At 39.0% G+C, this 72,089-nt stretch overlaps 1 protein-coding gene and 1 pseudogene across 1 annotated transcript; one reads left to right on the top strand and one right to left on the bottom strand.

Annotated features, from left to right (window-relative positions):
• Positions 1-9,608: 9,608 nt before the first annotated feature.
• LOC101542185 (mitochondrial fission regulator 2-like) lies at positions 9,609-12,189 on the bottom strand (annotated as a pseudogene).
• A 16,308-nt stretch (positions 12,190-28,497) lies between these two features.
• Positions 28,498-66,780, top strand: TMEM170B (transmembrane protein 170B). The gene is made up of 3 exons (XM_055127085.1): positions 28,498-29,089; positions 47,796-47,966; positions 59,522-66,780. The coding sequence occupies exons 1-3, from the start codon at positions 28,789-28,791 to the stop codon at positions 59,650-59,652; spliced, it is 603 nt and encodes a 200-aa protein (XP_054983060.1). The 5' UTR covers positions 28,498-28,788; the 3' UTR covers positions 59,653-66,780.
• Positions 66,781-72,089: the final 5,309 nt, after the last annotated feature.

The raw sequence follows: 72,089 nt of genomic DNA, 5'->3' as shown, positions 1-72,089 counted from the left end.
AACTTGAATGCTATTTGATAGGGTACAACTTTACTTCCCCTGCCTTTTTTGTTTTAGTTTTTGTATTTTAGTTTCCCATTAGCCTAGATGACTGTTTTGCAACCTCTTGATCTCAGCTGTGTTTTTCATAATTTTTTTAAGGATGTCCCTTGTTAGTTGTGTATTGGATTTTTTTTCCTGATCAATCCAGCCACTCTGTGTCTTCTGATTGGATAGCTTAGTCCACTGACACTAAGGAAGAGTATTGATATGAAGGAATTTGTTATTTTTCTATGAATATTTCATTTTTTATGTCATTAGATGTTTGTGCTTTTATAGGAGGCAGTTTAATATTCCTTACAGGTTTGGTTTATATGTAATAAATATCTTCAACTATTGTTTGTCTGAGAATGTTTTCATCACTCCCTCAAAGTGATTACCTTGCAGGGTAAACAGGATTTATTGATGCAGGTTATTTTCATTCGATTTTTTTTAAATACATCATTCTATTCCCTTCTTGATTGTAAGTATTTGCTTGAGAAATGTGATGTGAATTTTATGTTATTACCCTTATATTTGAGACTTGCTCATCTTTGATGCATTAAAGAGTCTCTCTGGTTCTTGTCATCTTTTGATTACAATGTACATTGATATTATTCCACGTATTTTGCTTGGCACTTCTTGTGCCTCCTGGATCAATGTACAAAACATTTTCTTCAGACTGGGGATGTTCTTACTTATTATTTCTTCTGCCAGTCTTTCTTCCCCTTTCTCTTTCCGTCTCCTGTAATTACTATGATTCATATGTGTTTCTCTTGCTAGTGTCTAATTTATACCTTAATATTTTTTTATCCTTTTAAAATTTATTTTTACTGCTTTTTTTATTAATAATGTCATGCGCCTTGTCTTTGAGATCACTGATTATATTTTCTGTGTCTACCATTCTACTTCTGAGTCTTGCTACTGTATTTTTTAGGCCTTCAACTTCATTTCTATGTTCTTAATTAAAAAAAAATATTTCCCTCTAAGATTGGTTGCCTACTGCTTTGAATCCCATCAAATGTGGTGCGATACTCTTGGAGTATGGGTAGGGTGTGTCCATGAAGTGTCATCCAGGAATAGGTTCACTCATGGGTGAGGCTCGACCTGAGTGTGTGGGGAGCGGCCTTGAGCATAGCAGCAATTGAGTTCTGAAAGTTTTCAGCTGCTGGGGTTGGGTCCCTTGGGGCAGAGAGGGGTCTCATCCACCCCCTTCTGGAGCATCCGGAGTGAAACAGCCTAGCATGGGGTCTGGCAGCATGGTTATGGTGAACATCTTGTTATGCTCCCTTCCGGGAGAGAAGGACATGCCAAAACTGAAAATTTTTCTCAACCTCTGTCCTCATATAAAAATGCAGCGGAACGCTCTCCACCCAGATGAGATCCGGAGCAGCCGTGCATGACACGGCCCCTCTTCTCCTTAAAGTTGACCTCCTTATTCGGGAGGTCAACTAACTCATTTTGTCACCCCGAAGCTTCTTATAGAAATGCATCTAGACTGTGAACTGAGCTAAAATAACAGAAATCCAAAACTCATATGATCCTCATTCTCAGCAATGGAAAACAAATTATCAAATGATGCCTTTTCAGCAGGTTCCAAATAATAATAGTGAGTTCTCTGTTGAAATATTGAATGTATTCAAAATGTAGAGAGAATAAAGTGAAGATCATTAGACACTGAGGTTGGGGGGGTGGGGGGGTATATTGGGGTTCTTGGTGGTGGAACAGGTGCACTAGTGATTTTCATCGTTATATGACTGAGACTTAAACCTGAAAGGTTTGTAAATTTTGTCACAGTGATTCAATAAAATAAAATTTTTTTTAAATGCAGCTGAATGTCTTTGTTTCTTTTCCATTGTTTCTGGTGCTTCATTCCTTTTAAAGTGTAACTCCAAGTTTCTGGCAGTCTGATCAGCAATGAGATTTGGGCTAACTCTTGAGCTTTGAGCAAACTCACTACTTCTTCCCGCCCCCCCTCCCGTGCCACCAAGTTCATACCTGTTTAAACGTCCATAAGATGGTGTACACCACGCCGCTTCCCCCCAGAGGGAAGAAAAACCAAGGAGGCCAAGGAGGAAGGATATTTCCCTCCTTAGCTGACATGGGGCAAAAGCTTAGTTCACAGTCTGGGGACATGGCTGCGAGCACTTGCTGGGTTCAGAAGTAATCTAGCTGGCTCTGGATCTTGGTCGTTCAGCAGCAAAGTGGCCGTGCAAACGCATGGCCACCCGGTTGGAATCTCAGCGGAGCGCGAAACTCACTACTTCTGACCTGGGCAAGGAAGTGGTTTCTGGGAGAAGCTCAGTATTACTTTTTTTTTTCTTTTTTTTTTTCTTTTTGGGTCACACCCAGCAATGCACAGGGGTCACTCCTGGCTCATGCACTCAGGAGTCACCCTTGGTGGTGCTCAGGGGACCATATGGGATGCTGGGATTTGAAGCCAGGTCGGCTGCGTGCAAGGCAAACGCCCTACCCGCTATGCTATCGCTCCAGCCCCTCAGTATTACTTTTTATCCATTTGTTTTCTGGGTCTTTTCAAAAGTAAAATAAACTTACCATATAGTTTGGCAATTCCACCTTAGTTATTTTTTCAAATAATATAAATACATGAATTGCAAAAGATTTTGCATTTCTACATTTATAGCAACATTCAATCCTGAAAACAATCTATATGCCCATTGGCAGATGATAGGAAAAAGAAGTTGTGAAATATATGCTTAATAAAAGTATATATTCCAACAATATTCTATTATTTCCATAATTAGTAGTATTATTTTTAGTAGTATTCTTAATGAAGGAGTACCCTTTATGTTACTATAAAACTAATATTTTCATTGTAAAATTAATAATTTTCATTAATCATGGCTCTAATATTAAAATATGAAGTAAGCAAAAATTGCCCCAAATTGTACAACCCAAATGTCACCAAAGCTGACATATGGGGTTATCTTTCTAAACTTCTATACATGTTATTATATTTGTATTTGCATATCTAACATTGATATTATTTTGCATGTTTTTTTCTCAAGACTTCTTGAAATTCTATTTTTACTTACATGTAATATGACAAGATTGGCTTTTTCAATATATTTTCATGACATCTGTAATTTCATTTCCTAAAAAGGCTATATTCAAATTGTACTTTTAGTAAATGTCTATTTCTTGAATCTGCCAAATTCACATTGTTCTTGTATGGCAATTTCCCATTTCTGAAATGTAAGTTTATTGTTGCATCACTCTTGTGGATGTAAATGTAACTTTATTGTTACATTTCATTTTACTCAAAATATCCCTTATCTGAAATCTAACTTTACTGTTAAGAGTGATTTCAGGGAAGTAAAAGAGGAACAAATTTAATATTTTCTACTATTAAGTTTACTTTGTATAATTTGTTCTTCTTCCACAACTGATGAAGATTAAAGTAGGTTAAAAACTGAGCATTTCGGAAGAATTTTGGCCAGCAGGCATCACAACACCAGAGAATGCTCTGGACCCCAAACCGAGTCGATAAAACTGGGGTGCCCCAGATGAAGCAGGTGCAGTCTCCCCGCCTTCTCTAGATGGAATCCCAGCGACCATAAGCTTCTACAAGCATGGCTCCGGTGTGTGGGGACCAGGACTATTTCTCCTTTCCTGATATACAAAAAAATGCTCAGGAACAGCTCCTCTGCCCCTGAACAGCCACGATCCCAGAGGCAGACAGACCAATCTCAGAATGCAGCGGCTGCTGGCAGAAATGCTCCTGGACTGTGAACTAAGCTACAGCCCCATGCCGCCCCGGGAGGGGAAGGGTTTTTGTCCCTTGGCCTTTTCACCTTTGCGGCAGCATGGCGACTGCAGAGCCAATTGGACAGAGAGGTAGGAACTTGCAGTGATGGGGTGTGCAGGAAATCATGCGATGGCCGGCAGGGGGAGAGCGTGGAACCGGCCCTGCTCCCCACCCAGAAGAGACCTTGAGTAGCCACCCACAAATGACTCCTTCCCTCCTGAACGGCCATGATCTCAGAGGCACACAAACCAATCTCGGAATGCAGTGGCTGCTGGCAGAGATACCTCTGGATTTAACTACTAAAATACCGATTTCCAAAACCATGCAGCCACTATCACAGTCATGCGACATCATATGGTCTTCACTATCAGCAATAGAAAACAAATTATCTAATGATGCCTTTTTGGCAGGTCTGATTGTTGGGGAAAAATTCCAAATAATAATAGTGGGTTTTCACAACACCTAATCAGAAAGAGAGAACAAAAGGGAATACCCTGCCATAGTGGCAGTGTGGGGTGGGGGGAGACAGGACTGGGGGGGGAGGGATGTTGGGTTTACTGGTGGTGGAGAATGGGCACTGGTGAAGGGATGGGTTATCAAACTTTGTAAGGGAGAAACATGAGCACAAAAATGTATAAATCTGTAGCTGTACCCTCACGTTGACTCACTAATTAAAAATAAACTATTAAATTTAAAAAATAAATAAATAAAAATTAGTGGGTTTAATAGTAGTGGTAATCAAAGTAAAGTGAGAGTAAAATGAAAATCATCTGCCACACAGGCATGGTGGAGGGTGGGCTGGGGGTATGCTGGGGTTCTTGGTGGTGGAACACGTGCACTGGTGAAAGGATGGGTGTTTGATCATTGTATGACTGAGACTTAAATCTGAAAGCTTTTTAACTGTTCTCATGGTGATTCGATTAAAAAAAAATTAAGCATTTTAAAATTATATTTAAGGATGAACCAAGAGCCGCGGTACGAGAAGCAGAGCCTCCCGCCTACCGACTGTGATCCTGAGGTCTCCTAACCCATTTTGGCACCAGAGCAGATTCTTGCAGCCATGCATTTTGACTGTGAACTGAACTACAACCTCGTGCAGCCCGGGGAGGGATTTTTTTCCCTCTCCACCCCATTTTTCTGAGCGAAAATGGCGGCAGCAGCAGCAGCCACGCGGTGAGAGCCACCCTCTAAGACCCCTACACCAGGAGGTAGGACTTTCTTTAGTGACGTAGCCTGTAGGTGATCCTGGGAGGGGAGGTATTCCCGGCGCGCCTTCCGCCCAGAGATGAACCAAGAGCCGCGGCATGAGAAGCAGAGCCTCCCGCCTACTGACTGTGATCCTGAGGTCTCCTAACCCATTTTGGCACCAGAGCAGATTCTTGCAGCCATCCATTTTGACTGTGAACTGAGCTAAAATATTAGAAACCCAAAACCGCGCGCTATCGCGGCCGCGCGGACTCAAAGTCTTCACTTTTACCAAGGAAGAGAAATTATTAGATGATGCTTATTCAGCAGGCCTGATTGTTGGGGAAAATTTCCAATCAACAATAGTGAGTTCTGTATGGAAATATGAAATGTACTCAATATATAGAGAGAATAATGGGAATATCATCAGCTACTTAGATGGGGGGTGGGGTGGGAGGGGGGTGTATTGGGGTTCTTGGTGGTGGAACGGGTGCACTGGTGAAGGGATGGTGGTTTAATCAGTATTTGACTGTGACTTAAACCTGAAAGCTTTGTATTTTTTTTCTTGTTTTCACGGTGGTTCAATAAAATATTTCTTTAAAAAAATTATATTTAATATTCTGTTACAGGGCTGGAGCGATAGCACAGTGGGTAAGGTATTTGTCTAGCACACGGCTGACCCGGGTTCGATTCCTCTGCCCCTCTCAGAGATCCTGGCAACCTATCAAGAGTATCCCACCTGCATGGCAGAGCCTGGCAAGCTACCCGTGGCATATTTGGTATGCCAAAAACAGTAACAAGTCTCAGAATGGAGATGTTACTGGTGCCCGTTCAAGCAAATAGATGAGCAACAAGATGACAGTGATGACAATGATACAGTGATCCTGTTACAAGATAAACCACAGAAACCATCTTTGGGCAGTCAAATTTACAGTAGAAATCTGTTCCATGACCACCATTGATTATCAAAGTTCTGATCTCAATTACATGGACTAATTACATTCTTATCTAGAAATTTCAAAGTTTAAGTTTAAGAGCAAAGTTTGCACATTCATGTGAAGTGTAATAATAGCCCGTTTTATTACCTGAAGACCAGGGAATAGCTCGGTTTATTGTCTGAATTCAGAAAGAACAAAAATAGGAGGAAATGCAAAAAAGGAGAAGTTCATATGGACAAAGACCTCTTCCTGGATTGTCCTTCACAAAGTTCACTTCCTTCTAGAGCTTCAGTTGCTTTCTGACATTAGATTTTGTCAAAATGCTTAATCATTGTAAAATCCAACTCCCAACTGTGCTATGTTAGTTTCTGTTAGAGGCCCAAATAAAATAAAAATACAGATAACTTATAAGAAGTATTCTTTCAGCAGCAAGTAATCCTACTTGAAGCACTTTATGGATAGAAGACGACCCTTCTTTTACCTGTTCCTTCAATCTAGGAGCTATAAAATTAAATATTTCTTAGTGATCCCTTCTCTAATCCAGCTGCCTTCTCCCCCAGCTCATGAGGCAGGCTTCCAACCATGGAGCAATGGTTGGAGAAATTGTTCAGGATGGGAGATATGTGCTGAAAGTTGATAAAGGACAAAACATGATAGCCTCTCAGTATCTGTATTGCAAACCATAATGCCCCAAAGTATAGAGAGAGCATGAGGGAAATTGTCTGCCATAGAGGTAGGGGTAGGGTGGGACGATACTGTGGTCATTGGTGGTAGAAAAAGTACACCAGTGGAGGAATGGGTGTTAAATTATTGTATGGCTGAAACTCAAACAAGAAAGCTTTGTAACTGTATCTTACGGTATTTTAATTTAATAAAAAGTCAAAAAAATTAAATATTTTTGTTGCGGGTGGGAAAGATGACTCCCAGCTGAGACAGAGTAGGGTTCCTTGTGGAAGGAGAGAAGCAGTAGCCTCAAGAAGAAAATCTATGATTTTCTCTCCACCCATCTCTGTCACCGGGGAAGTGCCCGGAAAAAAATTTAGGGCTGTTGAAAGTTGGCTAGGAGCACCTGCATGGCACAGACCATACATCAGACCAGCTCCACGAGGTGGTCGCAAAACCACACTCGGGTTCCATTTGTTCCTGCCTGGTGTGGAAATGATTCCTGACACACAGTTTCTCTGGCAACCGTAGAACCCAGGTTACAACAAGAAATTGCTCTTTGCAGGAAGAGAAAGTCAGTCCTAAATATCCTGGCTTTCCCTGTCCATTGCTTTGCCTCACAGAAAAGAATTTCAGGAGGAAATGAATAATAAAGTATAATTAGCTTATGTGGAAAATAAGGAGAGGAAAAAGAGAAGGAAGTATGCTCAACAGAGAACATAGGCTTATCCAGAGTGGGGGAAAAAAAGCAAAGTATGTGACTCTAGCAGATACTGGCCATCTCCCCAGGATGCAAAATGATCATCAGGGTTTACTTTAAAATTTTTTATTTCATGACCGTAGAATCTAGCAAAAATGGCTAATGTTTGGAGTCCTATAACCTCCCTAGTTTGAATCACAAACAAACAGGGCAAGTTAAGAGGCCCATTAGCAAGGAAATGAAGCCTCCCCATAAACAAAAGCCCAGGTCCATGTGGGTTTACTAGTGACTTCTCCCAAACCTTTAAAGAAGAACTGTATCTGTTCTTAATCCTTTTCCGGCTCTTCCACAAAGTTGAAGAAACAGGAATACTCCCAAATAGTTTCTATGAAACAAACATTATCCTGATGACAAAATCAGACAAAGACATTACAGATAAAGAAAACCACAGATCCATTTCCCCTAATGAACATAGAGGTAAGTATCAGAGCAAAATATTAGCAAACTGAATCCAACAATGCATCAGAAAAAAACAGACACCATGATCAAGTAAGATTCATTCTGGGGATGGTTTCATCTACCCAAGTCAATCCATGCAGTACACCTTATCAATGCAGGGGGGGTAGAGCAGGGGGATCACATGATTATATCAATTAATGCTTATGAAGAATTTGACAAGATTCACTGCTCATGGGGCTGGAGCAATAGCACAGGTAGGACATTTGCCTTGCACACAGCCGACCTGGGTTCAATTCCCAGCATCCCATGTGGTGCCCCAAACACCACCAGGAGTAATTCTTGAGTGCATGAGCCAAGAGTCACCCCTGTGCATCGCCTGGTGTGACCCAAAAAGCAAAAAAAAAAAAAAAAAAAAAAAGATTCACTGCTCTTTTTATGTTTAAAAAAAAAAACTTTCAATGAAAGGGAATTGAAGGAACCGTTTTTTCAACAGCATTGAAGTCACTTATCATAAATCCACAGTAAATATCAGACTTGAAAAACCATAACGACTCTACAAAAAAAAAACTCCTAGAAACAATGTACTTATACAGCAAGGTGGCAGACAACAAAATCAACATGCAGAAATTTATTGCTTTTCTAAGGAAATATTTTTTCCTTATTTTTTAAATAAGGAAATAGAAGAGAGAGAAATTTAAAAATCAATGCCACTCAAAATTATGTCTCAGAAAATCAAATACCTGGAATTCAGTTTAACAGAGATTCTTATCCTAAAAACATTCCTGTTTCTTCAGACACTTTACAATTTTCCTTCTGAACCAAGAAACTGACAAAGGTTTAATCACTGTGATAAAGTTTTTAATTTTTAATTTGATTAATTTTTAATCAAAAATAATATTTTTCTCACGCTGATCACCCAACTGACATGACACCAAGTTACTTCAAAGTACCAAATTTACTCCCAGATTATAAATATTAGCATCATGGGGTAAACTTTAAAGTGCTACAAATATTTATAAAAATTAGTATTTTTTAAAAAACAAAATAGTTTTCTATAGGGAGGATAATAATTCTAAGGAAAATAAGGATTAAAAGAGGGCTAGAGAAACAGACAGAAAGAGATAGATGAACCAAAATTAATCTTAAATTAAAAAAATATGAAAATTTATTTTTCAAATAGAAAATCAACCTTGGAAACTCCTTTTTTTCAAATTTAAAAGATACATTTATTTACAAAGGATCAGTTGATCAGTGTATTGATAAGAAAGGAATTAAAATTATATGCATATATATTTACACAGCTAGTGTAGGCAAAAGTCATCAAGAACACTCTTTAAATATTTGTTAACTTTTTTTGGGGGGGTGGTCACATCCTACATATGGTTCCCCAGGCCTGCCAGGAGTGATCCATGAGCACAGAGCCAGGAGCAAGCCCTGAGTATCACAGGGTGCGGCCCCCAAACCGAACAAAAAATAAATAAAAATTAAACGTTGTAAAGAAATCATTATAATTTTTATATTTTTTTAAAATCTTCAAGTTCCTGGAGGCCAAGTTAAGCAGATCATAACCAATTCCTATTCTTCAAAGACAGGACAGGTGGGACGTGACACATGCCATGGGGGGCCAGGGATCAAACCCAGGTCTCCTACATGCAAACCACATGCTCAGCTTCGTGAGCTCTCTCCCAGGTGCCAAAGAGGCTCTGAAGGGCATCAGATGTCCAGAAACCCCATGCTGAGATGACCCAGTAGACACAGTGCCTTCCACTCCATTAACAGCTTGAGGTGCTGTGCCCACAGACGCCAGTTTTCCCCAGCACGGGATGTTCACCACCCCCTGCCAGCTCCTTTCGTGTCTCCCGGTTCTTCCTCGAGTTCATTGAGCTTCAGGCTGCAAGATGTGATGTCCAAACCCAGAAGTCTCTGGGCTAGAAAACAGAGTAGATTCCCAAGACCTATTTTCTTTTTTCAAAGGCATTATCTTCTTGAAATGCAAATTTCCACTTAAGCACATGGGAGGTCACAGACACTGAATCCCAGTGTGGACTTGGTCTTCTCCTCTTAGGAATGGGCCAACCTCCAGGTGACCGTTCACTGGCTTGGAGCTTACCCTTATTCAGGTCCTTCAGCACACACAGTTCTACATTTGGAACATCTTTTTGCTCTTCTGATTTTCGGAGCCACAATGATTGGTCTTGCTGGCAGCTGGGTGCCATTTCTTCGTGTCAGTTGCTGAGTTATCTGAGCCACATACATTATTAGAACACGGAGAGTATGGAGACTGAAGAGAAGAAAACCGAAGGGGCAGTGGAGGCGGAGGAAGAGGAGATAGAAACACTGAACTTGGAAATGGATGTGGTGCAACACCTGAACAGCCTCTGATGGTGACATCTGTCCCAAGCTCCATCAGGCTCCTGGTTCAAGTCCGAGGACCTAGCACGTGGCTGTGTTGGTTCCCACAGGCTCACGGTGGCAGCAATCTGAGAGCTGAGAAAAGTCAGCTCTTCTTCAAGGGCGTCTCTCTTCCATTGCAGGGTCACCTGTAGCCCGACCTTTTGTCACTGGGCTGTTATATCTTAGAGCTAGTGGCACTGAAGGATGGAAAAGTTCCAGGTTTTTCTTCTCTTCACTTTTCCAGCTAGAATTTCAAAAACTGAGATAGCTGGTTTTCTTCATCATTTGCCACCCGCGAAATATCAACAAAAGATGGAACTACAGATCCATAGTTGCCCGAGCCTACAGAGTTCAAGACTGGGGTCAACTCAAAATTAAGCCTAGGACAAAAGTTCTAAGGGAAGAATTTTCCCAGTAATAGGAGCAATGCTCCTCGATGATCCATAGTCTTCCCCGCCCCCCACCCCGAATATGCAAAACCTGGTCTATGGGAACACCAACATATTCCAGCATCTTTCTTAACATATTCAATGTTGCCCGGAGCGAGTAGGGCGTTTGCCTTGGATACGGCTGACCCGGGTTCAATCCTCGGCATCCCATATTGTTCCCCAAGCACTGCCAGGAGTCAATCCTGAATGCAGAGTCAGGAGTAGTCCCCGAACATCGCTGGGTGTGACCCCAAGAGCAAAAAAAAAAGAGATATTCAATGTGAGAAACATCAATGAAGCAATTACAGAAGCAAGTTTAAGGAAACATTCCTGGTTTCTTAATGTCCACCACCAGCTTGAAGTGGAGCTGCGGGCGTTAACTGAATCCTGCCTCGGAATTCTCCGATGACGAATCCTGGCGTGTGCTGTTCCCGGAGCAGCCGAGTTCAGACATCGACCCGGGTCCAAGAGCGCGACTCTGCCCGAAGATCCTGAGCTGGCCCTGGAGTCCCTCGCTCAGCTCGGGAAACCCCTCAAGGGGCGCCTCCAACTTCAACCTTGAAATTCTTGATGATATCAAATCAAACAACGTTATGGGAGTGATTTTTTTTTAATATCTGACACATACCAATCTTTTCCCTAGATAATTTAACAGTTAGCAACTGGCTACACTCAGTGAAATAATGATGAAATTTTCAGACATATATTTCCAAGTGAGTTTCACTAATTGATTTCAAAGTAGATGAATTGTAAGTACAGTCATTTATTTTTTTTTCCCTCTTCGTATCTCACCCTTGAGTATTCATTAGCAGGAAATGTCTTGTTTTTCAAAGATGTTAAAAAGAATATAAGAGAATAAGCAATGATTTTACAAAGCTTTATAATTTGTACACATCGTGTTCAGAATTTCAGAAAGGAAAATGGAAGACAAAATAAGGCTAAAAGTGTCTTTGTTTTTTCTTCCTGTTAACTAACTTTTCTATAACTTCTAGACATAAAGAAAGATCATTAACAGTCACTTTCTTTAAAATGAAATTTGTGAATGCACGTGGATTAAGAATCTTTAGTGTCTAATCTTTACCCCTGTGTAAATGAAATTATTTATTTAATCATCTACTGCACTATGTCCTTCCTATTTTACAGCAAAACACTAAATTGTACTTTGAATTTAAAAAAGTATGAATATAATGAGACTGAAGTAAAAAAAAAATGGAAGGTATATTTGGAGAATCAATACATGCTCCATGATAAACTTAAAACTTAACAGTTTTCAGAACCCTCAGCCTAATCACGAAAGATAATGCCTGTTCAATTACTGCCCAGCTCCATGCTCAGTACAATCAATATTTGTCGATTTGATTTTTGAAACATTATCCTCCTCCTTTTGCTCATCAAGTACATTAGAGAAACTTTTACTGAAAAAGTGGACTTTCTCCACTTTTTCATGAGTTCTTGAGTACTGTGCAAGTCATGCATACAAAACTTCAGTATTTAAGAAGTTAACGTTTGTTGTAGAGTTTAAATAGATGTGATGTGTCTGAGTCTCTCCCCAATGTTCAGACTCTCATTTTACCTGTATACAACATCACTTGTCCAGTTCCTTTTGCTCTCAGTGCCCAGTCTAGATTGTGACATCCTGGCTTTGTCCCTGCACCATATGTGAAACTCCTGTTGTACTCTGGCCTGGTCTTGTCCCTATTCTCCGCCCAGTGTATGATGTGTGACTCCTGCCTCTGGAGCCCTGTGACTGTGTCCCCTTGCTAGGGATTTCTGCTCCAGCACATGTTGCTGGACCTCTCTAGAATCATAGCCCAGCAACTCGGTCCCCTTGACTTCCCTTTCTCTCTGGTCACTGCCATGAGGGCATGGGTGAGAATCTCTGCTGTCTTGCCACACATCTGAATATAGATGAAGGACCGAAAAGAGGTTCCCTAGGCTGGACGCGTCCTTTCATCTTTTAGTAGCTACTGCCCCCAGGCATTCCATTATCTATTTTGGCTGAGATACTTTTCCTTGAATGAGATTTAAATGAGAATCAATTAAATTAACTAATTTACCTAGGGCCCTTTCCTTCCCCTCTGTATCCACCATAACAAAACTAAGCCAGGGAGCTAAGAGCCCAGGCTGATACAACCACTTTTTTTTTTTTTTTTGCTTTTTGGGTCACACCCAGCAATGCACAGGGGTCACTCCTGGCTCATGCACTCAGGAATTACTCCTGGTGGTGCTTGGGGGACCATATGGGATGCTGGGATTCGAACCCGGGTCGGCCGCGTGCAAGGCAAACGCCCTACCCGCTGTGCTATCACTCCAACCCCTACAACCACTTCTTAAACATGAAACTGGATGACATAACCTGGCAAGAAAGAGGTTTTGATATTCATATATGCATATATAAATAGGTTAGTGACAGCATAGCTGGTAGGGCATTTGCCTTGCACGCAACCTACCCGGGTTTGATTCCTCCGCCCCTCTCGGAGAGCCTGGCAAGTTACCGAGAGTATCTCGCCCACATGGCAGAGCCTGGCAAGCTACACGTGATGTATTCGATATGCCAAAAACAGTAACAAGTCTCACAATGGAGACGTTACTGGTGCCGCTAGAGTAAATCAATGAGCAACGGAATGACAGTGACAGTGATATATGTAAATGTGAAATGGAGTCTACACTTTTATTGTACATATCTGCATATATGCAACATATTTGTGTACATTTATTAGATGATAAATATGCATATCGTAAATGAATATTATATCTGTATATAAAACATTCTTTGTACATATATATTACATATATATTATACAGATAATCACTGTATCACTGTCATCCTGTTGCTCATTGATTTGCTCAAGCGGGCACCAGTAACGTCTCCATTGTGAGACTTTTGTTGTTGTTGTTACTATTTTTGGCATATCGAAATCACCACGGGGACCTTGCCAGGCTCTGCCATGTGGGCAAGATACTCTCGATAGCTTGCCGGACTCTTCGAAACGGGTGAAGGAATCAACCCAGGTCAGCCGTGTGCAAGGCAAATGCCCTACCCGCTGTGCTATTGCTCCAGCCCCAATATATATTATAATATAGTATACATACATAAAGCTACAATATATTCAGTCATAGATTCTGTTTCCTTCCTTAACTTTTTCTAATTTATATTATGTTCTCCTGTATCACTGTATCACTGTATCATTGTCATCCCATTGATCATTGATTTGCTCTAGCAGATCTAGTAACTTCTCCATTCATCTTAGCCCTGAGATTTTAGAAGCCTCTCTTTACTTCTCCTTCCCAATGGTGCCGCATTAGAGGCTCTTCAGGGTCAGGGGCATGAGACCTATCTTTGTTACTGTATTTGGCATATGAATACGCCACAGGGAGCTTGCCAGGCTTTCCCCACTGCGGGTAATAAACTCTTGGTAGCTTGCCAGGTTCTCTAAGAGGGAGAATTAGATGTTGTGCAGCTGACATATTCCCCTGTAGGGAAGCAAAATCTTCTACTTCAAAATATGTCTGGAAAAAGTTTGATTTCATAGGAGAGGATCTGAAGTTTGAATGGAGTGAACTTTAGTGAAAGTTCACTATGAAAGTTCACATTTTTATGTAAGCCTTTTCCTTAAGGTTATCTCCCTGGAAGATCTGTTCTCCTTATCTCTTAAATGCATCCTTTGTTTTATTGTGCCTTCCTTGACAGCAGTCCCAAATGACCTTCCTTTCTCCTTCCCTGTGTCCTCTCCTTTAGCTAAGTTTGCTTTCCAGGACCTTTAAGGCCAGGCGGTGAGTCACCATCTTTGTGGGCCTCTCCCATGTACACAGGAAGTACAAATGCTATTAATAAATGTCTGACTTTTCTGTTATCAACCTGTCTGATGCTTAGATTATTTGTCTAAATTCTGAAGAACCTTGAATAGTAGAGAATGATTTCCTGTGTGCCCTAATATACCTTTATATAGACGCAGAATTTTCCAATAGCAGGAAATGTCATCTATATTTAACGTAAAATTAGTATAATGACATGAAATGATGAAATTTAAAAGCTTTGTTCAATCTTGTTGTTTTCCAAAGACCCTGAAGTTCCCATTATATCTGAGTTACCTCAGTTATTTACTATATGAGTTTGAATTAATATAGCGTTAAAAAATCACATTAGCAAATTTTATGTTTAGGGTTAATATTTTTGCTTTTGTTTTTATTTGAAGCAAAGCTCAGGTGACCAAGGACACTGACAGCACCAAGAGATCTGGACATATCACTGTCTATAGGAGTCTAGTACCGTATAGTCCCTGTCAGGTAAGGGGGCTACAGCTATTTTTCCTTGCACATAGTTGGAGCTCTTTTTAGTTTGTTTTTTTTGCTTTTACTTTAGGTTTGGGGCCATGCCCAGTGGTTCTAAGGACTCTTGTTCAGTCATCACTTCTGGCTATGCTTAGGTCCATAGTGCTACCAGGGCCTTGTACCTAGGTAGACCATGTTCAGAGCAGGTACCTTAACCCTTTTACTATCTCTCTGGCCCCAGAGTTTTATGTGCCAAATTATTTCCAGTTAAACTCAATCAATGACAGAATGGCTTTCTAATGTCATTGAATAGGACATTAAGATGGAGTCAATACATTTATTCTATATGTGACACAAGTGGGGAAATTAGAATGAATAAAAATATGTGGTCTAAATGAATTTTGTAAGACACAGACTTTGCTAGATATAGGATTTTTTCTGCATATCAGGGCTTTTTTTTTTTTTTTTTGCTTTTTAGGTCACACCCAGTGATGCTCAGGGGGTTACTCCTGGCTTTGCACTCAGGAATTACTCCTGGCAGTGCTTGGGGGACCATATGGGATGCCGGGGATCAAACCCGGGTCAGCCGCGTGCAAGGCAAACGCCCTACCCGCTGTGCTATCGGTCCCCTGGATATCAGGGCTTTGTGGATACACAAACCCACTTGAATTATCTTGATCTGATAAAAAATTTGTACTGTCTCTATTAGATTATTAGGCACAACTCACTAATAGACATCAAAAATAGAATTTATAGAAATATCAAATATAAAAATAATGCATCACTGTTACAACAGTATCGGGATATGAGTTAGGCAAGCAAAACTGGTGAATGAAGAGTCCCCAGACACAATATCTCAATACCAATAAAGTCTAATCAACATTTCAGATCAGCAGGGCTGCTTTGTGCATGGTTCTACGCACCTTTTCAGGAATGCGGGGTGACCTAATTTTAACATCTTCAGTATGAAGTCTTTAAGAGTACTTTGTATCATGATCCCAAAGTCATAAAGATGATTATGAAGGGATGGTTATGAAAGGTTTTTAGATACTAATCCTGGAAGTGGTGTGGGCATATTTCATGGCCATATACAGGAAGTTGCATGCATAAGAGACTTGAGAAACAACCGTGTCTCTATCACAGAAGTGATTCAATAAGCATGGACATTTTCTGTAACCATTATAATTTTTTGTTTACTTTTTGGCTCATACCCAGGATGTTTGGAGGTTATTCCTGGCCCTGCACTCAGGAATTCCTCCTGACGGTGCTTAGAGTGACTATATGGGATGCTGGGGATCGAGCCCAGGTTAACCAAGTGCAAGGCAGACATCCTACCAGCTGTAATATCACTCCATCCCCAACCATTGTCATTTTTAAGTATCAAAGGGGAAGGGTTTGTAGAAGTAGCAGTTGAATACTGTGGAGCCTGAAGTCAAACATTAAGCTAGTTGAACCTGCCAGATAGCTAGCTTCTCAGAGTCACAACTTTATTATTGACAGAGTAGAGCTAGGATAATAACAGAATGATGTTTTTGTTTTCATTTTGGGGACCACACCCAGTGGTGCTCAGGATTTACTCCTGGCTCTGCACTCAGGGATTGCTCCTGATTGGGCTTCGAGGACCAAATGGGATGCTGTTATATGAACCCACGTCGAATGTGTACAAAGCAAGTTCCCTACCTGCAGTACTATTACTCTGGCCCCTGGCTTGCTCATTTTTAAGAAGGTCATTTCAGGTGTCATCTGACTCAAATTTCTGGAAATTCTCATCTTCAGGTCATCAGATGATGCACCTCTCCAGTCAGGAGGTGCTACTTCCTTAAGATGTGTCACATGTACTCAAGAATATATTACCTGAAATTAGACTCCTCAGGAGTTCATTAGCTGAACTTGGCAGGGCTCTTTCCAGAGAAGAGAGTTTTTCTGAAGGTATCTTTTCTAATAGATAGAAAAGATTCAGGTTACAAGATGTGTTCTTTAGGTTTTTCATTTACCTGCAATATTCTGTGAAAGCATTGCTCAACCTAAACATGATGATTATTCTTTTTACTATGTCCCATACCAGTACTGCTCAAGGGTCACTTTTGATGATGCTCCAGCCAGTCAGTGTGGACCAGTGCTCAGATTAAGCGGTTTCCCAGATACTAGGTAATAGCCAGCCATGTGGTTTGCAAGACAGGGGCAAACATTTAACATGGCAAGAAAAATAAACCATGACTGATCCCCACCCCCAAGGCTCATCTCATCCTTTGCCTGCCGGACTCCCTGATCAAGAACCCAGGTGAACCAGGTGCCCTGCAAGTAGTGGCAGGGCCTGCAGAATCAGTTTTGCTCTGGGACTAATTGAGGTGGACAGAATGTCAGCCAGTTTGGACAGTGTTGTTATCTATTGGGGAAGCCCAGAAGTCAGGCAGCTGCGGGAGTAGTGGTCAGGGAAACGGATTTAGTAATTGGGCTGAGTATTCCACAGGGAGAGTGCTTATTTCCACCACTGCAGTGGGGGTGATGCCAATGTCTAGATCCTGGGTACCGTGCTCTACAAAGGAACTGCCGTCTATAATTCGAAGAAGGTCTGGCTTTCCCAAGGGCTGCTATCAGGTTGACAGATACCAGGTTTACTGGCATCTGTGTGTCCCAGGGTATGGAGGCAAGTTTCCTAATGGTGAGGTGTGTTCTAGTATGAGTTAGCAGTCAATATACCAGATTTTAAAAGTCTCAGATTCAAGTCAGGATTCTCAGAAAGAAAAGCATGATATCTAAGGAGGCTATCGGTCATCCAAAGGTTGCCCTGATTTCTAAGAGTGGCTTTATTTGGTGAAGTGTTGAGTAAGATGATTCAGGCCCTTTCCAAACTTAAGTTAAAGGCCTCCTGTGTTAGCAAAGTTGTGGCAACTACCTCTTTAACTCAGTCATCCTGTTGCTACTGGTTCTAACTTTTTGCTCAAGTAACCCACGGATCACTTTCCTGTGCCTGGTGGTTACTGTACTTCTTAAATATACACATTTTAATAAACTTTACATTTAAAGATATATTAAGTTCATAGAACAGTTAGGCAGAAAGCAGAGTTCCCCTATATTCCCTGGCCTCAGACATCACAGCCTTCCTGGCATAAACACCCTACATCAATTTTGTACAACGAGTGTTATATTTTTCAGTTCTGAAACTTACATTGAGCTCTTTTTCTGGCTTCTACTTTGTTATTGAGATTGCTTTCAATTTATTAAGTGAGCAGTTTTATAAGAGCTACTTTTAAGTTCCTTTTGGATAATTACAATTCCTGAATCATCTTGTTGATTTTTTCTCGGTGGGTGAGGAGGTAGGGGGGTTCTTTATACACCCAGTATGTTTGAACAGTGTCTTGACCATTCTGAATATATTTAGAGTATGAATCTTTCAAAAATTTTTGTGGAGAATTTGCTTGATATTTTAAAAAGCAATATAAAATATGCACAAGTTCATAATGGTTTTCTGTGGGTTGCATTTTCAAAGCCTTTGTAGTGTCATTTGAATTAAACTACATTGTAATGACCTATGGGACATCCTGGTCCTGAGTCTGTTTAGTTGACTAATTCTGCTATAACGAGTACTGTAGACTGAGTGACTTGAACAATACATATTGATCTCTCACTCTTTTGGAGGCCAATAATTTAAAGATCAATATGACAGAAGATTCAGTATCTGGTTTGATCATTTTGTAATTTTCAGGGGGTCACTTTCTTGAAATATGCTTTCATGGCTAAGAACATTCATCAGTGTCAGGTATCTTGTTATAAAAGCACCAGATCAGTCCATGAGGAAACTACCCTCATGAACTAATTATCCCCCAGAGGTTCTACCTCCAAATAGTATCACAATAAGGATAAGAGCTTCAATGTATGAATTGGGGGGAGACAGAAACATTAGTCCATAGAGTGGTTCATCCTCAGTCCAGTTCTCCAAAGCTAACATGTCGCTTAGGGTCAGATCCTTGCAGTCATTCATCAGCAGTAAGTCCAGAAGTTCATTAACAATTTTACTAGGTCATTTTCATGCACTTTTGTCATCTCGCCAATAACTTCTGGTTTCCTGGAGCTCCCATTTCACATGTCTTTGGCTAAAGCATGAAGCTTTATATATCCAGCTTTGTAGAAAACTTCCTGTGACTGCACCTTCCGTGTGACAGGAAGACAAAAATAGAGAAAAGTAACAGTGTTTATCCCATACTCTTGGGACCACAGACTTTTGGTCTCCTGTGGTCCCCTGTAGACTACATTGCTGCTGCCATAGCTACAGGACCTTGAAAGCTAGAATGAGGAGCTGAATCTGAGATTACAATGAAAAGGAAAGCACGGCCCTCTTCTCTGTTTCTGTCCCTGTCTCTCTCTTGCTCTTGAAGTTGGGAGACCTGTTTTTCTTGCCTTTCAAATAAAAAATGGGAAGATTTCTCAGTGTATCCTCTTTGAAAGCATCTTTGTTCATGATCATCTCCTGTGTTTTGTCAGTCCAGTCCAGAGGACAAAAGAGAAAAAAAGCACAAGGTGAAATTTATGACCTGTCTGATGGCACCTTAAATGTTCATACTTTTCTCCAGTCTGCCTATTACTATTTACTTTTAAGAGTGCTTGCATCCTAATTTCAGAGGTTAAATACTATACCAAATGCCTGGTGAGAGATGTTTATTCCACTTTATTTTGAAGTGGACTCTGAGTTTTGTTCAAATTTTTATTTATGTATAAAGCAAAAGCAACAGCAAAAGACTTCGAGAAATATATGTGTTTTTTCCATAGCTATTCTTTTATTTTTTTTTTTGAAGAGAGGATTTAGATTTTTGAGCCACACTTAGTTAGGCCCAGAGTAACCACCAGCTCAGGGTCATTCCCAGAGATTCTCAGGAGAAAATGTAATTCCAGGAATTGAACCAGGACATCCTATATACAAAGCATGTTCTCAGTCCTTGGCGCATTCCTTCTGTTCCTCTATAAGCATTCTTGATCTTTTCTTTCTTTTTTAAAATTTTTTTCTTTTGTTTTAAGTAGGAGGGCATTCTGGTGCTGTTCAGGGATTAATCCTGATCCTGTGCTCAGGGATCACTCTTGGCAGTGTAGAGAGACCATACATTTAGGATTAGATTCCAAATTTTTTTGCAGAAAAGGTGAAAAGTAGGGAATAAAACATATAATTCACTATAATCTGGTGGGGCAGAAGAATAGGTGTAAGGAAGTAGAACTATGTGATTTTAGGGTTGTTTAGTAGGGATCAATATATTCTAAAGAGATGATAAAGTGTATATTAGTTATGGTGATAGAGATTATACCCTACTGATTTGTTATTATTATGCAATTATTGACATTATATAGTTGGTTATGAAAAATAAAATAATCCTTTCAAATAATGAGTACAAGGAAAAAGAAAAACCACAAAAATACATACATAAATATTTTTAAAGCAACAAATAGGATAAATAGTATGTTATGATACACTAATATCTAGTATCTATAGAAGCAAAAACATAGAAATGGCTTATATTGTTATAAAATTCAATGTTAGGGTCTTATACTAGAGCAGAAAGTCAAATTTAATAAGATAATCCCTAAATTCGTGACTTAGCGAGCTGAAAAAGAATGAGCAAAAAATACAATTGGCAAAAGCAAACCAAAAGGAAGAAGCTATGACTATCATGGTGAGGAAACGTTAATTTGAAAGAAACTCTATAGTACAAATAAATATGACATAATTAAATAAAAAACCATAAAGAAAATACAACAGAAATATTCATCTTCCAACCAAAGATATGCAGAATAAAAATTCATAAGGACCAAACTACTCCCAAAAGGAAAAAATAGGCAAAAAATTTATAATATATAAAACAAAAATTTATTTACAGAAAACTGACCTCACAAGTCTATATTGGACTGCATTAGTTGTTAAATTATTTGTCATCCTCACCCATCTACGCTTGCCATTCTTTCCTGTTGGCAGAAAATACTTATTCTAGTCATTTTGGCTGGACAACACAAACTGCTTTATGCACACGTGTCATGGACTGTATTTAAGCATATGCTTTAGTTGTGGGCTGGAGCGATAGCACAGCAGTTGGGCGTTCGCCTTTCAAGCGGCCGACCTGAGTTCAATTCCTCCGCCCCTCTCGGAGAGCCTGGCAAGCTCCTGAGAGTATCGAGCCCAAGTGGCAGAGCCTGGCAAGCTACCTGTGCATATTGGATATGCCAAAAACAGTAACAATAAGTCTCTCAATGAGAGATGTTACTGGTGCCCGCTCGAACAAATCGATGAGCAAGGGGATGACAGTGACAGTGACTTCGATGAGCAACGGGATGACAGTGACAGTGACTTTAGATATATCGGTATGGTTTGGCCCCACCCCGCCATTTGGTCCTTATTCCTTACAGAACTTGAATTAAGTGGTTAAGGCAGGGTCATGTGAGTGCACTGTCAGACTCTGTTTTCATTTTGAATTTTGGGATTTTGCTTAGCATTCATTTTGCATTAACTTTTTTGCTGTTGTTATTTTTGTTCTTTGGCCACACCCAGATGTGCTCAGGATTTACTCCTGACTCTCCAGTCAGGAGTCACTCGTGGCAGGGCTGGGCGTGGGGGAATCACATAGGATGCCAGGGATGGAATCAGTGTTGGCCATGTCTAAGACAAGTGCCCTACCTGCTATACTCTCTCTGGCCCCACGCATTAATTTATGTGTTAAAAAGTACAGGGTCAGAGCAATAATACAGTGAGCAAGATGCTTGCCTCTTTGTAGCCTGGCAGAGCCAGGAGTAAGTCCCGAGCATCATCGGGCATGGCTCCAAAATAAAAACAACGAGAGGACAATACTCAGATATTGATTTTCTTGATGATCTCTGAGGTCTTGGGTCTTCCTTGGAGTACTCCTCAGTTTGGCACAGAAAGTTAAGTACTGAACTTGTGGCACTACTTTCTGCCCTATACGGTACAAAAGCATGAACTCAGTGAAGCTGCTCTTTCACTGTACAATTTCTTGAATAAAAAGACTCAAGAGTTTGAGTGAGCTCAACCAATCAGGAAGTAGTTGCAACGCACTATAGTTCCCATGTAACACATGCAAGAAAAAAACTTGTTATTTAAACTAATGAGATTTAGCTTAATAACTTTGAAATGACACATTCAATATAAATTAGAAAAAAATGAAAATAAAGAAAAACAATAATCTCAGCAATACTATAGTGAAAGAAAATAAAAATAGTGTGGTACTCATACATAATCAGGTTTAGAATAGAAATTATAGTTCAGAAATAAATCCAAGTGAATACAAGAATTCTGTATAACATACAATGCTCACTTTAGGATAGTGGGGGAAATGATTGATTATTCTTTAAATCTGTTAGGATGTGTAGCCATCTAGAAAATAATGAAATCTTCACCAAACTTCTTACATTAAACAAAATACCAACAAATATAGAAATTAAAACACACATGAAAATTTAAGAAAATATATGAGACTTGAAGAAAAATCTCAGAGAAGTGAAGAATTTTTTTTTCTTCTTTTTGGGTCATACCCAGCACTGCACAGGGGTTACTCCTGGCTCATGCACTCAGGAATTACTCCTGGCTTGGGGTACCATATGGGATGCTGGGAACTGAACCCAGGTAGGCCGAGCGCAAGGCTCTACCTGCCGTGCTATTGCTCCAGCCCCAAAGTGAAGATTTTTTTAAAAGCATGGTGGAATGGACAAATATGGTAAAAAAAACTGACAACATAAATATCAGAAACTTGTGTATAGTAAAAATTTATTAAAGTTAGAAAAAGCACAGAAAAACTGCATTTATAAGCACACATCAAAATGGTTAATTTTTAATACACAAGTTCTTATGTATTATTTTTAAATATAAATTGCTCAAAAGAAAAAAATGGGAAAAAGTTATAAAAATCAACTTCCTATGAGAGTAATCGAAATATTCCCACACAAATGAGAAAAGGTGACTCTAACCATGTAACCTCACTTAAAATCAGAAAACTTCTAATTAAAATCAGTGTAGTGAATTTTGTTTTTAGTTTACATTATTTGCTTATGTTTTGTCCAATAATTCAAATAGGAACTACCTGGTATGGACTATGTATAATGAATCTTTATGCAGCATTTAATTCATACTATTTTATGTGCCTTATATTTGGTTTTCCATGCATAATATGACCAGTTTGGATGCAGGATAATTTTTTGACACCATTTTTAAGAAGAAAACTGAGTCTCATATGGTTGCTAAATTCAAGATGACACGTGTGTATATGAGCGGAGAGAGGGAGGAAAGATTTTCTCAAAATCATTTTCTATTGTGGGGCTGGAGTGATAGTACAGCGGGTAGGGTGTTTGTCTTGCACACGGTCGACCCGGGTCGGTCGACCCAGGTTCGATTCCCAGCATCCCATATGTTCCCCTGAGCACCGCCAGGAGTGATTCTTGAGTGCAGAGCCAGGAGTAACCCCTGTGCATTGCCAGGTGTGACCCAAAAAGAAAAAAACCATTTTCTATTGATAGTAAGGCTCAGGCCTTGCATTATAAATACTTAGAGCCCAAATGGAATAATTTATTCCATGGAGTTTGCCTTTGGGGGATAAGAAGCAAATATACCTCCTTGCTTCTTATCCCCAAAAGGCAAACTCTCTCTCTCTCTCTCTCTCTCTCTCTCTCTATATATATATATATATATATATATATATATATACATATATATCAGGCAATAGATGACAGAAGAACAGAAGGAAGGTGGTTTGAATACCCTGGTGTAGGGAGAAGACAATAATGTGGAAAATGGAGCTAGAGCCTTTGATGTTTATTATTCTGTCCCACCATATCCAGTATTAGGACATGATGGGGGGTGTCAATAATGAGTACCTCCCCTCCCCATCTGGGCAGGGGTCCTGGGATTCCTTAGCAGCTCAGGTAGCATGGCACCCAAGTTGTGTCACATCTTACTGAAGAGACAAATTGGATTACAAAGTATAAAGGTTTATGTGTTTTATGGGTATGCCACAGCACCACACCCATCACCAAAGTGCCAGTGTCTCTTTCAGGGGAATTCTGGAATTCCCCAGGCAGACAAGATGGAATAATTCTACTTCTGATAAGCAGAGTAAATATATTTAGAATGTGAATTTTCAATGTAATTTTGCAACATCATTTCATAGCTTTTGGAGAAGGAAAACATTATTTACCTTGCTTCTTTGGCTTACTCTAATGGAAATGTCTTCACTCTAATAGGTATTCTCAGAAACATTTGAACATGAACACTTCAGTATAATACCTATTTTAGAATAATATGCACAACTCTTTATGCCTCATTTCTGTCATATTTTCCTAACTGAAATTTCTTCTCTCTCTCTCTCTCTCTCTCTCTCTCTCTCTCTCTCTCTCTCTCTCTCTCTCTCTCTCTCTCTCCCACTCCCTCTTCATCCTTGGGAGCCATATCAAACTGTCCTAAGGGCTTATTCCTGGCTCCACACTCAGGAATAACTTCTGGTATGAGGGAGGCCTCTAGGGATCACATGGGGTCCCAGGGATTGAACCTAGGTCAGCCGTGAGCAAGGCAGACGCCCTACAGGCTGTAATGTCTCTCTGGCCCTTGAATTTTATTTTCTTTAAAAGAAAAGCCCAAACAACAAAATGTCTCTCATTTATCCCTCCTGTCTCCCTCTCTTCGCATTAAACAAGATTTGGTCAGAAGTGTAATTTGCATTTCTGAAATTTGAAAAAAAAAGTCTGTGAGTGTTGTGAAATTTTAATCCTTATTTCTGAGAACTAAATGAGCTAAAATACAGTACTTGGCACAAAACCTGGCATGAAATCTGCTCTGAAACAGAATCCACCTTGTCTTTTGCCTCTAACTGCCATGCTGGGGCTTCTGTGTGAACTGTTGAGGCAGCCTGACTGAGCAATAGGCAACTACAAAATTTGCTGACAGAACCAGCCTATAGAGCACCTCTGTTTGTTTTTGGCTTTTTGGGTCACACCCGGCAATGCTCAGGGCTGACTCTTGGCTCTGCACTCAGGAATCACTCCTGGTGGTGCTCGGGGGACTATATGGGATGCTGGGAATCGAACCCGGGTCAGCCGCGTGCAAGGCAAACGCCCTTCCCACTGTACTATCGCTCCAGCCCCTATAGAGCACCTCTGTATGAAGACTCTTAACAACTGGTGCAAGAGTTTCCATATAACAGCTCAGATTAGGACCCTTCCTGATCCTTGAACAGTACTTTATGCTTGTGGTAGAACATACATTGGTACTACCAATTTAGACCTAGACTTTGATTCTATTCTCCGATAAACACATACTTCCCTATCAAATTGTAGCCTAATAGTTTCTCTGTCAACATTAGCATGAGAGGTCCTGTCCTTTGTGTTGATTATTACTATTATCTAAAGGACACCAAAAAGTGGAACAGAAAGATACTATTATTTTGATTTTGAAGATGCTGAGTTATCAGTGTCAGTATTTAAACTATTTTCCATCAAACAAACAAACAAAACCCCTACGAGTTCTTTTTTTTTTTACCAGAACTGCTGAAAGGTGTAACAAGATAAAAGTAGACAGAATGAACAATGGGATTCTGCAATGTAGTATGCTACAGCAAGAAAGGAAGAGAATACAGTGTGGGTAAATGTCCTTGATATCAAATACTTTTCTTGAAGGACAATATAATCTTTTTTTTTCTTTTTGGGTCACACTCAGAGATGCACAGGGGTTACTCTTGGCTCTGCACTTAGGAATTACTCCTGGCAGTGCTCAGGGGACCATATGGGATGCTGGGAATCAAACCCTGGTTGGCTGCATGCAAGGCAAACACCTAACCGCTGTGCTATGGCTCCAGCCCCAGGACAATATGATCTTATATGTTAATATATACTCTCTTTGGAATTAATAAGATATCTAAGTCTTAAGGGTGTTTCTCACTTGTAGGTGAGAAATAAAACAGAACCTGTTTGTGAACTATTGTTTACTTAATACTCAAGAACACCTGGTTGAAAGAGTAGTCTAGAAGTTGTTTGGGGTGTTCCTCAATTTCTAGTAGGAATGTTAAACCATTCTTTATTGTTGTATTGACAAAATATCAAAATCTGCAGGGAAAGAAATTACTCAACTTTCATTTGCATTAACTCAGTTTTGGGTTTCCTAATTCTGGTAGTGGGAAATTAGTGGAAGGTTTATCAAGGCAAAAACAAATGCAGAAACACAGGATATTACAGACACAAGATACCAAATGATAAATGGACATGTCAGGGAGAAAGTTGTTGGGTTTTCAACGCACATTATCAACTTCACTATGTCATGCTTTCTCATTTCCTGAAATGAACAGTGGGATTAGGTTTAACATCATCTATGTGAAATTAGAAAAATGGTGAATTTATTCAATTATTCATTCAACAATTATTAATTGGCACTATTCAATTATTCATTCAGCAATTATTAATTGGCACTATGTGCTGTGTATTGATCCAGGTTTTGAATATTTTAAATGTATGCTGCTAAGTTTAAATAATAGTAGGCAATAAGAATGTGACATGCATATAAAAATGACAAAACTTCTAATACGAAGGTTTAATAAACCGCAGTTGAGTCTGCTGTGCACCTGCACATTCTTTAATCCATATAAGGATAAATCTTTTACAGCGAACATTAAGTAATTCCATCTAGGATCTGAAAGTTGAGTAAATAGAGTATAGTTGTGGTTTGCTCTCTAGCCCACATTGTCCCTTGAATACGCATCTTTTTCTTCTTGCTTTTTTCACTCTGGAGAAGTCTGTGTTCTCTCTTAAACATGCATTTCTCTTTCCTCACACAGAAGTGAACTCTGTGCAATAAACACTCTTGCTTTACAAAAAAAAATGCGGTTGCTAAGAAGAACGAACAAATTAAGAATTCAAAAATTGGGTTCTGAGTGGTCTCAACGCTGTTATGTCACTTCATTTTGCAGAATCAGTTTTCTTATCTGTAAAATAAAGTGAATTAGAAAAATGTTAAAACCTCCTTTCAACCCATAATCTTAAATTAGCAGTTCTAATTAACTTGTACAATTAAACTGTAGGCTTAAATCAACTTAAATTCCCTTTCCTGTAATGTGACATCAAATAGACAAGACCGCAGACATACATGTACTTTTAAAATAGTTACCAAAGTATTATCTTACAGTGCAGCACCTTGTCAGATATACTAGCCTTAGCTAGAATGTGAACTGTTGTTGTTGTTGTTGTTGTGGGCCCCCCCCGGAGAATGCTTAGGGGGCAACTCCTGGCTCTGCACTCAGGGATCATTCCTGGGGTGCTTGGGGACCAAATGGGATGTAGAGGATCAAACCCAAGTCAGCTGCATTAGGGCAAGAGCCCAAACTGGTATGCTATCTCTCCAGCCCGCCCCACCCTTTTGTTTCTGTTTTTGGGGCCACACCAGATGGTGCTCAGGGTTTACTCCTGGCCCCAAGCTCAGGGATCCCGTCTCACGGCACTTGGGATCAAACTCCATCGCGCAAAGGCCAGCACCCTACCCATTGTACACCTCACCCCGGAACTTCTTTGCTATGTCGAGTTTTGTTTCACTTGGCAGAGCAGCGGGGAAGGATGGACTTGCGCTCGTGTTTGTGGAGAAGGGGGCATTGCCAGTGCCTCTGCTATCAACAGAGCTTCATTTTTATTTTTCACATCCAAAGGTGTCAAAATCAAGAAGCTTAACTTCTTTGTACTGAGATTTCGGACAATTCCTGCTGCAAAGTAATGCAGAGAAGTGGATGTGCACAGTGGCAAGCACGAGAAATCTCCCCATCTGGTTGATCTTAAGGGAAATAACACTAGACAAAAAGGACACTGCAGCGAAGAGGGGCCTGAAAGACAGTACTGGGGTGCAAGCACTTGCTTTGCATGAGACACCAGCTCTGCTTGGAATCGTAGCACCACCTAGTCAGGAATGATCTCTGAGCACTGAGCCAGGGTTAGCTCCTAAGCATCGCTACCCAACCCTCCGCCTCACCTCCAGAAAATATTGCAATGGGGGGGCGGGGGGAGAGCCAGCGCGGGGCGGGGGTGGGGGGCATTCACGGCTGGGACACCTGCCAAATCCTAGGCCAATGGGTGATTTAGGATGCTGCGCGCGCTCACCGGAGGCCCACGTTCTTGCTGCAAAAAGGACCGACGTGAAAGAAAAATAAAAAATTAAAACGGCGAATTATTTACGCCGACGAAGGCAGACACCTTTGTCAAAAGTTTTTCACTCGATGCCAAATACCTGAGGCTGTCCGAGAACGCAGCTCGCGGACTCTGGTCAAGCGCTCGCACAGCCCCGAAGTTGCGTCAAGCCCCGCTGGGGGGCCAGGGACCTCGGAGCTCCCAGCGGCGCGCGCGCCCGGCGCCCGGGGGCGGGGAAGGCGCGGAGGTGGTTCCCCGAGAGCAGCCAATCAGCAGCGGGGCCCGGTGGTGGCGCTAGTGACGTAGCGCCGCGTGCCCCCGCCCCACTGCGGGTCGGGCTCCGCGCCGCGAGCCGACCGAGCCGGCGCGCCGCGGGGAGCGGCGCTGGGGAGGGCGGCGCGCCGCGGGGTGGAGCGGAGTGAGCATGCGCGGCGGCCCGGCGCGGGCGGGGGAGGCGGCCCGCGTGCGCGCGCGCAGCAGCGGCCCGCCGGCGGCCGCGGGCGGAGGGGGCGGTTCCGCGAGTGTCGGCGGCCTGAGGGTGGGCGGGCGGGCGGCAGGTGCCGCCGGCGCAGTCTCCGCCGGACTCTGGGTGGCCTCGTCCCGCTGCGGTGATGAGCCGGACTCCGCCGGGGGCTGCACCTGCCGGCTGCCCATCACCCGGGGCTTCCCGGCGTGACCTCGGCCTTCGCGGGTGCCCGGCCCCGGCGGCGCCGCGCGGCCCCTGAGAGGCCGCCGGAGCGGCCTCCTCGGCCCCGAGCCCTCGCTCGGGGGCCGCGCGGGGAGAGCGCTCGGCCCCCTCCCCTCCGCCGTCCGCTGTCCTCAATGTCTCCCCGGCGGGGAGGGGGCTGCCTGGGAGACTCGCTGAGCAGCCCCCCGCCGAGGCCCGGCGCCCCGCAAACTCGGCCGGCGGCGGCGGCGGCCGGGAGGAGCCGCGCACCCGCCGCCGCCCCCGGAGCCGCACAGCCGCCGCCGCCGCCGCCGCCGCCGGGCGCCCGAGGAGAGGGCGGCGGGCGCCCCCCGGGGAAGATGAAGGCGGAGGGGGGCGACCACTCCATGATCAACCTGTCGGTGCAGCAGGTTCTGAGCCTCTGGGCCCACGGGACGGTGCTGAAGAACCTGACGGGTAAATTGACGGCCGCTCCCGGGGCCGGGGCCGGGGCCGGGGATGCGGTGCCGCCCCTCGCCCGCCCTTTCCCTCCCACCCTCCCTCCCTGCCGGGGATGCGCTCGGAGCGCGCCGGGGCCTCGGCCGCGCCACCGGGGCGGGATGCGGGTGCGCCAGCGCCCAGCCCGGGCCCCCTCGGCGGCAGCCCCAGCGCCCCGCCGCCAGGTTCCCGACTTCTGGGGGGCAGAGGCTCCGACCTCCGCATCCTCCCCCGGCGCCGTAGTACGCGCGGGAGAGCGTTCGTGCTGACCCCGGAGCACCCCCTTGCCCGCCGCACCCCACCCCCACCGCGCGCACGCACACGCGGCTGGCTGTTGAGATCTTGGGTTCTGCTATGTTTCTTTCTTTCTTTCTTTCTTTCTTTCTTTCTTTCTTTCTTTCTTTCTTTCTTTCTTTCTTTCTTTCTTTCTTTCTTTCTTTCTTTCTTTCTTTCTTTCTTTCTTTCTTTCTTTCTTTCTTTCTATCTTTCTTCTCTCTTTCCTCTCTTTTTCCTTTTCTCTTTTCTTTTCTTTCCTGGCACACCTCTCGCCTAATGCAGGATTTAAATCTCCCGTTCCCAGTTTACCCATTTGCTTCAAACACTCCGTTTTTTTTTTTTTTTAGAGGGTGCGGGTAGGAGGTGCAGTGTCGGTACCACTTAAGCCGGGTGTTAGCGGGCCTAGGCTGGGCCACGGGCTCGAACCGCTATGTCTCCGCCCTCTCCGGTTTCCTGGTGCCCGTCTCTGTCCCAACAAACTGCGGCTGCTTCTGTGACATTTGATAATTTTTTTTCTTTTTTTTGGTATTTCTCTTCGTCCGCCAAGGCTGTCAGGAAGGAACTGCACTTAACTAGGGTAGCACAATTAGCAGCGGTGTCTGGATGGCAGAGTGGACAGCAAGCTCATATTTTTATCGAGTCTGCAGATTGGCGTTGTGAAGAAACTTCGGGTCTTATGAAGGCGGAAGTGTTTATATGCTTGGAGTTCTGCATTTTAGAAGTGCCTTCTTCAAGCCAGGGTGGGCAGGCGAAATTCATTCGTAATTTGCCTACTTCTAGGAGAGGAAAAAAGACAACTCTCAGGATTTGATTATTGTAAATGCATAAGGCAGCTAATTTGATAGCACTTTATTCCTAATGCGTTTTGGCAAAACGAGCCAAGGCCGTAAGGAGTATTTAATGACCTCTTTTGGCAGAATCTGAATCAAAATACACATATATGAGTGTAGGTCGGTAATTTGTATGTAGGTATAGGTATAAAATCTGGCACGATGTGTGGAATTTTGTTAGTCATAGATAAAAATTTTATGGAGTAGTTGTGTACCACACAGATGACTTCAAAAAAAAAAAACCCGCAGGTTTCCTTGAATATGGAAATTAGAATCTACATAGATTGATTCGTGGTATCCTCACTTTTAATCTGTGGTTATTTACCTTGGAACATATTGACTCTGTGATAGTTGCAAGTCAGGAACAACTGCAGTGAGTTAAAGACCATTTCATGATTCAATGAAAGTTAGAGACGGACTATTTTAGCTTCCAGAGGCTCTGCTTGTATTTACTCAATGTTCATTTTAGATAAACTAGTTGTGTTTATTCCAGGTGAAATAAAAAGTGAGGACTATATATATAGGAGTATATATATATGTAGTTGTATATGTTAGTAACTGACTTTGTAGAGATAATCTTAACTGTCAGTTGCTCATCAGACCTTGCTGTTTCATAAATGATGTGCTGAGCATCTAAAACCAAGACTAACTTGGGAAACTTTTCTAGGAAATGAGTTTTCTAGGCGTCTAAGCATACAGAATTATGTTGGCCAGGATAAAAGTAGAGAAAAGTTAACAGTGCGTTGCTAGGTTAAGCAATTCTATGACTTATAGAAAAAGTGGACAAAATAGTAATATTCTGGTGTAGTTTGTTGTGCCCGTCTTCAAGCTGTTAATTTTAGTAATCTGATGCAAGAGATGCAACCCACAGTACTGTTTAGAACTTGATCTCTTGAAAAACAAACAGATTAAACTCCAAAACCAAGACACTATTGAGTGCCCTCTGTGTAGCCGGCACATTACTTTCGTTCTTTCTAACCCTCAGAATGGCTTTTAATCACAGATTTGCAGTGATGCTCAGAGAGGTAATTAAGTTCCCCTAAATCTTCTAAATTAGTGTTTGCCAAACTGGGTCCCTCCCGCCTAGGCACTGAAACTATCCAAGAGCCATAGTAACCTTGCAGGTGGCGGGTGGGGCACACCTTGTTTGCTTTTAAAGAAGGTAGATACAGGTCACCGCACTTTTTCTTTTCTTCTGAAAAGTGGGAGGTAAGCCAAATAAGTGTGGGGAATCTCTGATGGTAAATAATTGATCCAGGCCTTAAACCCGAGTGTTTGCTTGTAGAACTCTTCTTTTCCCTTTACTCTGCACTTTTGGCTACTTCTGCTTTATTCCCTTCAGATACAGTCAGTTTCTTTAGGTTCTATCTTTTACACTTGCTTTTATTAATATACTTTAAAATTATACTATAATTTTTAAATTTGTCTCCTCTAGACTGAGATTTTTTAATTTCTGAAAAATTTATTTTCCAAATTACTGAATTCCAGAATCACAAAGTTCTGAAACTCCTGCTTTATAATACCTGTCATGTAACAGTTGAATTTTTAAAGGTAGTGACTTAGCATATTTTAATTAAATTATATGTTAGCTCCATGTGTTGGAGTGAATGTGTTGTTAACTAGGGAATTTGGTGCTAAATATCTTTTATAGGTAATGATTATATCTTTATTTTTTTTTGTTTGGGGGCCACACCCAATAGTACTGAGGGTACCATATGTTGGGGATTGAATCCAGGTCAGCTTCATGCAAGCCAAGGGTTTTACCTGCTATGCTATCTCTCCAGCCCACTTGTTAGATCTTTTTTTTTTTTTTTTTTTGCTTTTTGGGTCACACCCAGCAGTGCACAGGGGTCACTCCTGGCTCATGTACTCAGAAATCACCCCTGGCGGTGCTCAGGGGACCATATGGGATGCTGGGATTTGAACCCGGGTCGGCTGCATGCAAGGCAAATGCCCTACCCACTGTGCTATCACTCCAGCCCCCCACTTGTTAGATCTTTAAAACATATATATGAATTTTTTGGTGCTACTTAGTCCCACAGTGCTTTTGTGTATCTTAATCTTTTCAGCAATCTTGAGAGGTATTGTTTGTCTTAATTTGGCACATTCAGACATTTAAACATAAAAAGTGACTTAAATCTGATAGCTAGTAGGTAAAAAATGATCTTTTTAAAATTTATCTTCACATACTAAGTCAGAAGGTATTTTTGACTAGGAAATGGGCTATAGAAAAGAGCCTACAAGGGGAATGGCTCAAATGGTACAGCGATGTGTAAGACCCTGAGTTTCATCCAAGTGTCACCTCTGCTCTCTATGGCTGGAAATTGCCCCTGTGTATTAAAAAGAACAGTGTAGTGTAGAACTAGATTGCTTGGGATTTAAGAAGTTTAGTAAATTTGCAAAAGTAATCTCAGTAAAAATCCTGATGAACTAAAGAATAGAGAATGTATTGTCATACTTTTTGCTTCATACAAAATAGAAGTACGATTTAGCCTCTTTGATTGGGAGCCAACCTGGCTATCTGACTGGGGTCTCCCATATGAAAAGCGGTGCTCCAGCTCTCGGAGCCTTCTCCCCAGCTCCAGGCTTTTCTGTTTATCTTATTCCATGGGTGAAGCACGACAAATTTTATATTAACTATCAAAAATTCCAGTGACTTTAGCCAAGTAGATTAAATCTTGAAAGAAAAATATTTTCAACAGAAAATATCTTTATATAAATAGGGTGAAACAAACATTTACCTTGGTCTAAGTTGCTTGCGCTCTTGTGAATCTTGGAAAATTAGGAGCATATATGTACTAATTGTAATAGTATTTAAATAAAATTTTATTGGAGAGAGGGCATGTTCCCAAGGAATGGTCAGGGGGCCCAGAGGACTATCACTCTCCTCAGCCATGAGTCTCACCCAGGCCGGTGGTTCAGTGCTACAGCCTCAGGATGCAAGGCTGCTCCGACCTGTGATTACAGAGACCATCGGGGCCACACCCTGCAATGCCGGAGAGGCCTGTGATGCTCTATAGGTCAGGCACACACCTTGCATGTGCCCTAACTGCTAGTCATCTCCCAGCACCTCCTTTTTTAAAAAAAAAAAAATTTTTTTTTAAGAAAAAGTGAGGGTTTACCCTCAATGGTCTTCTGGGTGTTTGGGAGCATTCCCGGTGATGCTAGACCAATTCAGTACTTGGGCCTATCAGGCTATGCGGCTTGGGCTCAGGTATTTTCTCAGTCCCTCAGAATTTCTCTGGGCTGGGGGGACTATAAGGTGGTAAGGGTTTGAATTTAAGACCTTGTGATCTGTCACTTGAACTATTTCCCAGAGTCCTGAAAATAGTTTTGAGGAGTTTAGGTTGCTAGATCAATGAACATTAGCTCATAAATAGGCAGTTTTTCACCTTTCATTTGATGTACTATCTCAGTTATTGAATGTAAATCAGCTTTTGACTTTTTCCTCCTCATAATTATGAAATGGCTTGTAAGTAATTCTTACATTAAGAAATCAGACGATTTCACTCATTCGTGACATACAGAAAAACACAAGGGAATAGTCAGTATTGAATGATGATAAACCCTTGGACTTTGACTACCAAGTTGAAATGTCAGGCAGTGTGGAGAGGTGGATTGTGGGGAGAGGGAGAAGGAGGCCAACTGGAAGTGTCAGGACAGTGGCGGAGGGTCTTCGACACTTTGACAGTGATGGTGAAGGTGCAGTAACTTTGCATGTCAAAACCACCATATATGTTAGCACTAGTGTAACAGTGTTACCTAAACTGCAGGGTTTTTTTTTGGGGGGGGGTCACAACTAGTGATGCACAGGGGTTACTCCTGGCTTATGCACTCAGGAATTATCCTGGCAGTGCTTGGGGGACCATATGGGATGCTGGGAATCGAACCTGGGTTGGCCGTGTGCAAGGCAAATGCTCTACCCGCTGTGCTATCACTCCAGCCCCTAAACTGCAATTTTTAAAAATAAAAGAAATCATATCCAGGGCTTCTGAATTTCAGGATGAATGATAATTTACCATGAATGATATATTACCAACATTTGACACTTTTTACTGTGCTGGGCATTCTAAGAATATTTGTATATGTTATTTTATTTGAGCCTCACAATAATCTCATGAAAGTAGGGTTTCTTATTAAATAGTTTTTAAAAAGCAGAGAAGCAGGTATGTTTTGAGAGCTTGAAAAAGTGCCCATCAGTTCAGTTCAGCAAACATTTGAGTAACTACAATGGGCATGAGACTACTAGGAATAAATATCTGAATAGCAACTATTTTTAAGAGGCTTACCCCCTAGTGAGATTTGATACATTTTTAAATTAATTAATTGATAAAATTTTGTAAAATTTTTGTGTTGCAATGTAAGAAAATACAAAATTTAGTCACATTTTGACATTTGTTGTTTTCATATTTTAAGTCAGGACTGTGGAAATGATGTTAATACTGTTAATAATCTAGTCCTAGTGTGGGGCTTATGGTGAAGCTCTCAGCTAGAAGAGTAGTTCTCAGAAGATTGGTGCTGGTGGTCTGCTGCTGCCTCCAGGCGCCAGTCCTCTCCCTGTGGACCGTCCATGGGACTTCTCATAACACGGCTTCCCCCATACCAGTGAGGAAAGGGAGAGAGCAGAGAAAGAAATGGAAGGAGAAGCCATGTGGATTTTTCTAGTTTACTCTTGGGATCTTGGAAGAGATAGACTGCCCCATTAGTTGCACTCTTTACTGATCACACAGGCTAACTCTGGTACGTTGTTGTGAGGGTCAGGAATGCACAAAGGTGTGAATGCTAGGTTTGCATCATTGCGGATCTCTCCTTAGGCCAGCCTCCCACAGACTTGTATGGGGATAAGAGAAAGACTACTGGAAGAGAAGTTTAGAGGCAGTGTAGTGAGTGGGTATAGTGTTTGTAACATAAAAAGGAGGAGAGAATCGTAAAAGCCTTCGCAGTGCGTAGAATCAGAGCTATATTGCAGTGTCTAGCACTTTGATAAAACATCCGATAGAGATGAAAATGCCTATCATTGTTCTTGGACCATTTCTCAAGGTCTAGAGATTCTAACTGTCCTTTAGATCCAGTACTTCTGTGACTTGGGTCCAGGATAAAAACAGGTAAATTAGGATTTTATAGAGAGAAGAAGAGATGAGCTACTTGTAGGATGGTTTAGAAATACTACTAGGATTTATACTTCATCTAATTTCAAAAGTATTAATACATTGCTTTTCAATACCTCTATTTTGCTAAGGTGATTTTTCAATAATCTGAAACTGGATTTTTATTATAAAATTTGTCATGGTTTTGAAACCTTGCTGCAGAGCAGAATCACCTGGGTCCCGTTAGGGCATAGGTTCAGAGCCCCACTGCATATGTACGGAGTAAGGTCTTTGCTAACAGCATAGGAAGTAGCATTTTAAACCAGATTTTTGGGTTATTTTATTATTCAAAATAATAACATATTTTGGGAACACTTTAAATTTATTTTTTGTGATAGAGTTATAGCCATGTTGCTGTGCTTAATATAGACTTTTATGGGCCAGTGTTATAGTACAGAGGTAGGATGCTTACCTTATGTGCAGCTGACCCTGATTTGATCCCCGACATCATATATAGCAACCCAAGGCCCCCACCAGCAGTGATCCCTTAGCACATAGCCAGGATTAAGTCCTGAGTACTGTTGCGTGTGACCCCCCCGAACCAGAATATATACATACGTATTTATAGATATGGACTACTAGTGGAGGGAAGTGGAGCTGGTGGGTGGGGATCGTGGTGGTGGAACTTTGTGTACATGAAACCCTATCACTGACTGTGTTGTAAACCAGAATGCCGAGAATAAAGTTTAAGAAAAAGATCAGTTATTAACTTTAGAGAATAATTTCTATATTTTAGTGAGATAGTGCAGGGATTCCGGCGTTTATCTTGCATACAGCTGACCCCAGTTCAGTCCTCTACATTATACATGTTCCCATCACCATCAGGGGTGATACCTGAGCCCCGCTGGGTGTTTCCCCTAAACAAAACAAAACAAAAATTTAATTCTGAAGGGTTTAGTTTTATTACACTTATTAAAGGCATTAAATCCCTGCACAGACTCAGGTTCCAGCGCCGGAGACCAGCCCTGTGCTTCAGTGTGTGAGAACTTCGCTATGCCTCAGTTTCCCCAGGCCGGGAGACTGACCCCAGGACACATGCAGATCCAAAGCTTTAACAATTTAATAATATTATCATGTATATGGACTGGATGGAATTACACACACCTGAGTTCCTCTGCCGGTACCTTCCTGCATGGGCCTGTCCAAACGTGTAGAGAGGAGCCTCCAGCATGGCTGCAGCTAGGTTCCGGTGGTCTTCGGCTGCCGGGAGCTCTGCTCGGGGTGGGGAGGGAAGCTGGAGCCCATCTCCTCCGAGGGGCCCCGGAGAAGACAGCCAGGCATGCGGGCAAGAGACTCTCTTAATTCCATCAACAGTCAGCACCCAGAGACTTAAAAGCAAGCTCCCAGATATCTTTAGCCTGCTTCTCCCTCTGGGAGAAACTGGCAATCTTCTAAGAGTTTCCTGCCCCCATGGGACAGCCTTGCAAGCTTCCCATGGTGTATTCATATGCAAAATCCAGTAATAAGCTGGATCTCACTCCCCTGACCCTGAAGAGCCTCCAGTGCAACATCTTCAGGAGGGCCAAGTTGAAATAGACCTCTAAGATCTCAGGGAAAGGACGAAATGAGATGTTACTGAGCCTGCCCGAGAAATCAGTGATTAATGGGATATTGTGATTGATTGATTGATACGGACTAGAGCCATAGCACAGCGGGTAGGGCATTTCCCTTGCTTGTGCCGACCCAGTTCAGTTCCTCCATCCCTCTCGGAGAGCCCAGCAAGCTACTGAGAGTATCCCACCTGCATGGCAGAGCTCGCAAGCTACCTGTGATGTATTGGGTATGCCAAAAACAGTAACAACAAGTCTCACAATAGAGACGTTACTCGTGCCCACTCAAGCAAATTGATGAACAATGGGATGACAGTGCTACAGTGCATTAAATGCATGATAAGAGTTGTTTGAATTTTCTTTCCAGTATAATGTGAGTCCTGGTAGATTTCTATATGCAGTTTTAAAGAAGCATTAGGATCTTTGAACATACGAGTCAAGAAACTGAGTTTAGTCTTAATGCTACTAGTTAGCTTTCGTACTTTAGTCACATTTCTCGTCAGTAGTAGACTCTCATACCAACAATTTTCATAATGATTGTAAGGAAATCTAGACATGTCTATCTAGGCATTTTAATGACTTAGTAAAAATGTTTTAGGGACTGACTGATAGTATAGCAGGTTCAATTTCCAGTATCCCAGGTGGTCTCCCAAGCTTCACCAGGAGTGATTCACCTTAGTGCAGAGATAGGGATAACCCCTAATCATAGATGGGTGTGGCCCAGAAACCAAAAAAGAAAAAATGGTGTCTAGATTTACTGTAGTTATAGTTATTCAGCTAGCTTCCTGGGGAGTTTCTTTCAGGCTGAAGTGATAGTGCAGCAGGTAGGTCTCAAAAAACAAAAAAGAAGCAAGAATATCGTATCATGTGAGAGAAGATGAAAATCATGGTTTGCCGCAACATGGATGTAACAGGAGGTATCCCAAGTGAAAGGGAGCAGGGCAAATACCAGACGACACACTTACATGTGGAATATAAGTGAGAGTAGACAGTGTCGAGCAGTGAACCAGTTACCAAACAGTGGCAGGAGGAGGGAAGGAGTGAAGAAGAGCAGATTAGAAGAGACATAATGGTGGAGGGTTGTGGGCACTTTGGTGGTGGTGGAGGGGTGGAGTGGGGGTGCAGTTATTCTTTATATCGGTAATCATAAGCTTTAATGCTAACTTCCTAAACTACAATAAAAGCATTTTTTTAAAATTGAAAAACATTTACAGATTTCCTTAGATTCTTTTATCTTAATTGAAACAATCATGTTCCTTTTTGTTGCTTGATGTCTTTTCACTTAGGATGCCTGAAGCCATGCAAGTATATTTTGAAACTGTTGATAATTACTTTTTTTACAAGTTCACAATAGATTCAGATTTTGACATTTAATCCTTATATTTTATAGCGAGGCAATTAGAACTGATTAGGAGGGAAGACAGTTGAACGGCACCTTTTAGAAAGTTATTGCATGGTTTAAGTAGAGAGCAATTTTTGAGCCATTTAAATAGCCTTAAAGAATTTAAACGAAAGATACTGTGATTGTCTTAAAAACCTTTTTCTAACCATTTTTTCCATTCAATAACTACTACAATTAGTAGTTTGGCATTTTATGATTATCTGATACAAGGGTAAAGTAAGTGCATAATAATAATTTTGCCATAAGCTTTAGAGAGAGGCAACATGGAAAGCTAATTTTGAAGGTGTCACAGTTTTTTTGTTATATTTTGGGGCCATACCCAGGGGTGCTCAGGAATTACTCTTGACTGTGCTCAGGGGACCATATTGTGATGCCAGAGATTGAAACCTGGATGCAAGATAAATACTGTATGTACTGTACTGTCTCTCTGCCCCTGAAGGTGCTGTGATGAAATTTTAAGTGTCTTTTGCTTTTTTTTTTTTTGCAGTAGTGGACAACTATTAAGTATCTGTGGTAACTTTAGCTTTTATATTAATCATTGAAGTGAATTTGTATTTTGTATTGCATACAAGTGTACAAATACAGAATTTTAAAACTGGTTAAAATGTTAGAGTAATTAAAAATAAAGGATATCTTATATTTGATTCAATCTCATTTGTTTTTTATTTATTTTAGTATTTCCTTCTAGAATGCATTGATCTAAAAAAGCCTTTCTTAACTGTTTAATGACAAGTTCTCTAGCAGTTAAATCTCTTGGTTTTTTTCTTTCCAAAAATAGTCTTTAATTCGTCTCTACTTTTGAAAATATTTCACCTGGGCATGGATTTCTAATTTAGTAGATTTTTCCCGTTATTCTATAAAATTTATCATGATTGTATTCAGATTAGTTTCTGATGAAAAGCTTGTAGTGCTTTTTATTTTTTATGATATATACTTTTACTTTCTGATTACTGTATTATCTCCTTGATATTCACTCATTTTATTATACATTATCTAGATATATGAGGGTTGTTCATATTGTTTTACAGGTTTTTATTTATTTATTTTTTCTTTTGGAAGGTCTTTATTTTGCTTGGTGTTTTCTGATAGCTTTGTGGTTTGATATTTTTTTATTCCCTATGTTTTTAAGGAATTTTCTTTTACATTATCTTTCTCTTCCCCTCCAGTATTCCAACAACCATTCAACTTCAGATACTTCATAGTTCTTAGATGTTTTATCTTTTTATCCTTTCTCTTCTTTTTCACTCTTATATTTCAGCTTGAATTGTTTCAGTGGTCTATCTTTAAGTTCATTCTTCCTAGTCTAGTCGTGTGCTCATTAAAAGAACTTTTCATCTCTGATAACATGTTTGTTTATTTTTCTGTCACTTTAAAAAATATCTAGAATTTTATTTAAGTTTTTCGTGGAGTTTCCATGTCTGCTAAAATCCCCTGTCAGTGTTCACCTTTTCGACTGGAACTTTTAACCCGTTAAAATTTTAAAGCCTTGTCTGGTTGTTTTAAAAGCTGGGTCATCTCTAAGTCTGGTTTTATTAATCACTTTATTTCTTGACACCGAATTGGGTTGTTTTGGTTTTTTTTTGGGGGGGGGTTGATTTTATGTTTTTTGGTTTTGTCTTTATGTTTTATAATTTTCTTGAATAGTGTGCTTTCAGTATATGTAACAGTAGAACCTATACTAGAGAGTATTTATGGCTGGGGATTACCTCCTTCTGTTAGACCAGTAGTGTGATGACTTGATTTAATGTACTCAGGAGTAAGCAGACTGAGTTTTGTTAGCACTGTGATTCCCTTCCCCGTAAAACAGGTTCCAAATTCTTTACAAGTTACTGTTATTGCTTTGTACCCAGGGGCAGGGATTAGGTGCTTTCTTGTTGACTTTTAGCCATTTTTGCGTGATTGACACAGAAGAGGTTGCCTTTCCCACAACATATTATGGACCCAGTATGTTGCTTATTGCTTGTTTGGGGCCTCAGCATGGGGGCAGGGAGATTTATCAATCTGATTCAGTTTAGTCATCGGCCAGCTTTGTGTGTTAGTGTGTCATGGTGTGGGACTCGGCATGCTTGCCTTGCCTTTCTGAGCCAGGGTGGCTGTACTCTCTGGTTTCTTTGATTTGCTTTGGCAAGAATTTCCTATCTTTCCTGACCAGGTTCTCATTGGAGAATAGGTTCCTTACGTGGTTCTCTGCTCTTCTCCCGGGTCATTTTCTTTCTTCTTTTTTATATATTATCCTACATCTGAAGCTGAGGGTTTCTTAACAAGACAAGATTATTTCTGTTAGGTCTATTACTCACCGATCACTTGCTATTTCCTCTAAACCTACCAATGATATCACTCTCGTCTCCTTTCTAGTGCCAAGTCAATCTAGAGAGTGTAGAGTGGGTTTACTTTACTTGTGTCACTTCAGACCCACATTTGGCTTCCTGTAGTTTGCTAAAATTTAAGCTGATTTCTTCTTCACCAGTTAGTTGTGTGGTGCCCATTTTTTTGCATCTTGTGTTTTATCCCAGAGGACCCAATTTATGTATCTTTTCTTCTTGGAAGGGCTTGCCCCTCTTTACAATGGAGGTTTGTAAACCTCACCTCACTTTTGAGTTACATAGAAGTTAGAATTTGTATTTTATCATTTTATTATTATTAGAATACCTATCACAAATGCCTGGAAGAGATTGTGGTTTCTGTGACTGAGAAAAATCCTTATAACCACACTAAGTGACATTCTTTGTAGTTTTCTCATATCCTAAATTATGAGTATAAAATTTAAAATGACAGAACCGTTTTAGTAGATTTTAATTTGACTATTCCTAAATATTTTTTCAAATTCTTTTCAGTCTTAAAATCAAAGCCCAAGTCCAGGTATATACTTTCTTTTTGATTGACTCTTGAAGTATCTAGTATATAATTTTCTAATTGCAAATTCCTATATCTGCCACAGTAAGCTTTAAAAAAGTAACTTTCATTGAATCACTTTTGTCTCCTCACCCCAAGAGCTATTTAGATTTCAACAGATCTTGGTAATCCATAACCTCATCTCTGTTTCTTGAGTTTTTAATATTTTGTTGTGTATAATTCTGTGCTTTGATCTGTATATCTTAGAACAGTTGCTCTTAATTCTTGGGTTTGTATGAGATTCACCTAGGAAAATACATAATTCTTATGTTCAATTAAATCAGAATTTGTAGTTGTTATATTTCTTTTAGTAATTTTTTATAGCATTATGGTTGAGAATAATTAGTATTTACACTAGTATTTCCAAAGTGGGCAAAACTTCCTCCCAGGGGTGCTAGAATGATTGGGGCGGGGGGGTGGGGGTGGGGAGGTGTCTCAGGTGCAGGTGGGAGGTCCTTTTTGCTTGTTCTCAAGGTAGATTTCCAGGGAGTCTCTGAGTAATTATTTTTTGAAAGACAGGACTAGGCCAAACACATTTGGGAATATCTGGTTTAGAGTAACCATTTCTCACATTTTCATTATGTTTATCATTTTCATTAGAACCTTTTAAAACTTAGAACTTTAAATGGACTGGAGCAATAGCACAGCGGGTAGGGCGTTTGTCTTGCGTGTGGCCGACCCAGGTTCGATTCCTCCGTTCCTCTCAGAGATCCTGGCAAGCTATTTAGAGTATCCTGCCCGCACAGCAGAGCCTGGCAAGCTACCTGTGGCGTATTCGATATGCCAAAATAGTAACAAGTCTCACAATGGAGACATTACTGGTGCCCACTGGAGCAAATCGATGAACAATGGGACAACAGTGCTACAGTATTACAGAACTTTAAAATTAAATTCAGGAAGCCCCCTCCCCGCCCCCTGCCCGCCTCGGCTCGGGGCTTCTCCTGAAGCCCCCGCCTGGCACCTTTCCACTGCCGCCGTCGGATCCTAAAATTAAATTCATTTAAATTCAATTAAACCTTTAAATTGAAATTAAATCCTGTTCATTAAACTTAAAATTAAATCCTGCTCATTTTTAAAATGTAAGCTATAGTACTTCATTCTCTTGAGATCGCTTCTGATAGTCCTCCACATTATTTTTAGGATTCTGTATCCCATAGCATGACCTCTATGTTGTATTCCGAAAATCCTGGGGTGTTAAAATATTTGTCATTGAAGTACTGTTAAATACCCAACATGTTAATCTTGATAAAGTGAAAGTACCACGACTATGATTTTCTGTGGGGTAATGCTGCCTTCTCACCTCCTGATGAAACAAATGTAAAAAGTTAATGCAAACCAGGAGTCCGCTAGCTTTTTCTGAAAGAATCAGTGTTCAACATATTCATCTTGTAGATAGTAAATATTTTTGGCTCTGCAGGCCCTTTGGTTTCTTTCATAACTGTTAGAAAATAGCTGTGACAAATGAATATGGCATGTTCTAATAAAACTTTATGGAAGCTGAAATGGAATTTCTATGTGATTTTTATGTGTCCTGGCATTTCTTTAGATTTTTTTCATCCCTTCCAAAATATTAAAATCATATTTTTACTCATAAACATTCAGAAACAGGTGGTATGCCATTATGCCACATGTGCCCATGCTTTTTATACATCTTAGATTTGTTGTAATGAAACACAGTATTTAAGTGTATCATTTGGGTTACTTCTGTAAAGGAAATAAAATTATGAACATCCTCCAAATAGTCTTAATTGCACCATATTTTTAACGTCAAGAGTAGAATATGTTAATTATTATGTTTCCAGTTTGTACTTGCTAATGATCCAACTAGTATGGTTAGATATAATGCTGCAGTGCTTAAAATACATTTATTGTTTGTCTAATGAGATAGGTTTTGTCTGTATGCTTTTGGTATCTTAAAATAAGTACTTCTGTAATTTTATCTCAGTGATTTTCATCTATTCTATGTCATGATTATTTGATTATTTGGTAGGATGTGTGTGTGTGTGTGTGTGTGTGTGTGTGTGTGTGTGTGTGTGTGTGCACGTTTATGTAAGCACAGTCAGTACCTTAGGTCCTACAGATTTTTTTTTTTTTAGTTCCTTTATATAAGGGTAACTCTTGGTGAGACCCATTGGCTTAGCAGGGGAATTTCTCCTTGAATAAATTGTAGAATGAAAACTGTTTAAAAAACAGTTTATTTGCAGTTGCTAAGAATAAAAAGTAAAGAATGTGTCAAAAGTAAGTTTACCCATCTTTTATCTTTTAATTTTATCCCTCTTCTATTTTATCTCCTATTTTAGAAGATATTCATTGTGGGCTGGGAGATAGTTCAAGTGGTAGAGCACATGCCTGACATCTGTGAGACTCTCAGTTTGATCCCTAGCACCCCAGCACCCCCTGGTGCAGATCTAGCGTGCCCAAGCACTGGTTGGGGTGGTCCTGGTGGCCTCCAACCACAGCGGTCTGGGCAGCCCCTTCACACTAGTGGGCCCTGGCACTGCATTACTGATTGTGACACCTACTTAAAAACAAACAAAAAAATTATTGTGAAGTCTTAGTCCTATATATATATATTTTTTATTTAGTCCTTTATTTTTTAAAAATGTAGGATCATACATACTTGTTTTCACTCAGCTGATATTTTCTAGACATTTAGAGGGATTTGCTTCTCATAAATAAGTTTGTCTAAGAATTAAAGGCAAAAGCACAGAATTTAATTTTTGAGTGACTTGGCAACCTGGACTGATGAGATGCAGATTGGGAACAGTGCTATTTTTAGTATTGTTTGGATACTGGAACATTTCATAGCTCTCTTCTCTCTTATCTGACTGAAAAAACAAATACATTGCAATCCAGGCCAAAACTAGTTTAAAATGAAGATTACGGACTACCTTGGAAAGGGAAAAATAGTGATGAAGTTTTATGAGATAGCTCAGGAAGAAGACATGCTTCTGTGCAGTGAATCGTAGGTGATTGTATAGGTGGTGTATCTCAGAGTGTCTATTGCCCATGGTACTCGGGATGGGGAGTTGCCCCGGTGATGCTTGAACACCCTGACCAGCCCTTCAGTGCTAAGAGCCCAGGGGTCTGGTGCTGCTCAGGCTGTGTGGTCCTGAGGACGATCAGGGTCACCCCTGCAGTGCTCTTGGGCCTGCAGAGTCACAAACAGGGATGCCTGAGTGCTACTCCACCCAACCATTTGGTGCCAGGGATCAAACCCTGGTTGTGTGCGTGTCCTGACTCTTGTACTGACTCCCCAGCCCTGGACATGTATTTTTAAAGATTTCATTTTGTGTTTTGTTTAGCACAAGCAGAAATCTCTCTCTGACCTCCTCTTTCATTGCAGCTCAGCTGTTAGAATCTTGAATGAGTGGGGTGGAGATTTGAAAGAGATAACTGTGACTCAGCTGTGTGTCCCAGAGTTTAGAAAAGGTGGTACTGTTCTTCTCCTGTCCTCTGCGCATCCTCTTCGTCCCCTAAGGTTCTTGGACATCTGTTCTCACTCTATTCTTAGGCGCCTGCACTTCTCTTCACTCCAGCTAACCTGGTAGCTTTCCTATTTGGCCAGTAGTAGTGGAAATTTGCACAGATCTGTTATCCATGTAATTCAGAATCTGTAGAAAATTTTTACACTGACAGCTTTATTGATCTATCAGATAGTTAAGGATAATTATAATAACATGGAGCCTAAGTGGTAGATATTCTCAGCAGAGTTCAATTTGTTCCATGATAAATAATATTTTTCATTTTTATTTATTGGAGGGGCGTGTGTTTGGGCCACACCTGATGGTGCTCAGGAATTAGAGGTGGCATTTGGGCCACTCCTGGAAGCCCCTTTGAATTATTCCAGGGTCAGCAGTGTGTATGGCAACTCTCTTTTATTCTTAATTTATGATGTTCACTTTTGGAAAATTGTATCTTTTAAAATATAGGTGTCATGGGAGCAAGTTATTTCTTTTTGTCTGTAGTATGTTCAATTTTTTAATTTGGTGGAGGTAGCATAAAAGCACTATTTTTCTGAAAACTTGAAGAGAAAAATCTTTGAGCCACACGTTTTATTTATTTATTTTTTTAGTCAACAACATTTATCTCTTATGCCATTGAGAAACAAGTCACCATAATACACACTGAAAACTATATCATCAAGAATTTCTTGAAATGATTTCAGTTACTGGGTCCATTCTGTCAATTCTTAAGAATTTGGCAGTGTGAATGATATTTTAAAAATAGAAACATTAAAAAATTAAACTTTTATTTTGAGATAACTGTAGATTCACATGCAGCTGTAAGAAATTTTAATAAATCATGTACCCTTTAGTAGGAATGTTTTGGAAAAATAACAAGATAATACTAAAATCAGGATTGTCATTGATAGAAGAATCCACTAAATTCATTCTGATTTCACTAGTATTACTTGTACTTATTTTGCTTTTATTTCAAACAATTTTATCACTTGTATTTTTCAAAGTACAGAAAAGTCACATTGTCACAAATTGATCCCTATTGTTATCCTTTTATAGCCACACCTTGCATCTTTAGAAAAGTTTTTTTGTTTTTATGTTTTTTTTTTTTTACTGTGGCTTAGGTAAGATGGTTAAAAAGAGTGTATCAATTTATAGTATTGACTATTAAGTCACTGCACAGTGCCACCACCAAAGTGTCTATGACCCTCCACCACTGTTCCAATGTTACCTCATCATTTTTTTTAACGCCTGGTCATTTATGGTCTTGACTTAAAAGAATTGGTTTTGGAATTTATACTATGTATTAAAAAATTATGTAGCATTTAAAGTGGCAATTAGAATACTATAAAATTTACTATTATAATTTGCAAGTGAAATTTTTAGTTAGTGTTGAGTATATTCTCATAATTGTGTGGTAGATAGCCATGTCTTTTTCTGGACAACTGTGGGTAGTTTATGTAAGTGGACTAATTCAGTATGGTGTTTTATTGTGGGAGACTAGTTTTAGTGTATCTCCAAAGTTTATCCTTGTAGTGTATGACAGTAGTTTAAAACTGAATAATATTCCACCATATGTGTATATGCCATATTTTGTTTATTCATTTACCTTTCAATGGACACTTTTTCCTTTTTGCTATTATGAATAATGTTGATAGTAAATAGTGGTGTGTAAATAGCTCTTCCTTATCCTGCTATTCATTGTTCTGTATATATGCCCAGAAGTCAAAATGTTGTCTCATACGGTAATTTCATTTTTAATTTTTTAAATAATTGGCTCATTGTTTGCATAGCAGCATTATAATTTTATATTTCTACCAACATTTGTAATGTTTGGATAAATAAGTTATAACTTACCCGTTTTTGCTCTATTTCATGGTTATCGACTTCTGCATTTAAGAATGAATACACATCACATATAGCATGTATTTTAAGCTATAGAACATTTGCATAACAAGGATGTTCTTACAGTTACTTTTAAACACTTTACTTTTCCTTTTGGCTTTACTTTAATTCTGTGGGGAGGGCATACCCAGCAGTGCTCGGGGTTTACTTCTGGCTGTGTACTGTACTCTAGGATCACTCCTGGCAGGCCCTACGGGTCTACATGTGGTGCCAGGGATTGAACTCTGGTTGGCCCCATGCAAGGCAAGCTCTCTACCCGCTACACAAGTTAAAGTCAGCAGCTCTTTTAGCTATCACAGTAGCACCGTAGCACTGTCATCCTGTTGTTCATCCATTTGCTGGATTGGGCACCAATATCTTCTCCATTGTGAGACTTGTTGTTACTGTTCTTGGCATTATCAAATGTGCCACAGGTAGCTTGCCAGGCTCTGCCGTGCAGGCGGGATACTCTCAGTAGCTTACCAGGCTCTTTGAGAGGGACAGAGGAATCGAACCCGGGTCGGCCTGGTGCAAGGCAAACACCCTACACGCTGTGCTATCACTCCAGTCTAAAAAAATAGAAAAGAATAGAAAATTTTCAGATAAGGACTATTCGCCAGAGGCAGAAAGTTTTTAAAATTCGATTCTTAGATAAAATTTGTGAGTCTAACAAGTTACTGTTTGTGAGTTATTTAGATGAGGTTGATAAATCCACAAAACAAGTGCAATGAAAGTAGAAAGAATTATCAAAAAATGTTTCTATACCCGATTCCTCCAAACACTTTGGTTTTTGTAATTAGAGTTTTACATTGTTTAGAATGAGAGAACATTGTATGATATATGTTATAACTATAAAATTTTTCCTTAAAAAATGCTGTAACTCCCTCCCAAAAATTTGAATCTTAGTGTAGAAAACTATAGAAAATAGCAGTATATTAGCTAATAATTTGTTTTCAGAAATTTGCTAGTATTAAGGATTTACTAGCAAAATCGATAGATTATAGATATTTGATGAAGGAAAATTTGAGTATAGCTTTAACCTTCTGAAGTTATGCACAAAATTACTATCAAGCGTTATTGATGATATTCGTTGAGAAATTAATTTAGCACTGCCATGTGTCAAATACTGTACTAAACAATTTTATATTATATTTATACTAGACATTGGGGCTCACTATTTGTTAAATGAAATGTAATGAGATATGTTTCAGCAAAATTATTAACACTTCCTATTTCTTTTCAGAGATGTGGTACTGGATCTTTCTCTGGGCTCTCTTCTCCTCTCTGTTTGTCCATGGTGCTGCTGGAGTGTTGATGTTTGTGATGCTACAAAGGCATAGGCAGGGAAGAGTAATCTCTGTCATTGCAATCAGCATCGGATTTCTGGCTTCTGTAACTGGAGCAATGATAACTAGTAAGTTGCTTTTGTTTTGTTTAAGGACATTATTTTATATGCATTTGTGGTTTTGGTAATTTTGTTCTTATTATAAATATAACTATATTATCTTTCATGTAGATTTTTTTCCAGCACTGGAAGCTAGAGATCAGTTTATTAAACACGTAGCTTTGTATTTCTGCTTTGTGAAGTTTTGGTGGGAAGTATAAAAACTTATAAAATAGGCAAGAACAAAGCAATTCATGGGAAAAATTGTAGTGGATATAGTTTCTGTTTTCAATATGTTATCTGCCTAGTGAGAGAAATGGTAGGAATAAAAATATGATAGTGTAAAATGAAAATACAGTCTTTGGTCTTTATCATTTGACTCTGACTACAAAAGAAAGTATAAAGCATAAGCATAGAATTATAAAAGTTAAAGCTGAATTGTATTAATACAGAGCTGTAAATATAAATGTCTTTTCTTAACATAAATTATTATGACAAAGATCTCACCTAGCCATTAGAGTCTCTTCTAGCTGTTTACAAGTTTGCTATTATGTACTCATGCTAAAAGTACTCTCATGTACTTTTCATGCAGAACTTTTGGTTCCTTCTCAACATTGTTTTTAGTCCCCAGATTCAACTTTAGGTTCAAATATTTAGTTCTGGTTTCTACTGTGCTTGATGATCCAGAACGTAAGTGCATCCTGTTGAGACTGTAGGGTACGACAACTGCTTTCTTAAATCAGTTCTCCCAGAAACTTTCCTATCCGTTGCTATTTGTCACTTTGAGAGAATAATAGAGGCTTATATTGCCACTCACTTCTGGTCTGTTTCCATATATAGGGCCTCTCTACTACCACCGAATCTGTTTCAAGACTCTTCAAGAAGGAAAGGACTTTCCCCTTTTGAGTCTATCTCTAGACCTAGAGACAAGAAAGACCCTTTTTCCTCTGGACTCCTTCCTATTTTTCCCATAATCACCTTTTCCCAGAGTGACTGATCTTTTCTTGAGAAAAAAAAAAAAAACCCTGTACCATTTAACTTTCTTCAGTCCCACAAAAATCACTGTATTACTGTCATCCCATTGATCATCGATTTGTTTGACCGGGTGCCAGTAATGTCTCCATTCATCCTAGCCCTGAGATTTTAGCAGCCTCTCTTTACTTGTCCTTCCCAATAGTGCCGCATTGGAGGCTCTTTCAGGGTCAGGGGAATGAGACCCATTATTGTCACTGTTTTGGGCATGTCGAATACGCCATGGGGAGCTTGCCTGGCTCTGCCACACAGGCGTAATACTCTCGGTAGCTTGCTCGGTTCTCCGAGAGGTTTTGTGAGAGGTTCTCCCTCACAAAGATAGTTGTGGGAGATCGTGGTTTTGTTTTCTCATTCTTCACCTACTACTTGGTTTTACTCTTATGATCTTGTGTGAGGCTTTTATTGTTGCTTTGTTACTGCATCCAGCCTCTAACTATTCTATGGTCCTTTTCCCTTTTGCTATCATAGTTTAAAGTTAAGTGTTCAGGCTTAGCTGAAGTATAGAATATGCATAGTCTGAGTAATAGAGTCAGATAGAAGTATAGAATTGAAGTCTATTCTATAGACCATGGAAAACAAGTATTTTTCAAGAGTTTTGATAATGTCAAAACATTTTTTAAGGAAAGTTCATTATATAACTGGATGTAGAGTATAGCTTACATGTAACTGGATATAAAATATATTTTACACACCAAGTGAAAACTCTAAAAGAGCAGGCACCTTGTCTGTTTTCATCACTGCTGTGTACTTAGAGCATGATATAGACTAAAAAATACTGGGTGGATGGATTATGAGACAAAGGATGAAAGGAAGGAAGAAGGGAAGGAAAAGATTTTTTAAGAAAAGGTGAAAGAGGAGGAATTAAGGCATTAAGTGTAACATGACCTTGGAGCTGAGATATGATCTAGAGTAACAGCAGGTGGGGAAAGGAGTTGATAGGAACTGTATGTGGCATAAGAAAAAAATTAGTTACTATTTACTATGTTGGCATAAAAAGAGACTGAAAGGGACCGTGAATGTTTTTGATGTGGGCCACACTTCTATCTATGTTTAGAACAGTGAACAGGGGGAGAAGAAGAAACAGTTTATATGTGTATTTATAAATTCTTGTAAAATTTTAAAGAGATCATGAGAGGGATCAGAGTGATAGTACAGCAAGTATTTTTTAGGGTGCTTGCCTTGCATGTGGCTGACCCAGGTTCAGTCCCTGGCACTACGTATAGTTCCCTGAGTCCTGCCAGGAATGATCCCTGAGCACAGAGCCAGGTGTGAGCCCTGAGCACTGCCAGGAGTGGCCCCAAAACCAAAATAAATAAAGAAAGCATGAAAAATATCATTTTACTTCCATTTATTTCTAACAGTAATATTTTTTTCAATTCAGTCATACTATATTTTGTTTCTATTTAGATTTATTTCCAGAATAATTTTCAATTTTAGTTGCACAGAGGTATAGGTATTTGAATATATTTTCTTTTGTTAATCTTACAGTCTTATCTTTTACAGTAAGGTCTAATTTAGTACAGGAAATATTTTCTTAAAAGTCAGCAGAGAGAGAGAGAAGGCTATCTAGTATTTTTTTTTGGGGGGTGGTACAGGGGTGCCCCCAAGCATAGCTCAAAGGCCCAGAACCTACTCCAGGATAACCTGGCCATTGGTCCAGTGTGAAACTGGAGGATGTGGTACTGCACAATCCCTGTGGTGCCGAGATTGTCTGGGCTACTCTGGCCATGCCCGGTGCTTCCAGGGCTATCCCCAGTAATGCCTGGAGGCCATGTCATGCTGGGAATTACACTGTGTAGCTTCATGCAAGGCCCAGACCCTAACGCCTATAGTAGCTCTCTGGCCCAAGAAATTATTTATTTATGTGTTTTTTATTGAATCACTGTGAGCTACAGTTACAAAACTTTCATGTTTGAGTTTCAGTCATCCAATGATCAAACACCCACCCCTTCAGTGTGCAACACCCAGTGTACATTTTCCACCACCAGTGTTCCCAGTATTGCCCCCTCCCCCCATCTCTCACTCTCCCTGTCTCCATGGCAGACAATTTCCCTCATACTCTCTCTCGCTCTACTTTTGGGCATTATGGTTTGCAATACAGATGAGAGGCCATCATGTTAGGTCCTTTGTCTACTTTCAGCACACATCTCCCATCCCGAGTGATCCCTCCGACCATCATTGACTTAGTGATCCCGTCTCTATCCCAGCTGCCTTCTCCCCCAGCTCATAAGGCAGGCTTCCAACTGTGGAGCAGTCTTCCTGGCTCTTGGCTCCACTGTCCTTGGGTGTTAGTCTCATATTATGTTATTTTATATTCCACAAATGAGTGCAGTCTTTCTATATCTGTCCCTCTCCTTCGGACTCATTTCACTTAGCCTGATACTCTACATGACCATCCACTTATAAGAAAATTTCATGACTTCATCTTTCCTAACAGCTGCATAGTATTCCATTGTGTAGATGTACCAAAGTTTATTTAACTAGTCATCTGTTCTTGGGCACTCAGATTGCTTCCAGATTCTGCCTATTGTGAACAGTGCTACAATGAACATGCAGGTGCAGCTGTCATTTCTACTGTGCTTTTTTGCACCCTCGGGATATATTCCCAGAAGTGGTATTGCTGGGTAATATGAAAGCTCGATTTCTAGTTTTTTAAGGAATGCCCATATCATTTTCCAAAAGTGCTCCATCAGTCGGCATCCCCACCAACAATGAAAGAGACTCCCTTTCTCCCCAGATTTGCACCAGGTTGTTCTTATTCTTTTTGATGTGTGCCAGTCTCTGTGGTGTGAGGTGATATGTCATTATTGTTTTGATTTGTATATCCCTGATGATTAGTGATGTAGAGCATTTTTTTCATGTGCCTTTTGGCCATTTGTATTTCTTTTTCTTTCTTTTATTTCTCTTTGGATCACACCCGGTGATGCACAGGGGTTACTCCTGGCATTGCACTCAGGAATTACTCCTGGAGGTGCTTTGGGGACCATATGGGATGTTGGGAATCAAACCCAGGTCAGCCGCATGCAAGGCAAACGCTCTACCTTCTGTACTATCGTTCCAGCCCCTGTATTTCATTTTTGAGGAAGCTTCTGTTCATTTCTTCTCCCCATTTTTTGATGGGGTTGAAAGGTTTTTTTCTTGTACAATTCTACTAATGTCTTGTATATTGTATATTCTGGATATTCACCCTTATCTCATGAGTATTGGGTAAGTAGTTTTTCCCATTCCATCTGCTTTCTCTGTATCTTGGTCACTGTTTCTTTTAAGATGCAGAAGCTTCTTAGTTTCATGTAGTCCCATTTGTTTATGTTTGTTTCTATTTGCTTGGTCAGTGGTGTTTCATCCTTAAAGATGCCTTTAGCTTCAGTGTCATGGAGGCTTTTGCTTACATTTTCCTCCGTGTACCTTATGGATTGAGGTCTGATATTGAGGTCTTTAATCCACTTTGACTGACTTTTGTGCCTGGTGTTAGACTGAGGTCAGTGTTCATTTTTGTGCAGGTAGGTATCCAGTTTTCCCAGCACCACTTGTTAAAGAGGCTTTCCTTGTTCCACTTCACAATTCTTGCTCCTTTATCAAAGATTAAGTGATCATATATTTGAGAGTCTGTGACAAAATACTCAACTCCATTCCATTGGTCTGCCAGTCTGTTTCCTAGAAATTATTTTAAATTTTGGAGACTAGATCAGCATTGTCAGAACTATTTAATTCTGTCATTGTGACTTAATACCAACTGTATATCTCTATACATGCTCTTTTTTTCATTATCAGTAGTATACGAGATTATCTCAAAAAATAAAACTAATTTGGGTGCTAGAGAGATGATACAGCAGGTAGGGCACTTGCCTTGACTTGTCCAACCTGGGTTGAATCCCTTGTACCCATATGGTCTTCCCTGGAGCACTCCTAGGGATAATCCTGAGTGCAGAGCCAAGAGTAATCCCTGAGCACCAGAGAGTCTGGCCCCAAGCCCCCTTCTACAAAAGCTAGTTAAAAATACATGTTTTTAGTGTCTTCAGTGTTTTCAGAATCATTTATTTTTTTTCATTTCTACCATACCTTTTAAAAATTTTTTTATTTTATTTATTATTTTTAAATTAATTTATTCATTTTTCATTATTGAATCACCATGTGGAAAATTACAATGCTTTCAGGCTTAAGTCTCAGTTATGCAATGCTGAAACACATATTCCACCACCAAAAAAACCCCAGTATACCTCCCATCCCTCCCCCCACCCACCTGTGTAACTGATAAATTTCACCTTACTTTCTCTTTACTTTGGTTACATTCAATATTTCAACAAAAAACTCACTATTATTACTAGGAGTTCTCCACTAGAGACAGACCTGCTGTGGAGAGCGCGGTTTTGGATTTCTGTATGTTAGCAACTAAATCCAGGGAAATTTCTTCCAGAAATTGGATCATTGCGAGCTTGTATCTCTCATTAGTAGACCTCATAATATGGCGGTCGCCATGCCCTTCCTCCCCAGCAAGGAAAAGGCGAGAGAGAAAAACCTTTCCCCTCCAGGGCAGGCATGGGGCCACCGCTTAGTTCTTAGTCTGGAGACATTCTGCAAGGAGCTCCCGGTACCAAAAGGATTATAATTGCCAGCAGCCGCTGTGTTCTGAGATTGGTTTCTGTGCCTCTGGGATAATGGACGCCCAGGGGTGGCGGAGCCATTCCTGAGCATATATTTTTTATATCAGGAAAGGTCATGCGGCCGCGTAAACAGTTAAAAACTATACAAAATAGTTTTCTTTAGAACTAGAAGTCTTTTCTGACTACTTTTAGATTGTGTAGTGATGTGAAGTAATAGGAACTTTTGTAACTCTGATTTTGGAGGGAAGTTGTTTCCTAACTGATGACCACATATTCTTCCTAATGTAGAATGTAACTTCTGGGGGAGAAAAATGGTAATTGGTGTTCTTTTCTGGATAATATGTATTAAATGTCAACTTGTGGAAAATTTTGTAGTTTCATGTTTTGTTTCTTCAGGTTTTAATCTCATCATTCTAGGCTACTTAAAGATTTTTTTTAAAAGATTACAAGAAAAACAAAGTCATTTAGTAGTTTTATTTTTCATTAGAACATGGGGTCTTCCAAAGTTAAATAAACCCATGTTATTCCTCCATTTTATCTTTCATTCAGTAGCTTAATACTGAATAAAATTATCAACTTCTTTGGACAAGATTACAGTTAAGTAGATATGGTTTTAGAATGCACTGTTTTATTTTTTTACTTATTCCCTTTTGACTTTGTCTCTTAGGGTGTTTTTCCATAGCTTTGGCCTCCAGTTAAATTTCTTATGGGGGATATCCCAAACACTAATTTTTCTTACGCTTCATGTTAAGCCAAAAATCTTTAAACCCCCAAATCTGAAATTTTAAAGAATGCTGCTAACTATATTATCTTAAGATATTAAGTTTTTTCTGTGTGTATGTTTATGTAGGATTGTATCTTTTCTGACATGTAACTTTTATAGGGGTGTTTTTCACTACTGAAATATGCTATTTTGATTATTATATTTTGTTGTACATGTTTATGCATATTTCTATATAGATAGTAATCTTTAGTTTGTTGCATATGAAAATTATTTTCTTTATGCTTTGTATAAACAAGTCTTTGTGGATTTCTCTCTTTAAAGATCTTGGACAGTTCTCTTTTCCTAAAATAAAATATTTTAAGTTTATTATTTTGTTCCTTAGTATTTCTTTAACCTGTCTAATATTTATTTGTGAAGTAGAGACCTAGATTTCTTTCTTCTAAATAACTACCAGTTATTTTAGCAACATTTATTGAATTTAAAATCATTAATTGGAAGTGCCTTTACTACTGTGGCAACAGCTAATTAGACTTAGAATGGTATCTAGTCCTTATATGTACTCCAAAGAATCTTTCAAGTATTCATTTCCATTTCTGTTCATTCTGGCCTCCAGTTGTATGAAGTAAGACACAGGTCTACCAATTGCTCAGACTGACACAACTGTTAGGTAGTGGAGTTTGAACTTTAATCCGTGAGTGTAACTCCAAAACCTATGACTTAATTTTGTATAAGCATGAGACATTTGAATCAACAGATTGCTTTCCATTTTCCTTGCAGCCCAAGATAGTAGTTGCTTTAATTTTATATTTCTTGCATCCTTTTATTTTTTATTTATTTATTTAAAAAAAATTTTTTATTGAGTCACCATGTGGAAAGTTACAAAGTTTTCAGGTTTAAGTCTCAGTTATATAATTCTTGAACACCCATCCCTTCACCAGTGCACAAATTCCACCACCAAGAATCACAGTATAGCTCCACCCAGCCCCCCACCCCGCCTGTGTAACTGATAAATTTCACTTTACTTTCACTTTACTTTGATTACATTCAATATTTCAACAAAAAAACTCACTATTATTGTTTGGAGTTTCTTCCCCCTAAAGTCAGACCTGCTGAAAAGGAAGCATTTGATAATTTGTTTTCCATTGCTGAGAATGGAGAGATATGAGGTCGAGTGGCCGCACTAGCGGCCGCACGGTTTTGGATTTCTGTATTTTAGATTTTAGTAACTAAGTCCAGAGAAATATCTGCCAGAAATTGCGTCATTGCAAACTTGTACTTCTCAGCTATTTTATATTCCACATATGAGTGCAATCTTTCTATGTCTGTCTCTTTCTTTCTGACTCATTTCACTCAACATGATACTTTCCATGTTGATCCACTTATATTCTTGCATCCTTTTAAAAAGTTAATCCTATGACAAAAAGGAGGTCAGATTGTGGCTTTTAAAAATGAAGATAGTTCAGAGAGATGCAGATCAAAACAACTTTGAGATACCACCTCACACCACAGAGACTAGCACACATCCAAAAGAACAAAAGCAACCGCTGTTGGAGAGGATGTGGGGAGAAAGGGACCCTTCTTCACTGCTGGTGGGAATGCCGACTGGTTCAGCCCTTCTGGAAAACAATTTGGACGACTCTCAAAAAATTAGATATTGAATTCCCATTTGACCCAGCAATACCACTGCTGGGAATATATCCCAGAGAGGCAAAAAAGTACAATCGAAACAACATCTGCACATGTATGTTCATCGCAGCACTGTTTACAATAGCCAGAATCTGGAAAAAACCCGAATGCCCCAGAACGGATGACTGGTTGAGGAAACTTTGGTACATCTATACAATGGAATACTATGCAGCTGTTAGAAAAAAGGAGGTCAAGAATTTTGTAGTCAAGTGGATGGGCATGAAAAGTTTCATGCTGAGTGAAATGAGTCAGAAAGAGAGAGACAGACATAGAAAGATTGCACTCATCTATGGTATATAGAATAACAGAGTGGGAGACTAACACTCAAGAACTGTAGAAATAAGTACCAGGAGGTTGACTCCATGGCTTCGAGGCTGGCCTCACGTTCCGGGGAGGGGTCAACTCAGAGAAGCGATCGCCAGCTACATTGTAGTCGAGGGCCATGTGGGGGAAGGGAGTTGCGGGCTGAATGAGGGCTAGAGACTGAGCACAGCGGCCACTCAACACCTTTATTGCAAACCACAACAGCTAATTAGAGAGAGAAAACAGAAGGGAATGCCTTGCCACAGTGGCAGGGTGGGGTGGGGGGGAGATGGGATTGGGGAGGGTGGGAGGGACACTGGGTTTACGGGTGGTGGAGAATGGGCACTGGTGAAGGGATGGGTTCCAAACTTTGTATGAGGGAAGTATAAGCACAAAAGTGTATAAATCTGTAACTGTACCCTCACGGTGATTCTCTAATTAAAAATAAATAAATTAAAAAAAAATAAAATAAAATAAAATAAAAATGAAGATAGTTGAGGACATGCACTGTAAATAAAAAAATTTTCAGATTTATTTTACTATAATTTCTGATGAAATTATTTTCTGAATTCCATGTTTTCATTTTTACTTCTTATAAATATGAAACAATAGAATGATACTTAGATTTATAGCCAGACAAACCTGAACTGAAGTTTCAGCTTTTGCACTTACTGTATTTCTTTGTCATATTTCTGAATGTCCAATTTTTCATCTTGAAATTAGGTAATAAATACTCAGAAATGGTACAGTTTTGGGAGTAGGAACCTTCTGTGCTCTGCTCAGAGTGCCAGGGACCCCCTGCTGGCGATTCTCTCGGCCAGCTGGACCAGCAGTTCAGTGGTAAGGCCTGAGGATGCAGTGTTGCTCAGGCCCTGTGGTGCCAGGGATTACTTGGACCACCCCAGCAGTGCCCAGGGGAAGCCCAAAGTCTACAACTCCCAGGTGCTCTGGGAACTTGTGGTGTTGGGGATTGAACCATTTCCAGGAATGGTGTAGTTTTGAAACAAACCAGTGTTTGTAAAGTTCTGGGTTGGAGAGGTAATTGCAGGGGTTAATGTGCTAACCCGGCAGGCAGCAGACCCTGATTACATCCCTGGCACCACTTCCAGTCCCCCACGTACTGCCAGGACTGAAGATACACGGTCTGTAGTAAATAAACATTTAGATTTTCTTCTTACAACTACTTAAGAAACTCATTTAGCTTAGATTAATCGTAGGTCTTCCTATGTATATCTTAAGGAGGAATCATGGGTTTTCCTGAGATTTTAAGCAAACTATTTAAATAAGATTAATTCTGAGCCAGTTTTATGAATAGATTTATGTCTCAAAAAATATTTTTTTCTTTAGGCATTGTGGCTTAAAAGACATTGCTAGTAAGAGCTTCAAACACAGAATCTTCCAGCTGCATGCCCTCCACCAGTGTTGGTGCCCCTCCACCTGCACCCTCTCCCCTCCCCACCACTCCCTTTCTTGGCACTCTTGGCTCTGTAATCCAGGACCAAGGATCTGTCATTTTATTTCTCTCTCTGCTCCATTGCTTGCCATTATAGCATGTATGGACAGGCTCCCTCTGCCCCCCGCCACCCTAGAAATAGTTTTAGGGGCTGGGAAAATAGTACAGGAGTTAGAGCACATGCCTTGTACGCACCAGCCTGTGGCACCACCAGGTATAGCCCCGGAGGCACCCCGAGCTCTCCGGGAAGTGTCGGTGCAAACCCTCCAGCACCAACAGCGTGGCCCAGGTCATCTTCAGCACCTCAGCTCCCAAGTAGCACTGCATCCTCGGTCCCTTAGATCAACTGAAAGGCCTGATGGGCTGCAAGTAGCAGGGAAGTGGCCTCTGGGCTCCCAGGAGACAGCCCGGGAGCGCCATCATACACAAACAGTTTTACGTCCGGTAGATCTGTGATATAGCGTGCTATAATTTAAATATCCTTTTATTTATGATTCCTGGATTTAATTTAAAAACCAGCCACTTAGATACTAAGTCATATATATGTTTTATACATATATATATTCTTAATCAAATGAAGTATCAAATTATTTGGGCTCTGCTATTCCAGTTGCATAGTCTAAATGATGTTTCCAAAAGCAGATGTCAGATTTATCTTTCATTTTTAATATAGTCTGCAAATAACTTTACAATTGTGTATGTAATTAATAAACTATTTTATCTAGTAGATTGTGAAATTAGTTATTCTTTTAAAAGATTTTTTCTGCTAAAAGACTGTAAGATAGTCTTTTAATGTTGGAGTTTCATTTTTCATTTCTCAAATTATATTAAATTGTGCAGTTCTCTTGTTCTATATAATTATCAGGATGTTGTGCTTTTACATAAAGATGGTAATGTGGTCTGGCCAGTTCAGTGATCTGGTGGGAGATTGTAAATTGATTTGCTCATTATTGATGAACATATTTGGTTTCAGTTAAGCAGCTTGTATTGAATATGTGTTTTGAAGTGAAATCAAAATGCTTATTTTTTTACGGGTTTTTTTTTATGGTTTTTTAAATATGGTTTGGAAAGGACTCCTTGCCAGGCTGTTTTCACTCGGGGCGCCCCAGAGGGGGGTGGGTGATAACCCTCCCCGCCCCAAGGGACCCAGCCCCAGTAGCCGACCTCCGCTACCCAACCACCGCCACACTCCAGGCTGATTTACAAAGACACTTCCTACCCATTTTCCATAATTGCCACACCGTATTTGATGGGGCTCAGACAGCAGGCAACAAATCATATTTATATACATATATATACACACATACACACAGAGACACATACACACACACATATATATATTTATATTTATATTTATACATACCTCTCGGAGAGCCTGGCAAGCTACCGAGAGTATCCTGCCTGCAAGGGCAGAGCCTGGCAAGCTACCCGTGGCGTATTCGATACGCCAAAAACAGTAACGAAAGGTCTCATTCCCCTGACCCTGAAAGAGCCTCCAATCATTGGGAAAGACAAGTAAGGTGAGGCTGCTAAAATCTCAGGACTGGGAGAAATAGAGTCGTTACTGGTGCCCACTCAAGTTAATCGAAGAACAGGATGACAGTGACAGTGTGATGGTTTGGAAATGTACAACTTCCTAATCACATGGAAACGCCTAGAAATTTATAAAATGAAAATACTGACTTGCTCTGTTTTGATCAAAAATGAGTTCATAAATTACAGCCACTTCGGATTTTATAAAGTAACGGGATGTTTCATTTTGTTTCCCTCCCTCTTTCTCCCCCAGGTGCAGCAGTAGCAGGCATTTACAGAGTGGCAGGGAAGAACATGGCCCCGCTAGAAGCTCTGGTGTGGGGAGTTGGACAGACTGTACTGACATTGATCATCTCCTTTTCAAGGATCCTTGCTACACTTTGAGGTTTCTGTGGAAATGGTTTACTTCACACCGATGCTCAGAACAGCATTGCTAAGGAGCGAGAATGGAAGGGAGCGAGAAACGTGGAAGCAGCCGAATCACAGGCTTCGAGCTCTGTGGAAAGATCGCCCTCTGGTGTTCAAGTGATTGCACTACCGCACTGCACCTTACGTGCCTCCGTCCCAGACAAGGCGCATTACACGATGTGAAGCTACAAGAAGAGCACCTTGTTTAGCTGTCAATCAGATTAACATTGGTGTTGAATGCTCATTTTTAACAGTGTTGTGTTAAAGTTAGAGGGACGCTTTGAGGAGTCGATATATGTGCCAAACACTTGTTTTGTTTTTTTAAAAAACACTTATCATGTGACAGTTTGCAAGTGTAGATGCTAGATGAGTGCTGTGAACATATTTGACACAAATTCAGGTAATGTAGTGAGAATTTTGTTTTGTAATGCTAAATTCCATATGAGTGCTGAATGCTGAATCATTTAATGTGAGATAAATTATTTGAGTTTATTGTGAGCATTTATGGGATTTAGGGCTTTAGGCATTGTTTTAATTTATGCTGAAATAATAATCAAAAACTAGCTGAACTCTTTTAAAGACTCAAATTAGATCTATAGGGTGCATCCTTTTCACTCACTTAAATAACACTCTTTTGATAGCTTCCCTCATACATATTTAATTGATAAGAATTAAAAAATTTTATGGGTCACACTCATTGTAGTTTGTGTGTCATAAAAATATAATTTGAAAATTTCTTATACATTTTGTAAGAAAAGAAGTCTGAAATGCATGTTGCATTCCTTGACCCTCCTAAAGAAGGTTTTTGCCATGTGTCTCATGGAGAAAACATTTTTAAGTAGTATCTCAGTGGGATTATACCTCTTGTTGCATATAGCTTGGTTTTTGACAAAATACAAATATTCTTTCATTTCTGGAGTATTAACTATATTTCAGGAGTGGCCTAAATTAGGCTGTGAAAACAACAAGCCTCATTTGTATATAAGTAACAAGTCATATAGTAATGTAATAAACCCTCTTTGGATGTGTGGTAATACAATTTTGCTAAGTAAAAATTGGGAGAAATTGTAAATGGAAAATTTTTAATTTGGCAACTAATCTGAACATATCAGTACAGTACTAAACATATTTGAATGATTCATTTCAATTTGGTCAGCTCTTGATGCTATTTAATTTGTTAAAATTTAATAATGACATTTATTTTAAATGAACAAAATTCTAAGTATAAGAGGTTTTGGAAGTTATAATTTTAAAAAGTATAGAAAGTGAAAGAAGCAGAACATCATTGAATTTGTCTCCTACTGAGATTTCTAAATATCTGAGATATATATGTGATAAATCAATAGAAGAGCCACTGCAGAGAATATGAGTTAAGGACAATCCAAAATATTGATCTGTGATTTGAGCCTTGCTATTTTATAACTTGATTTTTGGTAAAAGCAGGTTTCTGTTAGGTCCCATTCAGATTTAATATCATTGTTACCCTTGTCATTAAAATCAGAATATGTTAACTACCTTAACAGTGAAGAGTTGGGAGGGTAGAGCCAGTTTTTGGTGTTTACTGATCCTGTTGCTTGAAAGTTTGTTTAGAAAGATAAGTAACCATTTCTTTTTCAAAATGTGTAATTTGAAAATTATCCTTTTTATTATGCACAGGCCTGAAATTATTTTTATATCTTTGTTATATGCCTGATGTTTTCCCAAATTAAATTTAGGCATTAGTTTTCCAAACTAATTTGATTTATCTTTCTCTTTTAGACTTGAATTGTATTTCTCCTTTATTTTGACTGTTCTACCAGTAATTTTAAAGTATTCGTATTCTTTGAGAGGAATTATCACTAGCATGTGAAAATTATTTCAGATCCACAAAATGAATGTTTATTTTAATATATGATTATTTTATGATTTAAGAAACTGTCGTGTTAGGGTAATTGGAGTGTTTGGTTCAGAATATAGAATTAACCATGAAGTAATGTGTGAATGTATGGACCAAAGAGATTTATACTCTTGTTTTTACTCTAGAATGGAAGTATAATTGGATGATTAATAGTTTGTAGAGTGTCCATTATTGAATTGTTGTACATTGTGAAGAGAGAGAGAGTGTGTGTGTGTATGTGTCTGTGCGCATGCTTTTAGCATTTGGGGGAGTTCTTGTTTTTTTTGTTTTTTTTTTTTCTGTTTGTAGTTCTTTCCATTGGTAGTTTATTTACTGTCAGTATTGATGTCTTGAAATGCAGTTGAATAGTGAACTAATTAATTTGACATACAGCTGTTTCTATGCTATTTTTTTAAGTTAGTGATTTTCCTAAGAAATGTTTAACTATATATATCTTATACTTCCATATACATGAAGAAATGTTTAATGATATATACATATCATTATATACATCCAAATGTATAAAGCTGCTATATAAATAGTATAATTGAAAAGCTATTGTTCAGTGAACACTTTAATGTTCTAGTGGGAAATTTGATAAATTTGTTCGATTTAATGATTTTTTTAAATAGTCAAGAATGTTTAAGATTTTTTTATTTGGGGAATTTTTTCTTGGTTTAATAGAGCTAGAAATCTTTATGATATGATAGAAGTTGTTATTGATATATTTGGGTCACACCTTCTTAAAATTTCTGTAATTTTGCAGTGAAGTTTCTTTGTGATACGTGCAAGAAGGGTGGTATCCTCTGCAGTTAATACTCCTTTATTTAAAAATATTTACTAAGATATTGCTGATAATGTAATCAGTTCCCAAGGAATAAATTCCTGTGCCCAATCTAATTATTACTTAAGATACTAATTGGAAATTTTCACAGGTCCTAGTTAGGGGACCTCCTGTAAAAGCTATAGAAAAAGTGCTTAAAACATTTTAGATGAAGGAGATATAAGTTGTCTTCCAAGTGGATGATTTCAATAAAGTCCTCTGAGGAGGCTTGTAATGTATTATATTCAGTACTTGTAACTTACTGTTCTTCTGTTAGGTCTTCAAACAGTGTTATAGTTTGTTTCCTAATGTGCTTTCCAAGTATTTGCAGTATACTTTTTTGCAAACCTATCTGCAAGGGTTTTAAATACTTTAAAGTGGAAAATAAAGAAATAAGTTGTTCTTTATATCATATATTTGTGATATAAAGATGGGCGATTTCAAATTAAAGAATGTTAAGGTGTTGAGACAACCTCTAAAATGAGTGAGTGGTTGGGGCCACTAAGTTAATATGCTCCAACGAATTTAGTTTTGCAAATATTTTGGGTGAATCTGCTATTATAAAGTGTTGTACCAAGTACTTTGTGTACTAAGTACAAAGGTGGCTAGGATGAACTGTTGCCCACAGAGTCCCCAAGAGCTAGCAAAATGATTTTAAATAAGAAGGTTGTAATAATATTTGTTTCTAGTTGAGAGTTTAAGTCCTTTTCCTCTCCCCGATTCTTCTGTTTTCTTTCCAAATTTTACACCAAATGGTGCTTCTATAATGATACCATTGCTCTGAAATACATATACCAGACCCTTTAACTTGTCCACATTTTTTTTAGGAATGGAGAAGGCAGTATATCTTGACAGTAATTGATCAATGGATAGTCATTCAAATTTTCTAAGTTTTACTTTTTAATATCAATACAGGTATTAGAATTGAATACATGATTTTTAAAAATATATTTGTTTTTCATTTAGTTTTCCAAATATTAAGGAAACTAAAGAATTTCTATTGTGATTCAGTTTCCATTATGTTTTCCTTTGTATTTTTCTCCACTCTTTATTTTTAAAACCAGCATGTATTTGTCAATGAGTGTTTGTGGGAGTTGATGATGGTGGAAAAGAGCAGGGAAGGAAGGATGGGATTGTGTTTACCACTGGTTAAAATAGAAAAATGGTAGATGAAACTATGCATTTGTTTCTTTACCCCTATTTTACTTTCTTTGACCTCATTAAGCTGATGTCCATTACATTTCTGCTATGTACACCTAATAAAGTTTTAGAGATGAAAATATCTTCTCTACATAATCATCTCTCTTTCTCCCATTGGGTATTTTGACTTTGAAGTATAGTCCCAATTTTATAGGATTATAATGAGGCCCTAGTGTCTACCAGTTTCTTGCTTCTGTGGACTGAAGGTGGTTAATTAGTAGCTAATTGTTCAGTGTTTTTTTTTTAATAAAAAGGAAATACTAGTATTTTAGATTCATACCGATTCTATAATTCAAGAAGTAACAAGATGCTAAGGGTATTTTTGGAAATATTTCCAACTACTTCCCTCTTGGTATTGCACACTTTTCCCTCAGAAAGTCTTCATCAGAATCTCTGCAGAACCATTATTTGTTTTTAAGATATGAGAAATGTGGAAAATAATTAAGGAATTTTGGTAAAATTAACTTGCAGAAAAGATTGGCAGCACTTGATGGATAGCTAGGAAACTGCTATTTTAATAATCAGAGGTGAGAATGAATCTCAGGAGTTAGAACTGATGATAACAAATGGTCCCAAGTTATTTTAACTTCAGTTTCAATAAAAGTTTTCACTTTTTGTTTTGTTTTGTTTTATTTGAGACCACACCTGGTGGTGTTTAGGGGCTACTCCCGGGATTATACCCAGGTTTCTTGCATGTAAAGCATGTGCTTCAGCCTGTCGAGCTATCCTGATCCCTAAAAAAAGCAAAAGAAAAAAATCAAACATGGTTGTATTTTGTAGCAGAAGGAAGTTTAAAGACAGGAAGAAAAGTTGGAGGGATAACTAACACACAAAAGCAAAAAACAAAAGTTTTTGAGGAGATTGCTGAATTATCTAAAACTGTATCTGAAATTGTTTGAGAAAATAATGCATATTATATAAAGTATTTTCAGTAAATGTGGAGATGTATCAATGAATATTTTATTAAATTTGGGGAAATAATTCAAATTTCTGACTATGAACTTTGTTGATCCTCTTTGTTGAACTAACATTTCATCCCGTTCTTGATTTTAAGAACTAATTCAATTTCTTAAACGTCTCCAATTATCTTCCATATAGATGTCATGTTGTTATGGTTTAAACATGTACAGGTTGTTGGTAGAATTAGAGATGTTGGTTTAGAAGAGATGTTCTTAACACCTAGTGGTTATGCAGCTGTAATGTTATTGAAAATAAATGCTATAGGCAAATCAAGAAAGCATGAGTCTCACATAATTTTTAGATTAGATATAACACATATATCTCCCCTTGATGGTAATAACCTGATTATACATTTTTGGGGAAAATGTATTTAGTTATGTGTCTGAAACTGGCAAATAGTGTATCATAAATATGTATGAAGAGGAACGATAGTGCATAATAACCAGCTACACCCTTTCCCTATTAAATTCTATATATTGGTAATTTTTTTAAAAATCAGTTTTTTTCAGAGCCCTGTATAAATGATAGTTGTTGAAAATGCTACTAATAACAGAAGGTTTGCTTTAAGTTAAAATATCTGACATCACTAAATGTCTTTAAGAAGTAACATTTTAGTTTCCTTCAGAGGAAGCACTTGTTTGAATAATTTTTTTAAAATTTGCTTTCAATACTGGATGAATGAATTGATAGTGTAATTGTTGACATTTGTGATATCAGAAGAATTCACAATGTAAGAATTTTCTAAAATTTTGGCCCTCTTCCCAGCACACACACACACACACGCATGCATTCACGAACACAGCAGAAGTGAGCTTAATACATTTGGATGAACAATATGAAATTCCCCAGTATTGTTTTCCTCATATAACTTGGGTAAAATTCATAAGATTCTACCATAAAGTATTAACTCCTTACTCTAGTCATTCTAGAATGAGGGAAATTAACTTACTTTAAATTTACTAAAATGCCTTTACTTAAATACCAAAATAGAGTTTACCTGATTGGTATAAAAAGGACTAACTTTCAAATTGTATTAACTCTTAGACCACTGATGAATCATTTAGTAAACCACAGTACAGTTTTTAAAAGCTAAATGATGCCTTAGTGCCTTGGAAGTTAAGATACTTTTGCAAAGTGATTTTAGCAAGATTCATGATTGGAAAATCAGAGTTTAGGAATGGTGCAAAGGAACTAATGGTCTAATAAAAATCTATTATTTCACCTTGACTATGACAGATAACTACTTTCAATATATTTTCATGATTTATTATGTAGTTTTTTCCTTTTCCAAGCAGGTATGAAATGTGACATATTTTAGTCAAGACAATTACATGTGGGATTTTAAAGTTTAGTTTTTTTTAATCTATATATTCTAGTGTGAGCAGTGTAAGTTTTATATTGTAGTACAAGGCAGACACTTTATTTAACCTTTAGGACTATGTTTACCATCAGGGATTATTTTTACCTTAGGAATAATGTACTGTGAAGCTTAAAGACAGGAAGAATAGAATAAACGTTGAAGGAATAATGCACAAAAACAAAGGCATAAATGATGAAGTACCCTGCATTATGTGAATAGTTTTCCCCCTTTTGTTAAGACTGTAAACTACACTGTATGAGTATGTGTACTGCATGTTTACATAATACAATTTAATTTTGAAGGATTATTTATGTTTATGTATAATATCTAACAAGATGTAAATATTGTATACTATTGATTTTTAATTTTATATAAGCAATTTTTTATTTCTTAACTCATGTACAAATATTATTGTGTATATAGCATAATTTCCTGGAGAACACAAATTTTGCAGTAAATTTTAATTTAATGTGATAAGCATCAGGTTACTCTTAGAAATGTTGCTCTTTATTTTAAATTATCTTCACTCCTTTTAGTCAAAGGGCAGCAATAAATAGTGCAAGTTATTTTTGATTATAGAAACTTGTTCTACAAAAACAGGATCTGGTTTCACATCGTTGCTTTAAGGAAAAGATGCACAATTAATACCATCCACTGTCTAGTCACAGGACTATTTCTGAGGTCCACACGTGTCTCTCCTCTTTGTAATATACAGGGTGAACTCTTTACTGATACACAAAAACAATTGTTAAAAAAGAATCCAGCACTTAAATCTCATTACACAGAGTTTATTAGATTAAAAATTTGTAATATACAATATTTTAATAAAGTTTCTGTATTTAATTTCATGCACTTATATATAAATAAATCTGTCTTTAAACGCTCTATGGGGCTTTTGATTCTTGATGGCACTTTTTCAGCTCATTTATTGTAGATAGACACAAATGTTTTCTCTTACTCTTTTTGTCACTTTTTATAAACCAGTTTTTCTTAAATATCTTGGAGGTATGATGGCAAAGGCAGAGTTGCTTTGAGTTTTTATTTTTTCCAAGACCAATACTATTCCACATAAGTACCTGCTTCTAAGAGTTCCTTAAAAAGCTTGCTCTCACAGCATTAAATGACTACCATTACTGACTGTTATCAGACATTTCATAAGTGTCATTAACACTTAATGGCATTAATGTGGTACACCTATTGTATCATCTGAAAAAGGTTCAGGTAAGTAAAGAATTTCTCAAAGTCATACAGCTAATGCTAAGTTGGGGTTTCCTATTATCTGCGTTTTTCTTTACTATGCTCTATTGTTTTCCACAAAATACTCTGGGAATTCTAGCTTTAATAAGATCTTTTTACGGACATGATCCAGATCACATATAAAATCATGATTTGTATGCTCAAGTTTCTGAATGATTGGAGTTTTTGTTTTGGATTTCTAGGTACTTATCTAAGTTTAGCTGCCCGAGACTCTCAGAGCCAGTCACTCTATTATAAGCTCTGCTATAATAAAAAGCACTGTAACTTCAAAAAATAGTGTAATGATAAAGGACGTAAACCTTCGTGCCATGATTTTTCCCTGGGTAACTTTTAAAATATATATATATATATATAACTTAGGAAATATGAGATGTATTTCCTTCATGATACCAAGTCTTGAAAGTTCTTGAGATTAAAAATATTTTGGCTTTTGACAGCATGTTTGTACAATGTGTAAGCTCCCCTTGAATTATCTTAATGGACACAAGCCCGGAGGACAAGACATTCACAATAAAGATGCTCAGTTCTTAGACTGAGTTTTATGAGTCCTAGTCAGACTTGTCCGATATCTCAGACTTATGTATGTTTTGAACTTGAAACCCTTGTCAATTCATAAAATAGTACCTAAAGTTTTGGGGGACAGAGAATAAACAGAACCTGATACATCTTTACGGAGTAGAATCTGAATTCTAATTCTAATGGAATCTTTAAGAATAACTGTATCCTATCATAGTGTACCTGTTTTCCTGGCGATGGCACAGCGGGTATGACTTTTGCCTTGCCCGCCGCTGACCCGGGTTCAATTCCTCCGCCCTTCTCGGAGAGCCTGGCAAGCTACTAAAAGTATCTCGCCCACACGAACCTATAATTTAGAATAGATTTAGAATAATAACACATTTTTCTCGAGTTTTACAAATATTATTCGGGCTCAAGAATTTTGATTTGCAAAATGAAATTGCTATTGTAAAGCAAGTGTCTTATCACTAGGTGGCGCACTGGTTCAGTTTTATATTTTTTTTTCCCTTTGCCCCCATCTATTAACCCTCATTAAGTCAGCCTGTATTTCTGGACTCTTTCCATGAGCAACATATGATGTTAATTTTCTCTGATTAAAAGTCCATGTGACAAATATGAGAAAAATCAAGTTTTTATATACTATCGTAGCAAATTTAACTTTACCAAGAATGTTAAGATACAGTGTTTACAAGTTGTTTACAAGTCAGAAAATCATAATTTTGCAAAGTCTGGACCTTGATTTTTGTATTTTTCATACCAACTCAGTTCAGTAGTTTTCTTTAAAAATCTGTATTTTAGTTACATCTTAAAACGAAGTTGTTCAAATTGTTGGGCTGAATATGCAATATAACTTGACCTTGTGAGATGTAGTTTTAAATTCTTGCTCATCCATTCAGTATTTGAACTTCCCCACATTATTTTACTCTGCCATCTTCAGTTTTCTTGTCAATAACTGGAGGTGGAACCTCGTGTTGTTTGCAACATATGCTCAGAAAATATTCTGCCCCATTAGCAACTTTCTCTTTGTATTTCATATGCACATAAAAGAAAGCAGTAGTTTTCTGTAAGTTTTATCAATAAGCTCATATGCCTTTATTTCAAGAAGAGAATCAGATTCTGTGTATGTAGTACACAGTGCATTCTTAAAGATCTCATTTTATAGTTGAACTCTCACTGAGTGTTGTTCTCTTTGGCAATGATGTTGCCGGAGGGAATTTTTTAGGCACATGCCTCAGTAGAAAAGACCCTGGTTAGAGAACAGAATAGGTGAATTTGCTCAGCTAGCAAATTCCTTTTGCCCTCTAAACAAAATATGTACAAGACAAGAAATTAATTCCCCTGAAACATGAGGAGATTTGCAAATCAGGTGTGCATAGAATCAACAGCCACCTCAGATCTTGTTGCAAGTGAGCTTCTCTGTTTATAGTTCTGCAGGGAGAGCCTGTGGTTCAAAACCTAAGATAGGTAGGTAGCTTCTGCTCCGGTGTGACGCTAAAGCTTTGTTGCACATTGTGTTCTGTAACAGCTCAAATATGCGTGTATGCATATATATATATATATACATATATATATACTTGAATGCCAACAAAATCAAAATCAGGATTGAATTTGATAAGAGGACTAAAAAGATTTTCATAAAATACCACCTGTTGCTTTTACCTTCTCCAAGACATGCTATAAGTAATCTCTGGTGCTGAAAACAAGAGGAGATACAGGAATGAGTGGGAGGGAGATAGGCCTGACGGAAGAGCTGTGAGAGCCTTAGGACTTTGGGCTGCACCATTGCTTATTCACAGAATGAGGAAAGTGGATGATAGCACAGTGGGTAGGGCGTTTGCCTTGCACGTGGCCGATTCCTCCATCCCTCTTGGAGAGCCCGGCAGGCTACCGAGAGTATCCTGCCCTCACAGCAGAGCCTGGCAAGCTACTCATAGTGTATTCGATATGCCAAAAACAGTAACAAGTGTCACAATGGAGACGTTACTGGTGCCTGCTTGAGCAAATCAATGAACAATGGGATGACAGTGCTACAGAGGAAAGTGCCAGACCTAGATCTTCTCCCTGATTCATATTTCTGTCCACATAAGATAAATGAGACTTAAACACTTGATATAAATTTCTTCTGTGAAAATTGGGTAAACAGTACCTTTTGTCTTCCCTTAAATGTAGGTTGAATATTTATCTATTTATTTTTTATTTTGGCTGTTTGGGTCACACCCGGTGATGCACAGGGGTTACTTCTGGCTCTTCACTCAGGAGTCACTCCTGGCGGTGCTCAGGGAACCATATGGGATGCTGGGAATCGAACCCGGGTCTGCCACGTGCAAGGTAAGCACCCTAACCGCTATACTATTGCTCCAGCCCCAGGTTGAATCTTCAAGTGGAACAATATCACTCTAGATCTGTGGTGGTTCACTTTCTAGATGAGAACCATTTAGTTATTAAGAATTTGATACTGGTTTAGTTAATTATAGTTCTAAGCTTTAGGAGACATTTTCCAGGGTAGATGAGAAGGGATAAAATACAAGCTGTAACTTCCGTGATTTTCTTTTACGAATTATGTAAGAAAGGTATAATGCTTATTGATAAGTTATTTTTGCAATCATGGCTATTCAGCTTTCATGCCCAAGCCATTACTTCATTTATAATCTCATTTTGCCCTCACTTTTATTTTGGAGACAATTTTTATTTGGAGAAAGGTAAAGTTTTTTTTTTTAGATCAAAGTCATTTTAAATGCAACTCTTATGACATTTGAGTAGGTCTTTGAGAAAATGCCATTAATTTGGCCACAACCTGGTCTGGACTCAGGTAAAACTTAAAAACCTGAGAAAATCTCCTTGGAATTTGATCACTTCCTGGGTAACCTATACCTAATGCTGCCACAATTTTTTGTCTTAAGAGTTTTAAAGGACACAGAAAGGTCCAAATATATACACAAGACTTTTTGTGGGTGTTAACCATTCTCTCAGGAGTGTCTTATGTTAGATATTTTTAATCCTAATAATTATGTGCCATAAAATGAAAAGTGTATCCATAAAATGTTCAGATCAATAGAAGTGCCACTATATACTTAATTGAGGGGTTGGCAGACAACTTTCAAAATAAAGCATGATTTCAGAGACTCTTACCTTAACATGCACACTACCAGTCATCAGGACAGGAAACATTGCTATGTCAAAGCAAAACCTTTGAGTTTTCCTGTGCATTTTGAGTCCCAAACCAATGAATGAAAACTAAAGTGTGATTTTGGTATCATTGAAAATGGAAGCAATGCTTTGGACATCAAAGACTAGGACCTGTAGTATGTCAGCGGCAGGCTTGTTGGTTATCATGAAAAAATGAACAGCATGCTGCTTAACCTCAGTCGGGATCAAGTGAAAACATCTACCCATGACCTCAGGAATTGTTAGTGGTGTTTGAGAGGGCAACGGAGGAACTATTAAAAGCATAGACCAAATTTAGATTACAGTAGTGTCCGTAAAAGAAGATCAGCTCTATATTGTGTCTCACCCTCCACAATGGAAGAGGGAAGAGACATAAATTAACAAATAAAGGAGTATTTGACATTGAGATCTGTAGACTTTACAAATATCACTTCATATTTTTAAAAATATTTCAATTTCAAGTGTGTATAAATGTCTTCATTCACCATCTCTGGAGGAATGCGGAGGTGATGTGTGTCAAGGGTGTTCTTTACATACAAAGGGAATAGACAAGATAGATCAAGTGAATTGTTTTTCCAGTGGAGCATTTCCAAGTATTAGTAAAAAAGGAACCTAAAAGTAGGCTTTGTCACTAAAACAGTTCTTTTTTTTTTTCAAAAACAAAAATGTGAAGCTAAAAACATTTTTCTTAAGTATCCATTCAGTATTACCAGATGTCAACTTGAGAAATATATCTAATCATTTGCTAGGATTTGGCTTTATAATTTTCACCTCAAAGGATATTATTATAATAAGTTCTACTAATGCTGTTTAGACTCATTTTTTTGCAAAACACAAAGTGACAGCAGAATAACCAGTGATAAGTTTGGTAAAAGCAGGTCCAATCTTTTCAGGATTTCCCAATCCGTCTGTGTGTATATGTATGTATGTATGTATATATATATACACACATATATGTGTATATATACATATGTATACATACATACATATATATGTACATCCACATGTATATGCATAGATGACACAATGAAAAAAATCAGGTGTGCTCTGAAGATCGATAATTGGGAGTGGCTCTTAAAAATAATTCCCTAAAAATAATTTAATGTTAAAACTCGGCTTCTATGAGGAAAACTCATTATTTACACATAATTATACTTAAAGACTTAGAAGTTTATGTTTTAAACTATTTAATTCTGCTAAATTGCCATGTATTGTCCAAACAATGTCTATGATGAGAAGTCTCTATAGGTGATGCT

Source organism: Sorex araneus, chromosome 2 (assembly GCF_027595985.1).
Source record: "Sorex araneus isolate mSorAra2 chromosome 2, mSorAra2.pri, whole genome shotgun sequence".
Lineage (NCBI taxonomy): Eukaryota > Metazoa > Chordata > Mammalia > Eulipotyphla > Soricidae > Sorex > Sorex araneus.
This window is presented reverse-complemented; position numbering and strand designations above follow the sequence as displayed.

What these genes read in the sequence shown, in the direction of transcription:
- TMEM170B (XM_055127085.1), top strand. Translation starts at nt 28,789, where the DNA reads ATGTCTCCCCGGCGGGGAGGGGGCTGCCTGGGAGACTCGCTGAGCAGC. An exon ending in GGTGCTGAAGAACCTGACGG is followed by an intron (nt 29,090 to 47,795) that starts GTAAATTGACGG and finishes ATTTCTTTTCAG; the next exon opens with AGATGTGGTACTGGATCTTT. An exon ending in AACTGGAGCAATGATAACTA is followed by an intron (nt 47,967 to 59,521) that starts GTAAGTTGCTTT and finishes TTTCTCCCCCAG; the next exon opens with GTGCAGCAGTAGCAGGCATT.